The sequence below is a fragment of the Dromiciops gliroides genome, chromosome 3, assembly GCF_019393635.1.
Source record: "Dromiciops gliroides isolate mDroGli1 chromosome 3, mDroGli1.pri, whole genome shotgun sequence".
In the NCBI taxonomy this organism is placed as follows: Eukaryota; Metazoa; Chordata; class Mammalia; order Microbiotheria; family Microbiotheriidae; genus Dromiciops; species Dromiciops gliroides.
In genome coordinates, this window is record NC_057863.1 from 594,169,787 (window position 1) to 594,240,177 (window position 70,391).

At 47.3% G+C, this 70,391-nt stretch overlaps 2 protein-coding genes across 3 annotated transcripts; both read right to left on the reverse strand.

Moving 5' to 3' along the window:
* Window positions 1-15,228: 15,228 nt before the first annotated feature.
* On the reverse strand, window positions 15,229-35,960 carry NT5C1A (5'-nucleotidase, cytosolic IA). 2 transcript variants are annotated; one of them, XM_043994940.1, is made up of 7 exons: window positions 35,790-35,960; window positions 34,458-34,601; window positions 27,251-27,418; window positions 24,345-24,474; window positions 20,951-21,073; window positions 17,448-17,632; window positions 15,229-16,832 (listed from the first exon to the last, which is right to left on the reverse strand). In XM_043994940.1, the coding sequence occupies exons 2-7, from the start codon at window positions 34,572-34,574 to the stop codon at window positions 16,464-16,466; spliced, it is 1,092 nt and encodes a 363-aa protein (XP_043850875.1). In that variant the 5' UTR covers window positions 34,575-34,601; window positions 35,790-35,960; the 3' UTR covers window positions 15,229-16,463. The 2 variants fall into 2 exon arrangements, with proteins under 2 accessions (XP_043850875.1, XP_043850874.1); XM_043994939.1 differs by lacking the exon at window positions 35,790-35,960 and having other exon boundaries at window positions 34,458-34,865.
* Window positions 35,961-45,755: 9,795 nt separating this feature from the next.
* Window positions 45,756-66,302, reverse strand: HPCAL4 (hippocalcin like 4). The gene is made up of 4 exons (XM_043995554.1): window positions 66,060-66,302; window positions 48,569-48,738; window positions 47,454-47,669; window positions 45,756-46,546 (listed from the first exon to the last, which is right to left on the reverse strand). Exons 2-4 carry the CDS (start codon window positions 48,728-48,730, stop codon window positions 46,349-46,351), a joined length of 576 nt encoding a protein of 191 aa, XP_043851489.1. The 5' UTR covers window positions 48,731-48,738; window positions 66,060-66,302; the 3' UTR covers window positions 45,756-46,348.
* Between the last annotated feature and the right edge of the window lie 4,089 nt (window positions 66,303-70,391).

Sequence of the window (70,391 nt, forward strand, 5' to 3'; positions counted from 1 at the left end):
ATGCCCAAAGGGCGATAAAGCTGTGCATACCCTTTGACCCAGCAATCCCACTTTTAGGTCTTTTGCCCAAAGAAATCATGGAAGGGGGAAAGGGACCCACATGTACAAAAATATTTATAGCTGCTCTTTACGTGGTAGCAAGGAATTGGAAGTTGAGGGGGTGCTCATCAATTGGGGAATGGCTGGACAAGTTGTGGTATATGAATACAATGGAATACTATTGTGCTGTAAGAAATGATGAGCAGGAAGAGTTCAGAGAAACCTGGAGGGTCTTACGTGAGCTGATGATGAGTGAGATGAGCAGAACCAGAAGAACATTGTACACAGTATCATCAACATTGAGTGTTGACCTACTGTGATGGACTATATTCTTCTCACCAATGCAATGGTACAGAAGAGTTCCAGGGAACTCATGATAGAAGAGGATCTCCAAATCCAAGAAAAAAAAAGAAAGAAAGAACTGTGGAGTATAGATGCTGATTGAACCATATTATTTCTTTTGTTTTGGGTGCTGTTGTGTTTTTTTTCTATTTTGAGGTTTTGCATCACTGCTCTGATTCTTCCTCTTGTAACAGGATTAATGCAGAAATAGGATTAATGTTATTATGTGTATATATATATATGTGTGTGTATATATATATATATCTATATGTATATGTATAGAGATATATAGATATAACCTATATCAGATTACCTGCTGTCTAGGGGAGGGGGGAGGGAGGGGAGGGAGGGAGAAAAATCTGAAATTGTAAAGCATGTATAAACAAAAGTTGAGAACTATCTTTACATGTAACAGAAAAAATAAAAAACCTCATAAATTTCAAAAAAAAAAAAATCTAATGGCAGGGGTGGCTAGGTGGCGCAGTGGATAGAGCATCGGCCCTGGAGTCAGGAGGACCTGAGTTCAAATCTGGCCTTGGACACTTAACACTTACTAGCTGTGTGACCCTGGGCAAGTCACTTAACCCCAATTGCCTCACTAAAAAAAAAAATAAAATCTGATGGCAAACACTAGCTATTCGACCCTGGACAAATCCCTTAACCTCTCCAAGCCTCAAGTTTCCTCATCTGTAAAACGGGGTCAATGGCAGCCCCTCCCTCACAGGATTGCTGCCAAGATCAGATGAGAAAGGATATGTAAAATTTGGTTTCTTTAGTATTTAACTAGATTGGATTGGGGAGTCACTCTTTTTAGCCCTGGAAGGAAGAATTAGGAGTAATGGACAGAAATGACAAAGAGACAGGTTTCTACTCTATATGAGGAGAAATGTCCTAATGTGTAGAGCTGCACAAAAGTGGAACAGGGCATCTCAGGAGGTAGTGAGTTCCCTGTCATTGGAGATGTTCAAATGCAGGATGGATGACTGCTTCTCAGGGAAGCTCCTTCAGGTGCAGGTGGGACCGGATGACCTCGGAGGTCCCTTCTTGCTCTGAAACTGATTCTGAGAAACATGACGCGGCAGCCGAAGGCCAGAGGAGAGAAGCCCTTCAGGCAGGGTCCCCGGCTTTCCCACACAGAAGCAAAGCAGACTGTGGGAACCCAATCGGCCATCTCTAGCCATGGAGCTGTCTGCCCAGCAAGGACACCCAAGGGAGGGGAGGAAGGGAGGAGGACATACTTCCACAAGGACTTTGGGAGGGGTGGAGATGGGAAGATAGATTGGGGCTTCTCTGGGCTGGTCCCAGGCACTGCCTCCTCTGGGGCCAAAATCTGGTGGGAAGGGGACCCTGGAGCCCCCTTCCCCCCACCCCCATGTTCAGCACTAGCCCTGGGGGTGGAGAAGGGTTCGTTCATGCCAGAAGGCATTGTGGGTAGGAGCGTTGGGCTGGGGGCCCTCGGTAGCGCCTATTTATGAATGGAAAGCCTGTGTTTTCCCTCTCTGAGCTTAAGAATCTTCCTTGGTAAAATGACAGGTCTCTAAGAGCCCTATAGGTCTAAATCTCATAATCCTAAATTGCCTAGGGATTCGTTTCTCAGAACCCCACCCCCATCCCAGTCTGCTGAAGGAAAATTACTGGACATTTCTGTAGGGAAAAGACTAAGATTCACTTATTCAGTCATTCATTCATCCCACCAGCATTTATTAAGCACCTACTCTGTCCTACCTTCGAATAAGATAATATTTGTAAAGTGCTTAGCACAGTGCCTGGCACATAGTAGGTGCTTAATAATTGCTTATTCCCTTCCCCATCCTCAAAGGGCTTATATTTTTGTTTTTCTTTCTTTTTGGGGGCGGGGGCAATGAGGGTTAAGTGACTTGTCCAGGGTCACACATCTGGTGGGTGTCAAGTGTCTGAGACTAGATTTGGGCTTGGGTCTTCCTGAGTCCAGGGCTAGTGTTTTATCCACTGTGCCACCTAGCTGCCCCCAAGGAGCTTATATTCTTTAAAAAAGAATGTTTTTATTGTTATGTTTAGTTTTTATGTCACCTTAATTTCTTTTTTTTTCTTTTGGTGGGACAATGAGGGTTAAGTGACTTGCCCAGGGTCACATAGCTAGTAAGTGTCAAAGGCTGGATTTGAACTCAGGTCCTGCTGAATCCAAGGCCGCTGCTATATCCACTGCACCACCTAACTGCCCCCAGAAGAAGCTTCCTTGAGAAAGAGTAAATAGGCTTGAGATTCTGTAGCCTTCATACTCAGTCCTCTGGCTCTGGGATTCCCTGTGGGGTCAGAGAGTGACTCCTTTCCTCCTTGATTCTGCCTTTGGGAAAAACCTCTGAATCCTCAAATCTCAGAGCTGGAAGGGTCCTCAGTGGACACCTTGTCCAACCTATGCCTGGCCAAGTTTCCCTCACTACAGCTTGCCCAACAAGTGGTCATCTGGCCTTCTCTTGAAGACCTCTGGGCAGGGGGAACACTCTTCCTCTGAAGGTAGTCTCTTCCACTTTTGGACATAACTGATAGTTAAGAAATTTTTCTTGACCTTCTACAGGCCAGGAATTAATTCCAGTGCTTATCCTTTTAAAATTATTTCCTGTTGATCCCATATACAGCTTGCTTTGTGTATATTTGTTTGCATGTTGTCTCCATCATTAGATTGTAAACTCCTTGGGGGCAGGGATTGTCTTTTGTATTTTTTTTCTATCTCCAGCGTTTAGCACAATGCCTGGCACATAGTAGGTGCTTAATGAATGTTTACAGAATTGAATTGAATAGAAATCTTCCTCTTTGTAATTTCTACCTGTTCATCTTGATTCTGTTCTCTAGAAGCATTTCCTAGAAATTGGTCAGTCCCTGACTTGCACTGAGCACACCCCTCAGGTGCAAAGCCCTGACCTAGGAGCCAAGGGAAAGACAAGGCTAGATCAGGCAAAGTAAGATGCATTTATTAAGCAACCACTATAAGGGTAGCTAGGTGGTGCAGTGGATAGAGCACCAGCCCTGGAGTCAAAAGGACCTGAGTTCAAATCAAGCCTCAGACACTTATTAACTATGTGACATTAGGCAAGTCATTTAACCCTGATTGCCTAAAAATGAAAAAAAAAAAAGCAATTATAGTACTATGTGGTAGGCATAGCACTGAGAAATGTAGATATAAATAAAAGCAAAAAGAAATACAGTCCTGGAGCTTCATTGTCAGTGGAATGAGACAATACAAGGCACTCTTTTGAGGAAAGAGGCTATCAGCTCCACCTGCAAGAAATCCCCAATCTGAGAGGGTTGGGGGGAGGGGGAAGTGTGCTGGACAAAAAGCCTAACCTTGAATGGGTTTGTACAAGTGTCAATTACAAATCACAAAAGGGCACAGGTGCAATCTAGTGCCATTTTACTGATAGGGAAACTGAGGCCCAGGGAAAGGAAAGGACTTGCTATAAAGAATTTGGGGCTTCGAATCCAGAGACCTGAGCTGGATCTCTTACCAGCAAATTGTTAGCTCTCTGAGTCATTAGTGTGCTGAAGCCAGCTGGTGAGCATTCACACCGGGGAAATAGACAGGCAGTCCTGCAAATCAGGGCTCCCTTTGTTGTGTTGATTATCTAGGCTTAAGAAAGTGATGGAAAAAAACATTAATAATTCTGATAAATCAACTTAAAAGTGTGTTGTGTGGCAGGCAGCTAGGTGGTGCAGTGGATAAAACACTGGCTTTGGATTCAGGAGGACCTGAGTTCAAATGTGACCTCAGACACTTGGCACATACTAGCTGTGTGACTCTGGGCAAGTCACTTAACCCTCATTGCCCTGCCAAAAAAAAAAGTGTGTTGCGTGTACATTTTTTTGGGGGGGGGAGGAGAAATATATGGGAGAGTTGCTTGTCTGACTGCTGTCTCTGCACCTCAGTTTCCTCAATGATAAAGGGCAGAGTTTCTCATTGGCTCAAGCAGGACTCGATGACTTCAAGCCAAGGGTTCTCTCCATCACACTAAGGTTATACACTGTGTGTAAGAGGTGTTATGAATTCTGGGATGAGGAAGAGGAATGGGACAGCCTGGAAGAAGAAAGCTTGGAGGGGAGGAGGCACTGAAGGCAGCCGCCTGAAATAATGTCCTTGGGCAGCCCTCTGGTGGTGACAGATAGACTTGGCACCCACCCCTCTCTGACAGGATTCCTACTTCTCAGGGCCCTCCCTTTCCCTTGAGCTAGAGATGTGACCTGCCCACACACTGAATAGCCCTGGGAGACAGGTGGGCTGCCTAACAGGTAATGCCTCTGAGCTGGAGAGAGCAGGGGCATTGATGACCCTTGCCAGGGCTTTATTGGACCCCTCAGACCGTTGCTCTCTTTCAGAGCCCGAAGCTCAGTGGTCTTGGAAGGAAGAAAGAGCATTGGACTTGGTGTCAGGAAACCTGGTCCAGGGCTGGTTGTGACATTTCCTGGCTGTGCACCCACTCAACTCTGGGAGAGCAGGGACTGTCTTTTGCCTTTCTTTGTCCCCCCAATATTTAGCCTAGTGTCTGGCATACAGTGAGCGCTTAATAATCTGTCAGTCAACAAGCATTTATTAAGCACCAAGTACTGTGCACAGGGATACAAAGAAAGACAAAAGACAATCATTGGTCCCAAGGAATTCACAGTCGAATTGAGGAGACAGCATGCAAACAACTGGGTACAAACAGGATATATATGGGGTAAATTGGAAATAATCTCAGGGGAAGGCACTAGCATTAGCCTGGGAAACTGGCAGATGGTGGGATTTTAACTGAAATTTGAAAGATGATGACATGGGGTGTGGGGGGAAGGGAACAAGCATCTATTAAATGTTTGTGTTAAGCTTTTTACAAATATGATCTCATTTGATCCTCATAGCAACCCTGGGAGGTAGGTGTTATTATTATCTCCATTTTATGTTTAAGGAAACTGAGGTTAAGTGACTTGCCCAGGGTGACGAGTTTCAAGTGGTATTTGAACCCAGCTCTTCCTGACTCAGGTCCAGGGTGCTATCCCATATGCCACTAGGTGCCTCTAGTCACTTAACTCCAATTACTTCAAAAAACATCCAGGACCATCTCCAGTCATCCTGATTTATATCTTGCCACTGGACCCAGATGGCTCTGGAGGAGAGAGTGAGCTTGGTGACCTTGCATAGCCTTCCCTCACTTAAATCCACTTCACTGTGAGTCATGACAGCACCCTGATGTCATGGTCCTCTTTGAGAATGAAGGACAAACAACAACAAAAGGTGCTTCTAGACAGGTGTATTTTTTTTTAAGTGATGCAATTGGGGTTAAGTGACTTGCCCAGGATCACACAGCTAGTAAGTGTTAAGTGTCTGAGGTCGGATTTGAACTCAGGTCCTCCTGACTCCAGGGTCAGTGCTCTATCCACTGGGCCATCTAGTTGCCCCAAGACAGGTGTATTTTTTGCTAAAGACTGATCAATCTGCTGGATTCCCCAGTCAAGTTACAGAGATATAGCCGTCCCTGACTTTCCTTCAGACCACACATGTCATTTCTGGCCGAAGTAGGTTCAAAGCTCATTTAAGCTTAGGTTGGTAATATCTGCATGTGAAAGGGCAAGTACCCAATGGAGCTGGTAGAAGAGAAGATGACCTTGAACCTGGGCCTAGCTCTGTCTCCTTGCCTTTTCCTGCCCTCTTGTGTGCATGGGATGGAAGAGCTCAGAGCAGAAAGCCCCCTTCTGCCCAACCACCCCTGGGCTGTTGGGTACTTGTTGGGTCAAAGATCCCCACGGTTAATGAGCAGGGCTCTCCTAGTCTTCAGAGGTTAAAGCCGAGAGGCAGAAGAACGCTTCCCAGACACAGTGGCCGCTGGTTGGCCAAGAGTTCCAAGCCCCTGGACCAGGAAGGGGAGTCCAGAGAAAGTTGTGGACACTCGTGGACATTGACAAGCTGACAGGCCCCTGAGCAGTGTCCCAGCTTGTCTCCAGTGGGGAAAGAAGCTCCAGCTGCCTGAATTGCGGGGAAAGAAGGCAGCAGGCAATAAAGGAACAAAACAGCCCCAGGCCCACTGTGAGGGCACACTGAATGACAACGGAAGTGGTTAAGGGGGAAGTGTGTTGAGAGGGGAAAAGCTCCTTGTGAGGGGAGATGACGGAGAATGCTTTCCTGGTTTCATTCTACATTACCACGGAGCTATATGCCTGCACGTTTCTCTTTCCTTTCTTTAAAAAAAAAATTGTGTGAGCTGTTTTATTGAGATATTCTTTTTTGTTGTTGTTTGTTTGTTTTTTTTGGTGAGGCAGTTAGGGTTAAGTGACTTGCCCAGGGCCACACAGCTAGTAAGTGTGTCTGAGGCCGAATTTGAACTCAGGTCCTCCTGAATTCAGGGCCGCCGGTGCTCTATCCACTGCGCCACCTAGCTGCCCCTTCTCTTTCCTTTCAAATAGGAATCATTTTCAGAGAGCAGCCTATACCGGGGGCAGTGGCATATGTATGGGTGTATATGCGTGTACACATATTTTTATACACATACACATATCTATATACATATATACACATATGTGTATGCATGTACATGTCTATACACACACATACACACCAACACGGTTTCATGTTTAATTAGAAGAACAACCAAAAATAGGCTGGGCCCAGATCAGTTAGGAACTACAGAAAGGGCCAGGAGCTGCTTCTGGGAAGGGGAAGGGGGAGAAAAGAGACAGACAGAGACAGAGGTAGAGAGAAGAAACAGAGAAAAGAGAGATAAGATAGGGGGAGAGAGAGGAAGAGAGAGGAGAGGAAAAGAGAGAAAAGGAGAGGGGGGAGGGAGGGGCAACCAGAAGTGGGTAGGGAAAGAGGGGGAGAAGAAGAGGAGAAAGGGTGAGGGAGGAGAGCAGACAGGGCAGTTCATAGCTCCTTGAAGGCAGGGACTGTTTTTTGCTTCTTTTGTATCCCCAGTGCTTAGCACAATGCATGGCACATAGTAGGTACTTGATAAATGTTTACTGATTGACATTTAAAATTCTTTTTATTAGAGAAGTGGAGAACTATTGATGCTAAATGTTGCATACTCTGCCAGAGATGGTTGCTATGTTGACTGATTTTGCTGGAATGTTTTTCTTTGTTACAAGAGAGGGCTTCTAGATGGCAGAGAGAAGCCGGGAAGTTGCCTGAGCTGTCCTGAGTTTCTCTCAAAAACAACATTAAATCAAGCCTCCAAACAGAATCTGAAACGACAGAACCTACAAAAAGACAGAGAGACACAATCTTCCAAATGGACATAATTGAGAAGACTTCAGGAAAGGTTGGTCTCACTTGGACAAAAGGGGAGCACAGGGGGCAGCTAAGTGGTGCAGTGGATAAAGCACCAGCCCTGGATTCAGGAGGACCTGAGTTCAAATCTTACCTCAGACACTTGACACTTACTAGCTGTGTGATTCTGGGCAAGTCACGTAACCCTCATTGCCCCGCAAAAAATAAATAAATAAAAAGATTAAAAAAAAAAAGCAGCAGAGCATGGAGGGGGTCAGGGCAAGTCAGTGGGAGGCTCTTGGCCACAGCACTTCCAAGGTTTCTTGAAGAAAAGACCAGAACTGAACAGAAAACTTGATCTTCAAATACAAGGCTCAAGAGAAGTGTGAAAAGGTAAAGGGAGGGGCGGGCAGGAAGTTATTCAATAAGGTTAAACTGTCTTTTTTGTTTGGTTTTTTGTTTTTTTTTTAAGTGAGGCAATTGGGGTTAAGTGACTCGCCCAGGATCACACAGCTAGTAAGTGTTAAGTGTCTGAGATCGGATTTGAACTCAGGTACTCCTGACTCCAGGGCCGGTGCTTTATCCACTGCGCCACCTAGCTGCCCCCAGGTTAAACTGTTTACATCCCTATGAGGGAAGATAATACTTTTAACTCTTGAGAGCTGTATCTCTATTAGGGTATAGTTACTAAATAGACTTTGATGTGATAATATAAACTTAAGGGGCAGAATAAAAGGAAAATAGGGGGAGGAGAGGGAAGGGGGGGTGGAATGGTGTTAATTACATCACATGAAGAGGTACGAAAAAAACCTATTACAATAGAGGGAAAGAAGGGAGGGGTGAGCATTGTTTCAACTTTAATTTTATCAGATTTGGTTTAAAGAGGAAATAACATATACACCCATTTGGATAAAGAAACTTAGCTTACTCTTTAAGGAAGTAAAAGGGTAAGGGGGAAGGGTGGTCCTGACAGAAGGGAGGGCAGAAACAGGGGAAGAAAGGGAAAAGAAAAGGAAGGGCAGCTGATAAAAAGGGAGAGCAGATTGAGGGAGGCAGTGGTCAGAAGCAAAATACTGGTGAGGAGAAATAGGGTGAAAGAAGAAAAAAAGTACAAAGGGGAAAAGAGGATGGAGGGAAATACACAATTAGTAATCATAATTGTGAATGTGAATGGGATGAACTCTCCCATAAAATGGAAGCGAATAGCAGAGTGGATTAAAAACCAGAATCCTACGATATGTTGTTTACAAGAGAGGGCTTCTATGGGGGCAAATGATATTAAGAAGTGATCGTGGTGTCAAAAACAAAAAGCATCAATAAAACAAAATTGAAGCACAAATAGAGCTTATAATAGTTATCAGAAGAATTGTTGTTGTTCAGTTATTTCAATCATGTCCAAATCTTTGTGACCCCATTTGGTGTTTTCTTGGCAAAGATACTGGAGCATTTTGCCACTTCCTTCTCCAGCTCATTGAGGCAAACAAGGTTGAGTGATGACCAGGATCACTCAGCTAGTTAAGTGTTTGAGTCCAGACTTGAACTTAGGAAGAGAGGAGTCTTTCTGATTCTGGGCCCAGCACTCTATGTCCTATGGTGCCACCTAGCTGCCTGTTGCCCTGAGCCAGTATATTCCCCAATATCGTTGACAGTTAATATTTTCCCAATCTACTATGAGTTAGCAAAATGCCATCACTTTGACTTGACAAAAGGGATATTTACTGAGATATTTACTAAGAGATAGCAAGAATGAAAATACTCGACCCACTTCATCCCCTCCACACACTCACACACAAGAACAGAAACATAAAAGCCTCTGAAACCAAAAGGACACACTCTTCCGCCTCTTTGGTCCTTGAAGGATGGACTCTCTCTGGCAAGTTCCCCCAGTGCAGAAACCAAACGCTGTGGAATTATAATAAGCAACCTTGACCCCAAGGAAGAAATGTGAGAAGACTCTTTTAGGGACAAGGGGCGTGGGATGCTGCTGATAACATCAGATTTTTTTGATGTTTCATTTAGTTCCGCTAAACTTTTTTTTTCTTCCCTTCTTCCAACTTTATTCTAAAGGATGGCTCTCTGGAAAGAGCGTAGGGAAGAATACATTAAGAAATATAGGTGATGAAAAATAAAAATATTATTTTTGTGTTTGTCTTTTATTCAACCCTTGTCCCAGTTGGGCTTTTTAGCTGCTTATAAGTAGAAAGAAGATTTGATCGAAGTTAATTAAACGAACATTTGTTAAGCCCCGACTATGTCCCTTGTTGAGTATGCAAAAACTGCCCGCTCTCATGCATAAACTGTCTCTTTCAACCAGAAGTCGAGGAATTCGCCTTGAAAATATCAGCTCATGCATGCAGCAATGCCTAAGCACCTTCCTGTTGCTCGACATCCTAGAACCTTTGGGCAATTCATCAGCATAGATGTAGAGACAATAAATCTACCCCATGGGGATACACAACAGACATGCTTTCTTGGCTTTGCTTCCTGAACAAGTGTAAGGAACATGATGATAACCATCGGACTGAAGGCATACACCAGCCTTGAAGGGCTCTTAGAGATATTCTAGTCTAGTGGTTCCCATTTAGTGGTGCATGGACCCTGGTCCAAGGGGTTTGTGCTAAAGATTCCTTAATGGCACCTTAAACAGTAGGTAATCACCCATTTATGTTACAAATATATTTTCCCTCTGTGACAACAAGCACGTGCATATTTGAAGCATCATAGGTTTGTTTCTGAAACAATCCTAAACATAATTTTAGTGTTTGTGCAGTGATGACAATCAACATGCTGACAGCTTACGACTAAGTGCAATGTGTGCTTGCAGTTTCTCAACCTGTCATCAAATTGTTTTCGAAGTGCCACAAGAGTTCAATGTTTGAATGCAAACTTATTACCAGAAAATGATCAGATACTTGTCCACACCCATATTTGCCTACTGTATTCTAGAACGGCTCCGTCATTCCTGTTACCACGTAATTATGTTTCATCAGGCATCTAGGTGGCACAGTGGGTAAAAGCTCTATACCTGGAGTCAGGAGGACCCGAGTTCAAATCTGGCACCAGACACTTACTAGCTGTGTGACCCTGGGCAAGTCACTTAACCTCTGTCTGCCTCAGTTTCCTGAGGAAATGAGGAAAATATTAGCGCCTGTCTCTCAGAGTTGTGAAGATTAAGTGAGGTAACATATGTACATTTATTGTTGTTTAGTCATTTTTCAACTGTGTTTAACTCTTTGTGACCCCTTTTGGGGTTTTCTTGACCAAGATACTGGAGTGGTTTGCCATTTCCTTCTCTAGCTCATTTACAGATGAGGAAACTGAGGCAAGCAGGGTTAAATGACTTGCCCAAGGTCACAGTCAGTGTCTATGTACAAGTGCTATGTGACGCTAACGATTATTGTCATATATAATCATGTGATCCATATGTTAAGGATGTTTGCATTCTCACTGTTTGAACAACATGATCGTTGGGCATGTGTGTTGCAAGGCATTTTAAAACCATCACAGACCATCACACATGTTCTACAGAAATAAACTTTCTATTGCCTCCCCTGGCAGTTTTAAGACTGTTTTCTGATTTAAACTTAGCATCTGTTTTTTGTTGCAATTCTTCTATGTGGAGGATTTTCTTTCTTTCTTTCTTTCTTTTCTTTTTTTTTTTTTTAAGTGAAGCAATTGGGGTTAAGTGACTTGCCCAGGGTCACACAGCTAGTAAGTGTTAAGTGTCTGAGACCGGATTTGAACTCAGGTACTCCTGACTCCAGGGCCCGTGCTCTATCCACTGCGCCACCTAGCTGCCCCCTCTTTCTTTTTTTAAATCGAGTTGGTTTATTTGGCACACAGGATTATTTTCCAAAACACCTAAAAACAAAAGACAATGAAATCACTGATATACGTAAAATATTTAGAAGGGTTAACAGTAGCAATAGATGTTTTATATTTTCTTAAATGTGAGAATAGCTTCAAACAGACACTCATATAATAACCATCACTCCATTGAGGTTGGGCATTTTACAAAGGGCAGTTTTAGATAATGGCCTGAAAAGCAGGACCCAAGGAAGGCAAAGAATTCCACAGATGGGGAGCCCTGAAGGACTTTCACAAGAAATGACTGGCAACACTGATCAGCCATTTAGCTCGATCTGTCTGTATTTAACTGGTGCTGAGCTCAATATCGCAAACCTTGTTCAAATAAAAAAGTCCAACACTGAAATGTACTTCATGTACAATTAATAAATTATGTTCAACATCTTCCAAGTCACAACTTATTTCATTAAAAATGTTATTTGTATTCAATAAAATTTATAAAATAAAGAAAGTGATTTAATATTAAGTCTTGTAGATAAGAGTAAACATATGAGGTCTGGCTGGGTTACTTTTAAAAATTCTTACAGAACGTCCTACATAGCATTTTCATAATTGTTTTATTATTATAGTTTTATAATGTAGAGTTTTCATAATTATAAGTAGGATAAATGTTGTGATTATGATTATATAATGTAAATTTTAATATGGAGCTTTGGGGGAGTAAAAGTTATCATTATAGTTACTGTAAGCCCTTAATGAACAAATAAAACATAATATTATGAATAGTATTTTAGATTACCTTGGAAGTTTACAACCCTTTTTGTTGTTGTTGTTAGAAGGGGTTCAAGGAACAAAAACAAAAACTGTTGGGAACCATTTTTTCATGAGGAAATAGAAGGACGGAAAGGTTAACTCTCTTATCCAAGGTCACATAGCTAGTGAGGGGCAGTGATGGGTTTAACCTTGAGTCCTCTGTCTATTATTTCTCTACTTTTCCCCACTACATCACTCATAGTTATATGGCTCTTGTAGTTTATGAAGCTCTTTCCCTCCTAACAACCTTGTGAGGTGGGTGGTACAAATATCAATACACCCGTTTCATGGATGAAGAAATTGACTTACAGTCACATGGCTGGGAAGTACCAAAGTCAGGACTTCAACCCAGGTCTTCTGACAGATCTGATGCCTTAAACCGCCCCCCCCCCAAAAAAGACCTCACTGCCCTTGCCAGCACACAGACACATACAAACAAGGAGTCACCTCCAGATATAGACCACCTAGACCGTGCTTGATAAGCTTATTGGACCAAAGACCCTGCCTTACTCCTCTTCCTTCTCTGGAAGTGTACTGTGACACCACCAGGAGATTTCAACTGCTTGTCAGTTGTCTCAGCTCTGTAGTCATGGTCCAATAGCCAGTTTAGGTAAGGAGAGGTCTGGGGACTCTGCTTTTATTTGCTCCTTGACATAGCAGCATCCTGGGAGAAAGATTGCGGCTTTTATCAGGGTTATTGGCAGCAATGATGGCCTTGCCGCCTGCCGGCTGGCTCATTTGCCCAAACTCCTCCTCATCACTTCCAGTTCTCAGAAGTGTCTGTGTAAACTCCCACAGCCACAGCTATATCTGGCATCGTTATGGTACATGGATAATTGTTTTCTAATTGTCTTTTGATTGATTCTCTGGCAATGATTTCGAGGCTCCTCTCATCCTTCTTTACACAGCTCATTTCCAGGAGAGTTCTCACCTCCTAGATTCCTTTAGATCAAAGTATTTGTCTAGTATTTCAGCGATTTCAATTCTACCTTCAAGACCTCTCTTGTCTGTGCCCCCCTCTCTCCTCTGACACAGCCTGGCACAGACTACCATCACCTGATGCCTGACTGTTGCAATAGCTGCTGGTGGGGCTGCCTGCCTCAAGTCTCTTCCCCCTCCGATCCAGCCTCCATTCAACTCTCAGAATGACTTTGCTAAAGCAAAGGGAAGATAACTAATATGCATTTATATGGTACCTACTGCATATCAGGCACTGTGCTAAGAGCTTTATAAATATTATTTCATTTGATCCTCACAACAGCCTTGAGAGGTAGGAGTTATTATTATCCCCATTTTACCATTAAGGAAGCTGAGGTTAAGTGACTTGTCTAGGGTTACACGGCTAGTTAAATGTCCAAGATCAAACTCGGTGCCTCAGATTCTCTTGACTCCGGGCCCAACACTCTATCCACTGTACGGCCAAGCTGCCTTGTCATTCCCCTATGTAACCAACTATAGCTGGCACCCAGATTGCCTTCAGCATCAAATAGAAAATCCTCTGTTTGACTTTCAAAGCCCTTTACAACCTGGTCTCTCTCCTTTCCAGTCTTTTTTATAGCATATTCTCTTCCATATACTCTCTACAATCCAGTGACTCTGGCTTCCTTGCTGTTCAGCACAGGACACACTGCATGTCTGGACTCCAGACCTTTTCATTGGCTGTCCCCTTGCCCGGAATTCTCTCCCTCCTCATCTCTACTTCCTGGTTTCCTCAGCTTCTTTTAAGTCTCAGTTAAAATCCCACCCTCTACAAGAAGCCTTTTCTGCTCCCCCTTAATGTTAGCACCTTTCCTCTGCAATTATCCCCAATATAGCTTTCTTTTCTTTTCTTTTTTTGCAGGGCAATGAGGGTTAAATTACTTGCCCAGCTAGTAAGTGTCAAGTGTCTGAGGCTGAATTTGAACTCAGGTCCTCCTAAATCCAGTGGTGGTGCTTTATCCATTGTGCCACCTAGCTGCTACTATCCCAAATATATCTTATTTATACCTAGGCAATTGGATGCCTCCCCCATCAGAACTTAAGCTCCTCTAGGAGAAAGATTTTGCTTTTGCCTTTCTCAGTATACCCTGCCCCTAGCACTGCCCTGGGCACATAGTAGGTGCTTTATAAATGCTTGTTGATTTGCTTTTGGCAGTCACGGGTCCCAATTTCTGCCTTCCCTGTCTAAACGCCAGAGCCACCTGTAATGTTGCCTGACTCTGTTATCCCGGCATCCAGATTATGTATTATTCTGTTAATCTCTTTCTCTCCCTCAGTCTGACTCACTCTCAGTCTCTTATTCTTTTCGCTCAAAGCAAGTCATTAAATCATAGCCATCCATCAGAATGCTCAGCCATCTGTTGCTGTGGCTTCTGTAAGAACAAACCAGGCTCTGCTTTGTCTCACGTGCCGGGGTCTCTGCTGATTCCTGCTTTTCTCCTCCCAGCCCACATATGCCCTGGTAGCCCGGCTGAGACCCCACGTACGAGTCACAGAAATAGAGTAATGGAGTAAACAGAATGTGAGAACATAGAATGTCAGGACTGGGAGGGCTCAGAGGACATAGACTGGGTAAGCTGAAAAGGACCTTATGATGGAGCAAAAAGCCTGTCTACGTTCACCGTCTTTACTCCTGTTACAGTCTGCTCACCGCCACTCATAAGGCGGCTCCGTTCCCATTAGCTGACCCTGCCAACTGCATCAACTCCACCCAGGCACTGTGCTAGCCTTCCTAGGGAAAGTTTTCTGTTCCTTCATCAAAACCACAGAATATTCAGAGCTGGAAGGGACCTCAAAGGTACCCCGAGCCTGTCTGAGAGTCCACCGCAATGCACCAAGGTCCCCCATTCTTCCTACTGCTGGGTGGTGCAGTGGATAGAGCTCTGGTCCTGAAGTTGGGAGGACCCCAGTTCAAATCTCACCTCAGACACATACTAGCTGTGTGACCCTGGGAAAGTCACTTAACCCCGATTGCCTCAAACATCTGGGGCCATCTCTAGATGTCCTGATATGTATCTTGCCACGGGACCCAAATGGCTCTGGAGGAGAAAGTGACCTCGCCTAGAGCTCCCTCACTTAAATCCAATTCACTGCAAGTCATGACATCACCTTGATGTCATGATCCTCTTTGAAGAACAAACAACAACCCTACTATTGAGATTTGGGAAGTAGGGAGTTAGAAATGAGAAGATTGGGATGATGAGAAGAGAAGGGGGAATTGTGTTTGGTTTTTTTAAACCTTAGAGATTTTAAGAATATCCTTTGATAACAAAAATTTTGCAAACTGGGAGAAAAATTGATGTGGACTAAAAGTGGTCTGAGCACTGTCTTATGGGGGAACAGTTGATTTCTAAGTAAAATGGAGAGGACTGTGGATTTGCAACCTGAGGACCTGGGTTGAAATTCTGGCTCCACCACTTCCCTGGTGAGTGACTGTGAACAAGTCACTCTCGGGGACTCGGTGTCCTCAAGTGTTAAATGAGAAGGTAGGAGTGGATGATCTCTCAGACACCTTGTATCTGGAAGAGCCTATGACCCAGGGAAATCTTCCACCTGCCCCTGAGCCCTCCCATCCCTCTCATTTTATGAATGAAGAAACCAAAGGCAGAGAAGGGGAAATGACTCTGTCAAGGTCAAGCAGGTCATAAGTGGCAGAACCCAGATTCTAACCCCGGTTCTTGGATCCCAGATCCCAAGCTCATTCTAGGGAGAGACGCTGCCAGGCCTCCCTCTTACCCCTCCTCTCTCTGATTCCATTTACTATTCAATGGGATCCAGCTGAGACAGTCCCTCTCCTTAGGTCAAATCCTTTTGCATCCAGAATTGGCCCTGCCTTCTGCCCGGCCGGGAACAGCCCAGGTCTTTATTCTCATTCTGGCTTCCTGCCCAGAACAGACACGTGAGTTAGATGTGCATAGCAGGGGAGTTGGCGAGGGGACGCCTGAGGAATGAGACAGGCACTGTGGGATGGGGGTGACAGGTGGTGACCCTGTGCCCAGAGCCTGGGATCCCTGTGTACAAGATGGCACCGTGAGGGCTGGGTGAGCGGAGCTGGGCAGCTCTGAATGTCAATAACAACGATGGAAATTCCCATTCTGATACTATACAAAGAGCTTTCCTCACAATGACCCTGTGAGGCAGGGTCAGTCATTGACTCCATTTTACAGACAGGAAATCTGAGGCACAGAGAAGAGGTCACAGCCGTCTTTGGAGGCCAGTGCCTTTCCCTACACTCGGCCCTTTTCAGAAGACCCCACTGCTGGAAGGGGCAGGATGACTACTGGGCTGCTGGGGGAGCCTGCCTCTCGGGCGCTGTCCGCCGAGGTGCCTGGGCCACCCCATAGGGGACGTGGGCAGCCACAGTACCCATCTCCTGTGCCCCGGCCACATGAAACATCTGGTCATCAAAGAAGATGTGTGGGCGGATCTTTTCAAGCAGGGGGCCTTTGGGTGCCCCAGCCAGGAACAGGGCCTCATCTGTCTCCAGACCCCAGCTGCGCAGAGTCTTCAGGGCACGGGCCCCTGAGCTTGCAGCACTGCGGGCGGTCACCAAGTAGGTGCGGATCGGGCATTCCAGCCTCAGGCCCTTGGAGTAAAACTTCTTCTGCAGTCTGCCCAGCGCCTCCAAGAAACCCTTCAGGGGGCCCTGTGGGGAGAATGCGGAGGTGGCTCTATCCGGTACCTGACCAGGGCAGGCCGGAGGGGACTCAGTACCAGGGATGGGTCCTGGAGGGATTGAGGGCTCAGAGACAGGGATGGGGGGGGTCAGTGATGGAGATAGGGGGTCAGTGATGGGGATGGGGCTCAGTGTAAGGATAAAGGCTCAGTGACAGAGATGGGGGGGTCAGTGATGGAGATAGGGGGTCAGTGATGGGGATGGGGCTCAGTGTAAGGATAAAGGCTCAGTGACAGAGATGGGGGGTCAGTGATAGGGATGGGGGGTCAGTGATGGGGATGGGGCTCAGTGTAAGGATGAAAGCTCAGTGATAGGGATGGAGGGTCAGTGATAGGGATGGGGGGTCAGTGATAGGGATAGGGGGGTCAGTGATAGGGATGGGGGGTCAGTGATGAGGGTGGGGGGGTCAGTGATAGGATAAGGGTCAATGATGGGGATGTGGTTTCAGTGATGGGGATAGAGGCTCAGTGATGAAGATGGGAGGTCAGTGATAGGGATTCGGGGTCAGTGATGGGGATGGGGCTCAGTGTAAGGATAAGGGCTCAATGATGGGGGTGGGGGAGCTCAGTGAGTTTAGGCATGTACCTGAGCCAGGGGCTTGTTCTCATATGTCTTCTCGTGTTCGAAGAACATGTCAAGCCCATGGGCTTTCACAATCTGCTCGGACTCATCAGAGAAGAGCACAGCATCCCCATCAAATGCCACCCGAAGCTGGCTCTGGGGCACTGCCACATCCTTGCTGGGGCTGAAGATGGTGGCAGCTGCAATCCCTTTGGGAAGAAACAAAGGCGAGGTGTGGACCAGTGCCCCTCCGGACTTGTGCCTTGGGACCCAGTCTTCCCACACTCAGGGTTTTCGACATCTCTGCTAATCAGCTAGAGAGTCAGAAGACCCCCTGGGCTGGGAATCAGGAAGCCAGAGTCCTAGCTCTGGTCGATCACTGCTACAAGCAGAAAGAGACCTGTCTCTGGAGTCAGAGGATGTAGATTCAAATCTCACCTCTGATGCTTACTGCCTGTATGACCTTGGGCAATTCACTTAACTTCCCCAGGCCTCAGTTTCCAACTCTGTAAAGTAGGAAAGTGGCCTCTTATATCCCTATGATCCCCTGTATGTAAATAACTCCCCCTCTCTGAGCCTGTTTCCTACTATACAAAATAAAGAGATTGGACTAGACCAGCTGTTCTTAAGCTCCAATCTGTGAGCTCGTTGTTTTTTTTTAAAATATTTTGATGACTATATTTCAATATAACTGGCTTGCTTAGCAATCCTATGTATTTTATTTTATGCATTTTAAAATAAGATTCTGGAAGGGGTCTGTGGGCTTCCCAGACTTCCCCAGCTCTGATGTGCCATGAGTGTAAGGTGGTGATCTAATTTTTCAGTCCCAAGAGGGGATACCCTCTCTACGCTTTGGAGAATGGCCATGGACCAGGAATGGTGGGGTAGGGAGCTGAGGGGAGCCCTCTGGTGGAGCCCTCTGGTGCCACAAACACCCAGTACTGCCGCAGCCAGCCGTGCCCTGCAGGCTTCCTCTTGATATCCTGCTGATAGTGCTCTCTGTCCTTCAGAATGCCAGGTCTGTCCTGCCCTAAAGCACCTGAGAGCGGAGGGGAAGTTTCCCTTCTCCCTTGACTGTTTCAGCCCAGATGGTGTGTGTGTGTGTGTGTGTGTGTGTGTGTGTGTGTGTGTGTGTGTGTGTGTGTGTGTTTTCTCCTCCTCCCTCCCCCACCCCCACTGTCCCAACTGGGAGCTGTCCCAGATAAATTACCGAGAGCCTTGATTGCCAAAGTACTCCCAGGGAAGAGGGGTGGCCCTGAGCCGGGTCCTGACAGCCTCCCCTCTGTAGAGAAGCTGTGGGTGCCCAGCTCCCCAGCTGGCTCTGGCCAAAGAGTCTCCCAGCCCAGCCCCTACTGTTCTCAGGAGCTGGGGGAAGTGAAGCAGGGGCTTGCCTGATGCATGTGTGTGTGTGTCTCTCTGGACAGTTCGTGTTTGGGCCATGCTGAATTGGCTGGGTGGGGGAGGGGGGCAGGAGCAGTGGAGGGATGCCTTGGGCTCGCTGAGCTGCCCTTCCTGACCAGATGGAGTCTCTGGAAGGACTTCTGGTCCTGTGGCCAGACCCTCAGGGCTCCCAGCCGAAGCACAGGCTCAGAGAGGCAGAGGGGAGCCTGTCATCCCACCCAGGCGGAACAGCACAGACTCACAGAAGCCCAGGATGGCAGAGCTGGGAAGGCCCCTAGAGTGGGGGCCTTAGAACAGAGAATATTAGGGAGGGCCCCTAGAATAGAGAATGTCACAGGTGAGAGGATCCTTTTGTGTGTGTGTGTGTGTGTGTGTGTGTGTGTGTGTGTGTGTGTGTGGCAATTGGGGTTAAGTGATTTGCCCAGGGTCACACAACTTAGTAAGTGTCAAGGGTCTGAGGCTGGATTTGAACTTAGGTCCTCCTGAATCCAGGGCCAGTGCTCTATCCACTGCATCACCTAGCTGCCCCTGAGAGGATCCTTAGAACACAGACAAGCAGTGTTGGGCGGGAACAGAGAACAGTAGAGCTGAAAGGGGTCTGAGAACATAAAGCTGGATAAGAACTTGGAGAATGTCAGAACTATAAGGAGACTTTTTTTTACAGATAGGGAAACTGAGGCTTATCCTGGGAAGCAGCTGGGCCTGGGACACCTTAGCCAGTTTATTTCCAGGTATATCCCCACCCTGTTTGCTCTCCTGTGGACATATTCCAGTCTTTCCGTGTTCCTCCTGCAATATGATGCAATCACTGACATCATCCCTTCCAAAGGTTTCTGGTGTCAAGCTCTTCAGGCATAAAGCTGATAGTGCTGTCCCCAAGGAGGTCATGCCCTGCTAAGATCAGGGGATGGGGATGGGGATGGTGACTGCAGAAGTTTTATGGACAGTCAGAAGTCCCACCTCCTGGTCCCAGGGATCTTATCCAACTATAGGGTCTCTTCCCTAAACACAGCAAGAAGAAGTCCAGAGAACCCAGAATGACCTGGGTTCAAGTTGTGACTTTGATACTCATTAGCTATGTGACTCCAGCACAGTTTGGGAGGAGTTACTTTCCCATAATGAACTTATCTCTCTCATCCTTAAAATGGGACTAATAACACTTATACGACCTACCTGTCAGAGATAATGTCAGAAGAGCATTTGTAGGTAGTAAAAAGATAACCATAGGGGTAGCTATGTTATAGCTTAGTTATGTGCCACCTGGCACGGTGGATAGAGTGCTGGGCTTGGAGTCAGGAAGACCTGAGTTCAAACATGGCCTCAGACACTTACTAGTTGTGTGACCCTGGGCAAGTCACTTAACCCTGTTTGCCTCCTTTTCCTTGTCTGTAAAATGAGCTGGAGAAGGAAATGGTAAACCTCTCCAGTATCTTTGCCAAGAAGACCCCAGATGGGGTCATGAAGAGTTGAACACAACTGAAAATGACTAAACAACAAGGAAAAAAAGATATACATAGTGTCCCCAAACTTTGGGGGTACCTTTTTTTTTTTTGCGGGGCAATGGGGGTTAAGTGACTTGCTCAGGGTCACACAGCTAGTAAGTGTCAAGTGTCGGAGGCCGGATTTGAACTCAGGTACTCCTGAATCCAGGGCCGGTGCTTTATCCACTGCGCCACCTAGCTGCCCCCTGGGGTACCTTTTATAAATAGGAGCCACTACTGATATTATTTGTTCTCAGAGCCCAGGGACACAGATAGAAGGCTCTATTTCAGCCCCACATTCCTTTTTTTGGTGGGGGTAAGGCAATGAGGGTTAAGTGACTTGTCCAGGGTCACACAAGCTAGTAAGTGTCAAGTATCTGAGGCCGAATTTGAACTCAGGTCCTCCTGAATCCAGGGCCGGTGTTTTTCCGCTATGCCACCTAGGGGCCCCCAGCTTCACATTCCAAAGTGTACCTTCTCCACCCGGATCATCATGATAACCAAGAACACAGCATCACCCTTGATATGGTACCAGACTCTCCCTCAGCAGGCTCTCTCTAGGGTTTTCTCTATCCTCCTGAGACTTGCAGGCGCCCCTGGCCCATCCCCTTCCTTGCCCCTAGTGGGGTCTAGCCCCAGACTCACCCTCTCCAATGGCTTCACTCACTTTCTCTGCATCAGAGGACAGGTAAAGGTTGGTGTGGTAAGCTTTCAGGTAGCAGATGGGGCTATTTCCCCCGGTCATGCAGAATCTCTCAATGAACAGGTCTGGGGAAAAAGGTCAGAGGGGTGACTGATGCATTAAACCCACTTGATGACAAAGTCATTATCAAAATTCAGGACCTCATGGCCAAATCCAATGGGTAGGTGCCACCATCTTGGCTCCATTGTCCAAGGGTTATTGGTACTGGACCCATGGGAGACAGAGTATCCCACTGGGTAATGGGAGGAGAGGAAGGCTGGTATAGAGGTTCCACATATGGAAGATGCTCAGTAAATGACCAATGATGGGTAAACACTACCTTTCTCCTTATGGCCTCTTCTTCCAATAGACAGCACAGTGTAATGGTAAGGACACAGAAAAAAATTTATGTTCAAATCTAGACACTGAGTCTAGATAACCTAGACGAATCTAGACAAGCTTACTAGTGTGACCTTGGGTAAGTCACTGCCCTTCTCTGGACCTCAGTTTCCTCTTCGATAAAATGGGAATATACCAGCTGTTGACCAACCTCACAGAGGGTATTGCAATGATCAAATGGGATAATAGATTGAAAGTGTTTTGTAAACATGATAAAAGTTTATAAAATATGAGCCGTTGTTAGTATTGGATGAGGCTTTGGGGGAAAGAGTTGGGCCCAAACTGACAAATGGGTAAAGATCAGACTGCCCCCTTGTCTTCCTAGGGTGAGGCTTTGAAATGACATTACCAGGGCACTTTGGGGGAACTGTATGCAGTTACTGTGTGTAATCATATGGGAGAGTCACTGTAGGAGGTGGGTGGAGCTATGCTAATATGAAGAGCTCCAGGACCTTAGTTATCTTGGGTTGTCAAGGCCACTGTCATTCAAAGTCATCTATGGCCACAGGCAAATCATTTAACTCCCATTTCTGGAGTTTTAATAACAATAACTCATTTTTATATAGATGCTTTAAGGTCTGCAAAGCACTTTATTGACTTTATCTCCCTGTAAAGTGGCTGCCTTTATTATCCTCATTGGACAGATGGGGAAACTGAGTCTGAGAGATGGGGGGGCAGGGCAGTGAGGGTTAAGTGACTTGCCTAGGGTCACACAGCTAATAAGTGTCAAGTGTCTGAGGCCGGATTTGAACTCAGGTAGTCCTGACTCCAGGGCTGGTGCTCTATCCACTGTGCCACCTAGCTGCCCCCATGACAGTGTTTTGAGTTAGGCATCATGCATATTGTAAGGGCTAAAATTCTAGCTAAACTATCTAAAATCTAATGAGTGGTTGCCAATAAATTATAAGCTTTAGCAAGAGTATTTAAATGTTTGTGTATTTATTAAAGAGCATTAAGATCAGAGAGAAAGGTAAAAATCTAACTATTTCTAAGAGACCTTATCATCTGACCCACCATGGCGAGGTCAGGAACCAAAAGAAAACGAACCCCTCTGCCAGCGTCTGCTTCCTACTTCTTGTCCTACTCCTAGAAATGGGAAGCTCCTCAAGTTGATTGGCTGGTAGCCTTGATAGACAGTACCCACGAGCAAACGTCACTTCCTGACGCCAAGGACCTTGACCACATGGCTTGCCCTCAGAGGCCTTCACCTCATGGTGATGCTTTGCTACAGTAAATCTCCAGAAGGTGGCGTCATTCCAATCGTTACAATATGATAACCCCCATTTTACAGATGAAGAAACTGAGGTACTGAGAGATTTAGCGATTTCCCCATGGCTGGATTCAGACCCCATCAGGCTCTCCTGAAAAAAGTTCAGCACTTGTGTCCACTACCCCATGCTGCTAAGGACCCTTCCAGCTCTAACCTTCAGTGTTCCATTATCTAGTGGGGAGTGACAGTCCACATTCTCAGGTCACAAAATCAGCAAATCACAGATTTGGAAGGGTCTCCTGGGACCCAAATGCAATTCCTCTTTTTAATATCTCCAATAAAGGGCCATCCAGCATCTGACTAAAAATCACACATGAAAGGGAAACCTAACGTTTTTGGACCAGCTTCTGGACAGTCCCCATCGACCTCTACCCCTTGCTGTTCTGAGGTCCTTTCCAGTTCAGACATACTGTGTGCTATGATCCCTTACATCTCTAACGTTCTATGTTCTACAGTTTACTCAAAGGTTCCTTCCAGATCCCTTTATTCTTTATTTGCAGAGCAAGTCCAGAGAGAAGAGTCTTGACACCTAACAGTGAGAGTCCCCCATTATTCTGTTCCTTGAACAGAATAAAACCCTCAATCCCTAACCCAAATCCTCCTTTTTTTCTTTCTCAACAGTCTAACTCAGAGATCTCATCACCTCCCATGGGTTTAATGATCATCTCTAGGTAGATGACTTCCCAATCTACAGATACAACCCTAGTCTCTCTTCTGAGCATCACCAAAAAGTCCATTAACACCTATTTTACCACTGAAAGTCTTTCTACCTGGATGTCTCTGGATGTTATCTCAAACTCAGTATTTCTAAAACAAACCTCATTATCTTCCATGCTTCCCTATCTCTGTCATGGGCACCATTAACCTTTCAGACACCCAGGTTCACAATCTCAGTCATCTCAATTCTTTCCTTCATTCCCCATAGCCGAATCAGTTGCTAATTCTTCTTGATTCTATCCCCATAGCACATCTCATCATATTCATTCCTTCTATTCATATGGCCAGTACCCTAGTTCAGACCCTTATCACCTCTCCCCTGAACTAATGCAACCACTTTCTAATTAGACTCCCAATCTTTCAGCTCCTCTCTAAACTATTCTTCACATTAAAACAATTCAATGAAAACAATCTTCCTAAAAGCACAGGTTTGACAACATCACTCCCTCTACTCAAGAAATGTTAGTGCTTCCCAATTTTTTTCTGGAACATACCTAAGGTGGTCTAAGATTAACATTTAAAACTTTTCACAGTCTGGCTCAAGTCCGCCTTTTCAGATGCTCCACTCCACTTCATGCACTCTATGTTCCAACCAACCTGACTAATTTGAGGTTCACTGAATTCAGTCCTTAATTTCCCACCTCCATGCCTTTGCATGCCCGGAATATACTCCCTCCTCCCATCTGGCCTTTTAGAATCCCTGATTTCCTTCAAAACTCAAGTTATGTACCATCTGCTATGGGAAACCTTCTGTAATCCCTTTTGATTATTAATGCCTAGTCTTTTCTCCTCAAATTATCCTGCATGGTTTTGTGTTGTATTCCCTCTTCTCCCACATCCTGGAGTAGAACAGGGATAGGGACTGGTCTTTTGCTTTGTTTTTGGATGGAAGGGCTCCATTCGTGCTTACTGGATCAGGCTGTTTGTGGGTGGATCCTTTGTTCTGACTGCATTTCCTTCCCCACACTTACTGTAGTGGTTGATGCTGTTGATAAGCCGGACCCCAACCTGAGCATGGTTGTTGGTCATGAGGACAATGTCAAAGAGGTCCTCGCTATCAGGATACAGTTCCCGAAGTCGGCTGTTCACAGCCTCCAGGGCCTAGGCAGGAGGAAGAGAGAGGTTGTAGCATAGCTGATGGGGCCTCCTTGTACCCCACTAGGCTCCTCAGCTTATCTGGGCCTTTCAGAGACCAGGGAGTCATCCTGCCAACTAAGGGGATAATGGAAACACAGGGTCATTTCAACTTCTCCCTTGCCTACAGGTCCCATTCTGGCCACACTAGGGAAAATCTCAAATCCAGTGAATGTTCTTTTCCAGAGCAAGTAGTACCCAGCAATTGACCCTTCCCCCCAGTAGCTCCCCACCAAAACAAAATCCAATCTGTTTATTCTCTCCTTAAAGTGCTTCCATAACCTTCCTCCATCACCTAGTCCAGACGGTTTTTGTTGTGAATTTTTCCCAAGGACTAAAGTCTGAAATTGGAGTACATTGCTTACTCTATCTGTTCTAGACTTTGTTCCTCCTCTGAGGTACTTGTTAGGCAACAGAAGGACCTCGAAAGATTGCCTTAGCTGGTCTCCCAGGGCCACCCACACGAGTTACTAGGAGAGCAGCATCTTTCCCTATTGTAGAAAAAGAAAACCGAGATCTAGAGAAAATAAGCAAAATGTCACATCCGAGGTTACACAGGAAGTCTGGATAAGGAGTATCAAAAGAGCTCTCCTCATACCCCCTCTCTGTGTCCCACGGGCATCACGAAGTGGACACTCTATGAAGTCTTCCCTAATCTCCATCCCTCCTCACCTCCCCATCACAACTTTGTCCTTCCAATTTCACGCGGTTTTGGTGCCTCTCCAATGCACTTATTTGTTTTTGTTTTTGGCAGGGCAATGAGGGTTAAATGACTTGCCCAAGGTCACACAGTTAGTAAGTGTCAAGTGTCTGAGGCCAGATTTGAACTCAGGTCCTCCTGAATCCAGGGCTGGTGCTTTATCCACTGCGCCACCTAGCTGCCCCTTCAATGCACTTATTACATAATCATGTGCATTATGGTTATCTGTGTTTGTGTCTTATGCTCCGGCTACTCCGTGAACTCCATGAGGGCAAGGTTTATGTCTTAGCTAGACTAGTATCTCTCCTCAAACCATGCACAGGGGCATTCACACTGTGGGCATTTAATAAACATTTGTTGGATGGTCATTGACGGATTGTCTGGTCCATTTGTCTCATTTTCTACATCGGGGAACTGAGATGCAGAGAAAGGAAATGATTTTCCCAGCTACACGGATGCTAAGTAGCTGAGCCAAGATTTAAAGTCTTATTCCCTGATGCCAAATCCAGGGCTCATCAGTCTTTATTGATTGCTTGGATGAAGGAATGGAGAGTATATTTATCATCATCATCACCATTATTCTCTCTAGAAGAGACAAGGTAAGAAGGTTGGGTTCGGGATCGAGCGCCACATTTTAGAAAGGACATAAAAAAAACTAGATTCTATCTACAAAAGGACAACCAGGAAGGTAAGAAGTTTGGAGGCCAAGTCATAGAAGGATGTGTGGAAGAAACTGGGGATGACTGAGAGGTGACATGGCTACTGCTGTTAGGTATTTGGAGGGTGGTTCTGTGCAAGGATTCTTCCACTTGGGCATAGAGGGCAGAACTAGAAGAAATGAGGGGCAGTTTCAGAGAGTAAGATTTAGACTTAATGGAAGGAGAAGCATGCTAGCTAGCTATTAGAGTTACTAGGTGGCACAGTGGATACTAAGCCTGGAATCAGGAAATTGTTCAGTCACACCTGACTCTTCGTGACTCCATTTGGGGTTTTCTTGGCCAAGGTACTGGAGTGGTTTGCCATTTCCTTCTCCTGCTCATTTTACAGATGAGGAAACTGAGGCAAACAGGGTGAAGTGACTTGCCCAGGATCACTCAGGTACTAAGTGTCTGAGGCTGGATTTGAACTGATGAAGATGAGTCTTCCCGTCTCCCAGCTTGGCACTCTATCCACTGTGCCACCTAGCTGCCCATATCTATAGAATGCCTTCCCTATTACTCTTTGCCTTCTAAATTCCAACCATCATTTAAAGCTCAATTCAAATGCCACCTCCTCCAAGAAGTCCTCCCTCATTTCACCTTGGAATGAATGACCTTGAACCTCACAACATACCTGGCATCTCTCTAATGCATTCATCGTGTGATATTATATATTGAGATGACCTTCCACTGACTTCCCCCTCTGATACCCTTATCATGGTATGAAGCTGACTCTGCCCTCTCAAAGCACAAGTTCTTGTAGCTCCTACCAAACTAGAAAGGCTCTGAGTACTCGTCCAATGAGAGACTGTATCTGCCACCTAAGGACCAGTCTAGTTCAATGTAGGGATGTCACACTTACACTGTGGGTTGCCTTCAGGATGATTCACTTTTTGGCCATAGTAGTTCATGAAAACTTTCTAGTAGATAGCATAAAGGGGTTAGGCTATTTGCCCGTGGAGTATCTATAGAAATGAACTCACTGATCATGATGCATTGAAATAGTATGTTTCATTATTCACCCCTGTGTCTTGTCTCTCATTAGACTTTAAGCTTTGTGAGGGCAGATACCCTGTCTTATTCAACTTTTGTATCTCCTCAGTGCCCAGCACAACACTTTGCATACAGTAGGTGATTAATAAATGTTTGTTGCACAAATGGGCCTCTGTTTTCCCCCTTGTAAAAATGAATGCATTGGATGAAATGATCTCCAAGGGCCTTTCTAGTTCTAAATTCTAGGATCCTAAGAATGAACCCTTCCTGCCAATCTACACCATGGGACTACATTGTCGGGCTGGGCAAAGATGGGAGAAAGGAGGAATGAACTGGGCTCACATACACTTACCCTCACAAAGGGGAAAGCAGGCCCTGGGTTGAGTGGTTCATTTTCATGCTCGAGCTGGTACCGAACATACTCCTCTACCCCCTTCTCCTTGTAGATGCGCTGTTCCTCCTCCATTCGGAAGAGGGCCCTGGATGACACGGCGATGGTAATGGCATTCTGAGGCTTTGGCTGCAGGGAAAGGGAGAGAGAGTGACTCACTGGGTATAGAGCCCTACTGTGCGCTGGGAAGACAGAAACAAGAGCCTGCCCAAGGGGACCCCAGTATAGTGGTAGAGTCAGGAAGACTTGAGTTCAAATCTGGATACAGACACTTAGTAGCTATGTAATCCTGGGCAAGTCATTTAACCTCTGTCTGCCTCAGTTTCCTCAACTGTAAAGTGGGGATAATAATAGCACCTACTTCCCCAGGTTGCTGTGAGGATCAAATAAGACATTTGTAAAAAGTGCTCAGCACAGTGCCTTATACTTAGTAGGTGCTAGATAAATGCTTATTTCCTTTCCTCAGGGAGCCCCAAGTGTGAAGTTGTTTCTTTCTTCTCTTTGAGATAAATAATAACCATCGTTTATATAGTGCTTTAAGGTTTACTAATGTTATCTCTTTTTATCCTAATAGCAACCCTGGGTGATAGGTGCTTTTATTATTATTCTAGTTTTACAGATGAGGAAACAGAGGCAGGCTTGCTCAGGGTCACAAAACTCAGTGTCTAGTTTGGACTGAGGTTTTCCTGATTCCAAGTCAGGCAATCCATCCATTACACCACTTAACTTCCTCTAGAAGAGATAATAACATCCATTCAAGCTCAGGGCTCCCTGAGGGTAGGATCCTGTCTCCTCCTTCCAAATCTGGGTCTCCCAGGCTCCCCTTCAGTGCAGCCTGATGTAGAGGTGTGGTAAAAATTATTTGTGGTAAAGATTAATATAGAAAGTTTTAGCTGAATCATTTGGGAGGGGACACACCTGGCCCACCCTGACATTGTGCACGCAACTGAGCAGCTTTTGAAGGACCTCCCCTTTTGGGGGAGGAAAACTCCACTGGAAGGGAGGCAACTTCGGGGGGGGGGGCAGGGCGTTCAAAAAATTCAGTCTTTTTCAGCCTAGAAAGTAGTCTGGTGGCGCTCGGCTTGGCTCGGTGGTGGGGTGGTTTGTGCTCGGTCTTGGGCATGCTGGTTCTTGGCCCGGCGGGAAGTTCGGGATTGGTGAGTTTTATGAAGGAAAACCCTAAATGCCTTTGAACTAGCTTAATCTCTGGGATCCCATAGGCTAAGCTTAGAGTTAAGACTGTCCATCTGTATTTCTACTTCCTTATTTCCCTAATTGGTTTCACCTTTGTGGTCTAATTAATTCCCAAGCAATAAAAGCTGATCCTTTATGAACTAAAGCTCAGAGGCTCCTTTTCTTATTGGCCTGGAAGGAATATATAAAAAGCAAAGTTCAAAGGGGAAATTAAACCTAAAAGAGTCCCTCATATTTCCGGGACCCCAATATTAAGGTGAGTCACCCTAATACACTCCGTATATCAAATTTTGGCCCTCACAGAGGAAAGAACACACATACACAATCCATATTTACACACATGCACACACACACACGCACACCAGAGGTAATAATAAACATAACTATAACCATTTATGTGATACTTTGAGTCTTACAAAGAAAGCACTTTTCTTATAGCAGTCCTATGGAATAGGTAGTATAAGTATTATCCTCCTTTCATAGAGGAGGAAACTGAGGCTTAAGAGATGAAGAAATTTGTCCAGAGTCACCTCACTTATAAGTTTGCTCTGAATTACTGTCTCCTCATGTATAATAATGGGTATTATAGGGGCAGCTAGGTGGCGCAGTGGATAAAGCACCAGCCCTGGATTCAGGAGGACCTGAGTTCAAATCTGGCCTCAGACACTTGACACTTACTAGCTGTGTGACCCTGGGCTAGTCACTTAACCCCCATTGCCCCGCAAAAAAACAAACCAAAAAAAAAACCCCAAAACCAAAAAAGCAATAATGGGTATTATATGATAATGCCTTCTCAGTGAGTGGGGAAGGGGCAGGAGGGAGGGGAAGAATTTGGAACTCAAAATAAAAAAAGAATCTTAAAAAAGAAAAAGAAAAAAAGAATTACTGTGTTTTTTGGCAGGCTAGTAAAAGTAAATACCCTGGTGAGGGCTCATGAGCTGCTTTTTGAGTAGGTGCTAACCCAGAAAATGTCTGAACCCAAGATGGGTTTTCTGGGGGCCCACATGTGAAGGGATGCACAGATGCCACATATACATAATATATTTCAACATCTCCATATATACATACACATATCATTTGGTGCTTTCTCTCTCTCTTCATCTCTCTCTGTCCTTCTGTTTGTCTATCTCCACCCAGGCACCACAACAGGCTGCTTTGGGGAAGAGACAGTTTCCTGAAAAGCTGCTTTTCTAATGACAATACAGTGAGGAAAGGGGAAAGGAAGGAGGGTGATGGATCACGTGTTTGAAGAGATGTCAAGACCCCAAGACTCCCCCAATCCTGTCCAAGCCAGCTGGTCCCAAATGGTCTCTTGGTCCCTCTCTGGGAGGTGGGAGATGGGCTATCCCCCAATTATCTGAGGTCACACTGTCCTCTATTCCATTTATCCCCCACAGAACTTATCCCAAGTGCAAGAATTCTTTGTAACAGTCCTGGGAAGGAAGGTTGAGGGTCACTCTCCATTTACCTTTCATTTATTTATTTATCTATTTATTTATTTGTCCTTTCATTCCTCCATTTATTTATTTGTTTGTTTATTTATTTATTTGTGAGGGTTAAGTGAGTTGCCCAGGGTCACACAGCTAGTAAGTGTCAAGTATCTGAGGACGGATTTGAACTCAGGTCCTCCTGAATCCAGGGCCAGTGCTTTATCTACTGCACCACCTAACTGCCCCTTACCTTTCTTTTAAAATCCTTCCCAGAGGTAGCTGAGTAAGGGAAAAGTCAGGGCCTTAGGTCAAAACTTGACCTGGGCCATGAGTTTGTGAAGAAAAAGGAGAATATTCCATGTACCCCGGACTAGACTTGGAGGGGTCTTTTATCCTCACCCTCCTATTCTCTGGTAAGGTAGAAGGGAAGGGGGTGATGGCAACAAGGGGCCCAGAAGCCTTTCTTCAAGTCCTCCTCAGGGCTCTGGGGAAGGAAAGTAGAGCAGAGATGGGGCACCAGGAACTAGAGGGAATAGGAAAGCTCGAATACTCTAACGTTCCCAAGTCAGGGAGTCCTGGGGGACAGCACTGGCCAGGAGCCCGGAGGATCGAGGTCTTGGGAAGTCTCCCGTAACTGCAGCTATGTCTCCTTCTTGAACCCCAGCTGAGCAGAGCTGGTCCAAGAGGAGGGTCAGGGCCAGGTTAGGTCAGTTGGGGGTGGGGTCTGTGTGAATACCCTGAGAGCTGTCTCCATAGAGGAGAGTGAAAGGGACAGGGGGACATACTCTGGGCTCCTCCAAGTCTCTGAATGCTGGACAGCCCTCTAGACAGTCCTTAATCCCTTATTTGTTCCTGCTCAGCATCTGACTGCTCTCCCGGGAACCCTCTTCAATTCAGACCACATTTGAGGACCAATCAGTCAATTAGTCAGTCAGTCAGTAAACATTTATTAAGTGCCTACTATGTGTCAGCTACTGTTCTAAGTGCTGGGGATACAAAAAGAGGCAAAAGACAGTCCCTGCCCTCATGGAGCCCACAATCTTTTTTTTTTTTTTTGAGCCCACAATCTAATGGAGGCGACAATGAGCAAACAGATATATGCAAACAAGCTCAATACAGGGGATAAATAGGAAATAATTAAAATGAGGGATGGCACTAGAATTGAGAGGGGTTGGGAAAGGCTTCCTGTAGAAGATGGGACTTTAATTAGGACTTGAAGGAAGTCATAGAAGCCAGTATGGGCAGAGAAAATCCCAATAGTTGGGGTGATGTGTTGAAGGTACAGTAAAGAGGTCAGTGTCGCTGGATCCAAGTGTATGTGTCAGGGAGGAAGGGAACTAGAAGGGGAGTGGGCTGGGTTGTGAAGGTCATTGAATACCAAATAGAAGATTTTATATTTGATTCTGGAGGTAATAGGAAGCCACTGAAGTTTACTGAGGAGTCGGGTGGCATGGTCAGACCTGGACTTTAGGAAAATCTCTTTGGCAGCTGAATGGTGAGTGGACCAGAGTGGGGAAAGACTTGACTCAGGCAGACCTACCAGAAGGCTCTTGTAATAGTCTAATCACGAGGTGATGAGAATTAACAAGGTGCTTGCAGTGTCGGAAGAGAGAAGGGGGTGTATTTGAGAGATCATGAAAAGAAGAAATTGATGAACCTTGGCAACAGCTTGGCTATGGGGAGGTGGGAGAGATAATTAGAAATCCAGCATGACTCCAAGGTTGTGAGCCTGAGGAACTGGGAAAGATGGTGTTTCCCTCTAAAGTAATAAGGAAGGGAGGGGCAGCTAGGTGGTGCAGTGGATAAAGCACCGGCCCTGGATTCAAGAGGATCTGAATTCAAATTTGGCCTCAGACACTTGACACTTACTAGCTGTGTGACTCTGGGCAAGTCACTTAACCCTCATTGCCAGGAGGAGCGGGGAGGAAGTAATAAAGAAGGTAGTAGTGGGGGAGGGTAGGTTTTAGGAGGAAAGATAATGAGTTCATATGCCCAAAGGGCTATAGAATTGTGCATACCGGGGCAGCACAGTGGATAGAGCACCGCCCCTGGAGTCAGGAGTACCTGAGTTCAAATCCGGCCTCAGACACTTAACACTTACTAGCTGTGTGGCCCTGGGCAAGTCACTTAACCCCAATTGCCTCACTAAAAAAAAAAAAAGAATTGTGCATACCCTTCGACCCAGAAATGCCACTGCTAGGTTTATATCCCAAATACATTCCCCAAAAGAGAAAAAGACCTATTTGTACAAAAATATTTATAGCAGCTCTTTTTGTGGTGGCTAAGAATTGGAAATCAAAGGAATGCCCATCAATTGGGGAATGACTAAACAAGCTGTGGTATATGATGGTGATGGAATATTATTGTGCTGTAAGAAATGACAAGCAGGATGATTTCAGAAAGGCCTGGAAAGACTTGTGTGAATTGATGTATAGTGAAGTAAGCCAAACCAAGAGAACATTGTGCTCAGAGACAATATTGCTTGATGAAGAACTGTGAATGATTTAACTATCCTCAACAATTCAATGATCCAAGATAATCCCAAAGGACTATTGATGAAACATACTGTCCACCTCCAAAGAAAGAACTGATATTGATGGAACACAGACTGAAGCATTTTTTCTTTTATTCAAATTTTCTTATACAAAATGACTAATGTGGTAATGTTTTACATAATTGTACATGTATAATTATGTAAAATATCTGCTTACTGCCTCAAAGAGGGGAGAGGGGAGGGAGGGAAGGAGGGATAAAAATTGGAACTCAAAACTATAAATAAAAATGTTTATTACTTTAAAAAGATAATGAGTTCGTTTTGAACATGTTGAATTTGAGATGTCTGAAAGGCAGATGGAGATGTAAGATTGGAGGCCAGCAGAGAGGTTAGAACAGGAGGGTAGATGTGAGAATCATCAGCATAGAAATGTTCATTAGGTCCATGGGAACCAATGGGATCTCCAAGAGAAATAGTATGGAAGAAAAGAGAAGAGGGCCCAGTACAGAGCCCAGTGGGACACCCATGGTTATCGGGCACAACTTGGATGAAGATGAAGCAAAGGCGATATCTAAAGGAGCAGTCAGATGAGGAAGAGGAGAGTCAGGGGAACATGGTGTTCTAAAAACCTGTAGAGAAGTGTCAAGGAGGAGAAAATGATCAACAGTGTCACAGGCTTCAGAGAAGTTGAGGAGAATGAGGATTGAGAAAGGGCCACTGGGGGTAGCTAGGTGGTGCAGTGGATAAAGCACTGGCCCTGGATTCAGGAGGACCAGAGTTCAAATCCAGCCTCAGACACTTGACACTTACTAGCTGTGTGACCATTGGCAAGTCACTTAACCCTCATTGCCCCACAAAAAAAAAAAAGAGAGAAAGAGAAAGGGACACTGGATTTAGGAATTAGGAGATTGTTGATGACTTTGGAGAGAGCAGCTTTAGTGGAGTGATGAGGTCAGATTGTGAAGGGTTAGGAAGAGAATGAGAGGAGAGAAAGTGGAGGCCTTATTCTAGAGGCCTTTTCAAGGCATCTGATCATAAGGTCAGAGGAGACAGAGGATGATGGTGGGGCTGGAAAGCTCAAGTTAAGTGTTTTGAGGATGGGAGAGATGGGCAGGTTTGCAGGCAGTAGGGAAGGGAGCCAGCAGAATGGGCTACTCAATCTCTCCTCCAATATGGATCAGCCATTTACTCTTTTTTTTTTTTTGGTGAGGCAATTGGGGTTAAGTGACTTGCCCAGGGTCACACAGCTAGTAAGTTTTAAGTGTCTGAGGCCGGATTTGAACTCAAGTACTCCTGAATCCAGGGCTGGTGCTTTATCCACTGCGTCATCTAGCTGCCCCCGCCATTTACTCTTGAAGCCTATCAATTCAGCGCCATTTCTTCATTTGTAAAACTAGGTGGTTGGGCTAATTATGTCTAAGGTCCCTTCCAGCAGAGGATAAATCTGTCTGTCACCTGGGGCCAATAGTCTGAGACCCTCCCCTCCTCCCTAACTGCACAAATGTCACTGTCCCCGATCTCCACCAGGGTTCTATCCAGCTCCAGACTATTGGGGTAAACAGCCTGGAATGAGAATCTCAATGATTAGAGACCCAATCGATCCTGGGCCGGGGAACCTCAGGCCCCACACTCCAGAGAGCCCAGAGACGTGAGTCTGGACAGGGAAGCCATCCTCTATTCCATTCATTTAGATGTAATTCAATTAGACCAACATGTGCTTTGAGACCCAAGAGCAAGAAGCAGGGCTGTGACCAGGGGCTGGGGGCTGATAGGAGGAGGGAGGGGGAGGGCATTCTGATGGGGAAGAAGAGAAGCACAAAGCCCAGGCCAGAACTGAAATAAACACCCAGCCCCTGCCAGAGACTGGGAGGGAATACGAGGGGAGGGAGAGGAGGAGGAGGAGAAAAGGGGAGGGAGGGAAGTGGAGATTTCACTCTAGCAGTTTTCCTGCCTGGGGAACAAGGATCCTTCCATCTCCCAGTCCCTCTGTCCCTCCCTCATCAGGGTTTGGGGTCCCCCTCTCCCGGGCATACCCAGGGCTGCATCTTACCGATTTGGGCTTCTTTTTTGGTGCCAGGCTGTCATAGAAAGTCTTGGCTTCCTGCCAGTTTGGTGGCTTTCCCCCAGACTCCAGAGGCCCTGAGGGTCCCCGAGTCCCAGAATCCATGCTGAGGGACCAGAGGCCAGACAGAGTCTAGAGGAAGAGGAGAGAGAGAGAGAAGAGAAGTGGAGAAGGGGTGGGGGGAGAGAAGGGGAAGAGAAGGAGATGAAGGCAGAGAGGAAAGGATGAGGAGAGAAGGCAGGAGGAAGGGCAGAGGAGGAAGAGCAGAGGAGGAAGAGCAGCCGAAGAGGAGGGCGGACAAGCCACCGTCCGGACCCAGAGCCAGCTGCTCTGTCCCAGTGATGGCTAAGAAGGTTGTTCAGTAGCAAAGCAGCCTGTGGTGACAGGAGGGAGGGAGAGAGGGAGGAGCCACTTTATTTGTGGGGGGCGGGACCTGGGCGCTTGCGCACCCAACCAGGGGGTGGGTGTCTCTTCCCTGGTGGGCCCCAGCCTCCTGTCGTCCTACAGTGGGAGATGTGTAAGGGTATATATGCTGTACAAACACACATGTATTGCAGGTATAGACACATAAACGTGCGCACACACATATACAGACACAATACACATATGTACCGTGTAGGTATGCGCACATTCAAGCCTATGTGAATGCAATGCAATATACCCACGTATGCTATATGGCTGGACATGCAAATACATAGTGACATACATTGAGAGCCACGCACAATCTATATGGCTCTAAAGGTCAGCCTCCAGCCTGCCCCTCTCCCCCGAGGGAGCCTGGAGCTGTCGGGCCCCTCTCCCCAGTCTCACTCTATCCTTCCAAGGACACGCGTCCTTCCCAGCCCGAGGGGACAGCTGAGGGGAGGGGGAAGCAGAGTGGGAGGGGCAGAAGAAGAGGGAATTGGACATTCAGGACCCTATATCGAGAGGCTGACGGGAGGTGGGGGGAAATCCTGGCGGAAGGAAGGAAAACTGATTTTGTAAAAGAAGAGGGAAGGGAGGGGGCCTGCCGGGGAATATATTTTGGATCTCCCCCCTCCCCGCCCTTGCCGGGTAACACCAGGGCCTCTGGCCGGTGTCCCAGGGAACTGGCAGAAGCAGCTGGGGGGAGGGGGGGTGGACCTAATGGGAAGGGTATCTGGACAGAGCTGAACCCTGGGATCTGAGCCCAGGAGAGCAGCCTGAAGGACTGCAGCTTTTTAAGGCCCCCCTGCGGAGGGCATAGCTACAAACCCAGGCTCTGAGGCTGCCTCTGTGACCCCCCCCCAAATTATTTTCATGCTGGGCATCGACTTTCTTATCTCTGATGTGGGGACATACACATTTCCAGAGCACTCAGCGTCTCCTGGCCCCTGAAACCACTCTGCTGGACACCTGCTCTCTTCGGGCTTCTCATCCAGAAGCTGCGCCTTGTGGCTGATAGCAGAGAATGAACTATCGACTTCTCCTGAGTCAGGGATTGCCTCGCTTCCCTTCTGGGTCCAGCCACTTGCAAGGACTGTGGAGATCCCATGTGAAATCTGCTCTAGGATTATGGGATTTAAAGCGGAAAGAACCTAGTTCACCCCCTTCATTTGACAGATAAGGACTCCGAGGCTCACCAAGGAAGGAATGAAACAAGCATTTATTAAGCACCTAGTGTGTGCTGGGCACACAAACTAACTCATTTGATCCTCACAACAACTCTGGAAGGTAAGCGTTATTATTATCCCCATTTTACAGTTGAGGAAACTGAGGCAAACCGAGGCGAAATGCCTGGCCCAGATCACACAGCTACTGAGTGTCTATGGCACTTGAACTTGGGTCTTCCTTTTTTTTTTTAATAGTATTTTATTGGGGCAGCTAGGTGGCACAGTAGATAAAGCACTGGCCTTGGATTCAGGAGGACCTGAGTTCAAATCCGACCTCAGACACTTGACACTTACTAGCTGTGTGACCCTGGGCAAGTCTCTTAACCCCAATTGCCTCACCAAAAAAAAAAAATAGTATTTTATTTTATTTTTTCCCAATTACATGTAAAGATTCTTTTCAACATTGATTTTTGTAAGATTTTGAGTTCCAAATTTTTCTCCCTCCCCCCTCTCAAAGCCAGCAAGCAATCTGATATAGGTTATACATTGCAATCATGTTAAACATGTTTCCACATTAGTCATGTTGTGAGAGAAGAATCAGAACAGAAGGGGAAAAGCACAAGAAAGAAGAAACAAAAAACAACAACAAAAGTGAAAACAATAAGCCTCAATCTGCATTCAGGCTCCACAGTTCTTTTTCTGGTTGTGGAAAGCATTTTCCATCATGAGTCTTTTGGAATTGTCTTGGATCATCGTGTTGCTGAGAAGAGCCAAGTCTGTCACAGTTCAATGTCTTCTTGGTTCTACTCACTTCACTTAGCACTCAGGTCTTCCTGACTCCAAGCCTGGTGCTCTATCCACTGAGCCACCTAGCCCAAGGTCACACAGCTAGTTAGTGGCAGAGCTAGGATTTGAATCCAGCTCCTCTGATTTCAAGCCTAGTCTTTTTCTTTCTGTGATCATGCCTCATTGACATACTCTAAATTTGCTTTTTCATCCTCTGCCTCTCTCCTGCTGGACCCTCATTTCTTAGGCAAATCATCTCTCTCCCCCAACATCCCTTGGATTTCCAGGGGAGGCACCTGAGTACCATGCCACCCCACCCCACCCATATCCAGAACTATTGCTGACTATTTCAGCCCAAGCCCTGGACTCAAAAGATCTGTGTTCGAGTGCTAGCTCCTTACTAGGCTGTGAACTCCATAAGGCTAAGGAGCATCTTATCTGAACCTTGTATTTCACCAAAAATCCAGTGCGGGAACCCCAAACAGTAGGTGTTTAATAAATATTTGTTGATTTGACACTTACAAGTTGTGTGACCTTGGATAAGCTATGTTTCCTCTCTGTTTTCTCCTTTGTAAAGTGAATGAATGAGAAAGGATTTATTGAGCTCTTACTAGGTATCAGACATAGTGCTAAGCATTTGGTGTTACAAATACAAAAATCAAGTCAGCCCCTGACCTCAAGGAGGTTACAGTCTAATAGGGGAAGACAACACTTTCAGGGGAATGTTGAACAGGGAGGCATGTTTCGGTGGAAGGGATGGTGAGGGATTGGACAGTTCCTTCCAGATGTGGTTGTGACCCATACTGTTCCCAGAGTCAGAGGTGGGAAGGGCCGAGGTGTTGGTGGGAGGAAGAACACTTTCACTAGCCACCTCATAGAGTTGTTATGAGGAAAACTTCCAGGCCCCATCTTTATCTGCTCCAGATTCCATTCAACAAGCATTTATGATATGCCTATGATGCCCTAGACACTGTGCGTGCTAGATACTAAGAATGGAAAGAAGAAAATGAAAGTCCCTGCTCTCAACCAGCTTACATTGTCCTGGCACTAGCCACTCACTCTCAATTGTCCATTACCCCCACTTCTCCCTCCTCTCACCCCAGCATAGGAAGTCTTCTCTAGGAAAGGGATGAATCACCCCTCCCCCACCCCTTATCCTCCTCCAAGAAGGTTGGCACCCAGATCCTGTCGTCACTCAGGGCCTCAGATGAGTCCCTCACCCTTCTTCTCTAAGGTCAGACGGTATAGCAGAGACAGGGCAGTTTCCTCTCCAGAAAACCATCCATCAATGTAGGAGACCAGTTAGTAATTGCCTTGCCTACCCTAGTGCTCTGGGGAAGGTGAGTTGAAGTCCTCCGCCCAGAACAGGTCAGAGGCCTCTCAGCTGGATATCTGCCAGCTGACCTATTCTCAATCCTGGGTTGTTCCCCCACCCACCCACCTGGTCTTAATTACTTCCTGCCCATGGGAGGCTCTTGCCCTCTGAGAGTCCTTGGTCAAACTATTAGAAAATAAACCAGCTCCATCCCACCTCCATCTCCAGCCTCAGGGAGCATAGGTGTTGGGTCAGACCACTGAGCTGTAGAGGGAAGAAGGGAGGAGGGGAGGGCAGAGCAGGTGGCATTCCCCACCCATGTTCCTGGTCAGTAGGGAGATAGGGGCTTTGCTTTAGAGGCAGAAGAGACTTCATAGGACATCTAGCCCAATCCCTCACTTTACAGATGAGGAAATTCTGTGGGACTCTCAGAATTCCAAATTGTCAGACCTAGAAGATACTCTTGTGATAATGATTTTATAGATGAGGAAAATGAGGCTTAAAAGAGGGAAGGAATGGGGGCAGCTAGGTGGCGCAGTGGATAGAGCACCAGCCCTGGAGTCAGGAGTACCTGAGTTCAAATCTGGCCTCAGACACTTAACACTTACTAGCTATGTGACCCTGGGCAAGTCACTTAACCCCAATTGCCTCACACACACACAAAAAAAAAAGAGGGAAGGAACTCAGCCAAGGTTGGGCAGCGAGTCTCCAAACTTTTGGGTCTTTGTACACTATACACTGATGTCTCTTATCACTCCTTTTCATCGAATAAATACTGAGTCTTTGTAAGAGATTGAGAATGAACCTACTCATTTTTTTTTTTTTTTGGTGAGGCAAATGGGGTTAAGTGACTTGCCCAGGGTCACACAGCTAGTAAGTGTCAAGTGTCTTAGGTCAGATTTGAACTTGGGTCCTCCTGAATCCAGGGTTGGTGCTCAATCCACTGCTCCATCTAGCTGCCCCCAGAACCTACTCATTTTTACAGAGAGGATAATTGAGGTACAAAAAGGAATTGTGACTTGCCTTAGCACAAGTCTCCATGGAATTTAGGAAAATGGTGTGGGTTTAATGGGACTCTGAACACTTCACTGGAGGTGGAATTAATTAGATTTCACCCTCCAGGACTGACTCTTGAGCAATGGTGAGGCCTGAGGAGGAGGTTGTGGGGTGAATAGGGACTGGACCAGACCAGCGATGTGTGGTAACCTTAAATGAGGTTTCTCCCTTCTGTCCCTGTCTGAATCTGATTTCCCTTCATTCTCCTTGTTCCCCAGCCACCCTGACATTGCCCACCCCCTAAGCCCCGCCCCCAACTCCTCTCTGGGAGGCCATAATAGGACTGAGCTCCAGGTACGACCCACAGAGAAGCCCCACCATTGTTACACAGGCACTGTTACACTTTTTATTATTTGTCTGTTAAAAAAATATCACACTGCACATGGTCTAACAGTTAGGACAGTCACTCCCACATGGACACAGCTGGAAAGTCCACATCTGGCTGTGGGGGGACCTGGGCACGTGGGTCTGGTACTTTGGAGTAGAGTGGGGAAGGACAAGCTGGCACCCTTCATTCTCTGAGCACCCCGGCTCCCCACAAGAGACAAGGGAGAAGCTCTTTCTGGGAACCTCTGGTTCATGTGCCCACCCCCACTGGAGAAGGCCGGGTAGGAGGGCATCATGGCTTCTCTCAGTCCCATCTGACCAGAGCCCCTTGGGATGGGCCTCCAACCCAGCAGGGATCCCCAGCTCTGCCTTTGGTGCACTGGGCCCCTGAGCCAGGCACAGTCTCTGGTTGATCCCGAGACGATTCTACAGAGACCCACAGGAAGGTTCCCAAAGAAAAACTGATGTGTTTCAGGAGAGAGAAACTGGCTTTTTTTTCTAGGACTTTTCTGGTTTCACTTTTGGGGAAAAAACCTGAAAAATACTGAACTATGATTATTTTTTTACAAGTGCAATATTGATGATGAGGTGCTCATGTCTTGGCATGTAGCCATTACATTCCTGCAATGAGAGTCTAATAATGATGCAATAGGAAGATTCTTATGTAAAATGATCCCCGTTCTGAGATCATTAGGGTCCCTTTCCACAGAAGGCAGAGACCAGGAAGCTCGGGATCAAAGGCAGGGACTTCCCTCTGATCTGAAATGTAAGGATTCAATACCTTCTTTACCAATAGGCTTCCCTCTAACTGACCTGGGTATATGTCTTGCCCTCCTGACTAGGCCTTGGAGGAATGGGAGTAGAATGGACAGTGGCAGTGATATTCCCCTGTTCCTATCAAGGTAAGAAATAAGATGCTCAGGAGACTCAGGGCAGAGAGCAGGGGCAAGTTGAGCAGACCTGGAACTGGAAGGCAGCCTGATGTGGTGCCTCCTAACCCTGGCACCTTTAACTCCACCAAAGGGAGGAAAGAAAGCTGAGCTCATTGGAAGGGAAGTGTCAAAATGTATCTAAATTCTGCAGATTAAAGTATCTTTTAGCAGCATCCTCCAGTGATGCCTCCCTGCTCCCCCAAAGAAAGGATCTGGAATTCTTGAAGGTGATCCTAAGAAGGTATAAACTCTGGCAGGACCTACCAAGGAGGAAACGTTTCAAGCTGAGGGTCCATGATGGATCCTATCTGTCATCTGGCCATGAGTCTGGCTGGACTCAAGGAGATTCACCACCATTTGGCCACAACCACTCAGGAAGCCCAAGGATTGAGGCAGGGACAGATGGGATCCCCATTAGAAGATGAAGGACCTGTGCTGAGGGATCTAATGTACCTTTAAAAAAATGCAAGTCTGTGTACTGTCCTACCTGGCTACAAAAGGGAAAATCTATGAAAAAACAGGAAGAACTTTGCTAGTTTATGGAGCAGCAGGTTTCTGATTCTGAGATTCTCCACAGGCAAATGGATGTGTCTTGTGACAGGGGGATTAGCTGTGTTCAGCTTGGCCCCAGCGAGCAGAACTAGAAGCACTGGGTGGAAGCTCAGGGAGGCAGATTTTAGTTTGATGTGAGGAAAAATCTTCCTAATGATTACAGCTATTCTAATGAGGGTTGGGCTGGCTCCAGCTGTGGCAAACTCCTTATCACTGGATGTCTTCAAGTGGAGAGCAGACGATCACCTATTGGGGATGTTGTGAAGGGATGATTCCCATTCAGATGTGGGTTGTTAGATGAGACCTAAAGTTTCTTCCAATGCTGAAATTCTGAGATTCATTTATATCAGGGATGAGGGACTTCCCTTTGCATGAAATGCAGACTGGGGTCCTGCCATGCACATCCATCCTAGAAGTCTTGGCTCAACACAAGTTCTGATGTTTAGGTCTTGCCCAGGGGTCTTGTGGCATCTTTTGCAGCACATAAAAACAAACCATTGTCTGAATTTGGAAATTTTTCAATAGATCAAGAAACTAACAGTTATGGGGAAGGGGAGAGCAGAGAGAAACTTATCTAGTAGACTGTGAGCCCCTTTGAGGGCAGGGCCTATGCTTTTCATCTCCCCACTCCACCCCAGGGCCTGTGGGGGAGGGGGGGGTGTTGCACACAGTAGGTGCTTAATAACTGTTTCTTGAATTGAATCATTTCCATCTTGGGAAAGCTTCACTTTTCAGGAGATCAAAGTTCAAATGAAAAAGAGACCAAAAGGAAGCAGAAACAGCTGATTAGTGGCAGCTCAAAATGAGTCGAATTAGAAAAAAATTCCAGGTAGCAAAGAGTTGTACTCAATGATTGTTGTTTTGTTTTTTTCCTGGGGTGGGGGCAGTTCAATTCTCCTTTCTGGAAGTGAAGACTGTATTTGCTGGGTCCTCCAGAAACAATAATTTTCTTCACCTAGCTAGAATTGGGACAACTTCAGTTCTCAAAAGTTTTATTGTTCTCTCTCTCTCTCTGTCTCTCTCTGTCTCTCTTCCCCATCCCTCTCCCTCTTTTATTTCTCTCTCCCTCCATCTCCCTCTCTCCTTTCCTTCTCTCCTTTTCTTTTTTCTTTCATTTCCTTCCTCTCCTTTTTCCTTTCCCCCTCTTTTTTCTCTCTTCTATTTTCCCTCTTTTTCCTCTCCTGCTCTCTCCTCTCCCTCTTTTCTATTCTCTCCTTTTTCTCTCCTCTTTTATTTTCTCCCTTCTCCTTTCTCTCTTCTTCTCTCTCTCCTTTCTCCTCTCTCCTTTTTCTCTCTTCTGTACTCTTTCTCTCCCTCATCCCCCTCCCTCTTCTTTTCTTCTTTCTTCCCCTTCACTCCCTCCATCTACCCCTCTCCTTTCCTCTTCTTTTCTTTCTCTTCCCTCCTCTCCTTTTTCCTCTTTCTCCCTCTCTTTTTCTCTTCTCTCTTCTTTCTATTTTCCCTCTCTCCCCTCTCTGCTTTCTCCTCTCCTTCTCTATTCTACTTTTCTCCTCTCCTCTTCTCTCCCTTCTCCTCTCTTCTTTTTTCTCTCCTTTCCTCTCTCTCCTCCCTTCTCTCTCCCCTCCCTCTTCTCTTTTCTTCTCTCTCCCCTTCTCTCCCTCCATATCCCCCTCTTTTCCTCTTTTCTCTCTTCCCTCCTCTTTCCTCTTTCCCCCTCCTCCTTTTTCTTCTCTCCTTTTTATTTTCCCTCTCTCCTTTCTTTTTTACTCTCTTATTTTCTCCCTTCTCTTCTTTCTCTCTCCCTTTTCTTCTTTCTCCTTCTCTCCTTTCCTCTTCCTCCTCTCTCCCCACCCCTTTCCCTCTTCTCTTCTCTTTTCTCTCTTCCCCTTCTCTCCCTCCATCTCCCCATCCTTTCTTTCTTTCTTTCTTTCTTTCTTTCTTTCTTTCTTTCTTTCTTTCTTTCTTTCTTTCTTTCTCTTTCTTCTCTTTTCCCCCTCTCCTCTTTCTTTCTTCTCCACTTTCTATTTTCCCTCTCTCCTTTTTCCTTTCTCTCTCCTCTTTTTCTATTCTCTCCTTTTTTCTCTCCTCTCTTATTTTCTCCCTTCTCCTTCTCTCTCCTCTCTTCTTTCTCTCTTCTCTTTTTCTCCCTATCTCTCTCCCTCTTCTTTTCTTCTCTCTCCCCCTGCTCTTCCTCCATCTCTCCCTCTCCTTTCCTCCTTTTCTTTTCTTTCTCTTCCTTCCTCTCTTCTTTCCTTTCCCCCTCTTTTTCTCATCTCTCCTCTTTCTATTTTCCTTCTCTCCCCTCTCTCCTTTCCTTCTTTTTTACTTTTTCTTTCTCCTATTTTCTTTCTCCTCTCTCCTCTTTTTCTCTCTCCTCTCCTCTCTCTCCTCTCTCCCCTCCCTCTTCTCATCTTTTCTTCTCTTTCTCCTTCTCTCCCTCCATCTCCCCTTCTACTTTCCTCTTTTCTCTTTCTTTCTTCCCTCCTCTCCTTTTTCCACTTTTCCCCTCCTCTTTTTCCTCATCTCTCCTTTCTATTTTCCTTCTCTCCCCTCTCTGTTTTCTCCTCTCCTTCTCTCTCTTTTCTACTCTCTCCTCTTTTTCTCCCTTCTCCTTTCTCTTCTTTCTCTTCTCTCCCTCTCTCCTTTCCTTTCTCTCCTCCTCCTCTCTCCCCACCCCTCTCCCTCTTCTCTTTTCTTCTCTCTCTCCCCTTCTCTCTCCATTTCCCCCTCCTTTCCTCTTCTTTTCTTTCTCTCTTCTCTCCTTTCTTTTCCCCTCTTTCCCCTCTCCTCTTTCTATTTTCCCTCTCTCCTTCTCTTTCCTCTCCCTCTCTTTTCTACTCTCCTTTTTCCTCTTCTCTTATTTTCTCCCTTCTCTCTCTCTCCTCTCTCCTCTTTTTCTCTCTCCTCTCTTCTCCTCTCCCTTCCTCCCCCCTCTCTCTCTCTCTCTCTCTCTCTCTCTCTCTCTCTCTCTCTCTCTCTCTCTCTCTCTCTGGCATTACTTCCTGTGTCTTGCACTTTCCTCTGTCCAGCATAGTAGGCCCCCAATAGAATGAAAGGTACTTGAGGGCAGGGGCTGTTGCATTTTTTCCTTTCTCTCCTTGAATCTTTGTGGAATTGAATTGGATACATTCCCATGAGCCTCCAAGAAGCCAGGACGACCAGACCAAGCCTCCTCCTATTCAGCAGCAGCAGCTCAGGCTCCCTCCACTTGTAACAAAAACGCCCACTGACCAGTATGTTCCCCTGTGATGGGAGGATCAACCTCAGAGCAGTCCCAGCTTTGTAACTGAATCTGGCAATGGGATCTGGCGAGTTCAGCAAGTGTTACACAAGACACTTTCACTTAAAAGTACAAAGTGACTTTGGATCAGAGAAAGGAGAAGGGGGGCTACTTTCGTTTTTCCTCAAAAAGGGGAGTGTTTTCAATGATTTCCTCCCCCCAACGTGCTTTTCCACATTTCCAAATATCACTTTGTGTGACTTCCTGGGCCACCCAATGACCACGAATAGGACAGCCCCCCTACCTGTGATTCAGCTGTGACTGTGTTCATACCTACCACAACCTCTCAGGGCCCTGTCCCTCCCCTCACTTCTTCCTCTAAACTAAGATTCCACTTCTTAGGCCTAGAGACAGAGAGGACCCCCTGAAGGAAGGTCTGGGTCCAAAGACTCTGCCCTTGAGATCTAGAGACGCGAGATCCCGGACGTCACCTCCGTCTGGGAACTTGAGCTTTGGGCTTTCAGGTTCACTTATTAGCGGGCGTAACTGCCAGAAACATTACAATGTAAAAAAATAAATAAATAAAAGGCGGGGGCAGGTGGGCACGGGGACCTGTACCTACTGCTCTTCCCAGCATTCACCAGGGCAGAATTCACTGCCTTTAGAGAGTCCAGGCCCAGCCCAATGAAAGCCTAGAACAAAGACCTCCAAAGAGGCCTGCCTTGGGAAGGGGAAGGGAAGTGTCCTTAAGGTGGGAAGGATGTTCAGGGGAGGCCCAGTTGACCCCGTCTATCTTCTCTCCACCTCTAGTGTTCCCAGAGGAGTAAGTGGGTCCTCTTGGGAGGGGATTTGGAGGTCTCCCATGGACCGGGCAGGGTGAGGGCATCCTCTTCTTTCTCGGGTGAGGAAGGGAAGGAAGCACTAAAGGGGATTGATAGGCTGGTAAGATTTTGAGCTAAAAGTCCCTTAATGATCATCTAGTCCAACCCCCTCATTTACAGATGGGGAAACTGAGGCTCAGAGTGACAAAGTGACTTGCCCAAGGTCACATCACTAGGAAAGAGAAGAGCCAGGTCCCAAACCCTGGTCCGGTCCTCTGACTCTGAGTATAGGGCTCTTTATGTTATACCAAAGTGCTTCCTGGGGGATTTCCCTTACTGGGCTTCAGGGGCCCAGGGAGCGGCCCAGGAACAGGGACATCTCCCTGGAAAGAAACTGGCTGGGGGCCCAGTAGTAGAGTGTTGGGTCAGGATGTGATGGATCTGGGCCTAGGAATACCGCCCTCCTCAAAGCCTGCCCCTAAGCTCTGCCAGCAAGTTCAAAAGGAGAGGAGGGGGAACCAGGGATAAAACCATAGGGTTGGGAAAGGGGTGACACAGGGAGGGGGCCCAGGGCGAAGAGGGTTGGGCCCCTGGAAGACCCTGGGATAAGGGGGGCCGATGGGAGGGGTGGGTGAGCCACAGCCAAGGCCCAGGGGTTGGGGGATACCTGGGGCAAAGAAGGAGGGGACACTAGAAAACCTGAGGGAAAGAGAGGGCAGAGGCCCTAGGGAGGAGAAATCGGAGAGGCCCCAAGGTGGGAGAGACCTGGGGCCAAAAAGTGTGCAACATTGGAAAACTGGGGAAAAGAAGGTCCAGGACAGAGGAGGGTAGGAAACTGGGAGGCTCTGGAGGGCAAAAGGAAGATAGGACACAGGGATGCCCTGGGCAGAGGGGGCTGGGACACAGAGATGCCTTGGGGATGGGGAGGCTCAGGGTAGAGCCAAGGGTGCCTGGGACAGAGGGAGTTAGGATCCCTGGAAGCCTTGGTGAGGGGGAGGCCCAGGGTAGGGCACAGAGGTGCCCTGGATAGAGGGGGTTGGGAGCTCTGGAGGCCCAGGGGAAAGGGAGACCTAGGATAGGGCCAGGGGTGCCTGGGGCAGAGGGGGTTAAGACCCTTGGAGTCCCTGGGGAGGGGGAGGCCCAGGGTAGGACACAGGGATGCTATGGGGACAGGAAGGCCCAGGGTAGGACACAGGCATGCCCTGGACATAGGAGGTTAGGACCCCTGGAGGCCCTGGGGACAGGGAGGCCCAGGATAGGGCACAGGGGTGCCCGGAGCAGAGGGGTTAAGGACCCCTGGAGGCCCTGGGGAGGGGGAGGCCCAGGGTAGGGCCCCCCCTACTTCTGCATGTCACATTGCAGCAGGAGTACAATGGATGGGTCACTCTTGGCGGCCTCCTTGAACTCCTCCAGGGTAATCTGGTCATCCTTATCCTGATCCATCTTGGTGAAGATCTTGTCCACACGCTGCTGAGGGGTCAGCCCGTCCTGGTTCATGCGCATCATGATAACCGTTCCTACCATCTTGTAGATCGCCTGGGTGGGAAGGCAGGAGGAGGTGAGCCCTGGCCTTTCAGGGAGGAGGTGAGGCACCACTCAAGGCGTCCGGCTCAGCCCCTTGTGCCCATGGACTTCTGACTCTTGTTCTCTGACCTCACCACTCCACTATCTGTCCCCGATCCACGCCTCCTAAAGGTTAATGCCACTAAAAACTGGCCAAAGGAACCGGGCGTGTTTTCCATTGGCTAAGGGAAGACGCAGAGAAGTGGTACTTATCATTTTCAAGTATTGGAAAGGGATCAGCCTGGCTTTCAGCCTCAGAGGGCAGAACCTGGAGCCGTGGATGAAAGTTGAAAAGATGCATATTTAGGCTCGATGTAAGGGAAAAGTTCCTAATAATTAGGGCTGTCCAAAATCAGAATGGGCCACCTCTGGACACAGTGAGCTCCCCGTCACTGGTGGTCTTCAAGCAGAAATTAGATGACCATTCATCAAGGACGTTACAGTGGAAATTCCTCATTCAGGTGTGGATTGGACTAGATGGTCACAGGTCCTTTCAAACTCTAACATTCTGTGATTGTGTGACCTGATTGACCTCTGACCTCTCCAAACTTTACTATCCTGATCTGACCCTTGAACCCTTATAGCCTCCAATATGACCTCTAACCTCTCTAAACTTCACTGACCACGTGATCCCTGATTTTCCCAAACCTCAATGCTCCTTGTTTTAGTCTTTGCCCTCCAAATCTCCCTGTCCAGACCCTGACCCCTGACCTCTCAAATCTGAGTTTCTCTCCTCTGATCTCCCCAGCCATGAAGCTCACCCTCTGACCTCCAACTCTTGATTTCTCTTTGCCCCCTCTTTGATCCCCTGCCTTGACCCAGGACCCCTCCAAATGCCCTAGCCCTGCTCCGACTTCTGGCACCCCCTCCCCGCCAGCACCTCAATGATCTCCAGCATCTCCAGGCGGGTGATACGGCCATCCCCATCCAGGTCATACATCTCAAAGGCCCAGTTGAGTTTCTGCTCAAAGCTGCCACGAGAGGTGACTGACAGGGCACAGATGAATTCCCGGAAGTCAATGGTCCCGTCCCCATTCTTGTCAAAGGTGCGGAAAGCATGCTGGGCAAACTTAGAGGCATCACCATAGGGGAAAAACTGGATCGAGGAGAGAGAAAGAGAAAGAGTTGGGAGGAAAGAAGAGAGACAGGGAGTCACACACCACAAGGGAGAAGCAGAGAGGAGAGAGGGAACGGGAGGCAGAGCAGAGGACTGAGACAGGGTCAGCAGTGACCCTGGGGGAGGCAGAAATGAAGCCCAAGGCAGACTTGTATGGACTGATGTGTAGAGAAAGGAGCAGAATCACAAGGACAATTTATATTGTTACAATAACATTGTGAAGACAAACAACTTTGAAAGGTGTAAGAATTCTCATCAGTGATGAGCGGCAATGACTCCAGGAAACCAAGGAGGAAGCTACCCACCTCTGGAAAGATTGGGGGATCCACTTAGGGATCAGAATGAGACAAGACATTTTTGTACATGACTAAATGAAGGAATTTCTTTTGCTCTACTATGCATATTTGTGACAAGGGATTTGTGTTTTTTTTTTTCAGTGGGGGCAGGAAGAGAAAATAGCTTTTGTTAATTGAAAAAATATTTTAAAAAGTAAAAAAAAAAATCGAAGGGTCATGGTGGGAGCAACCTGAAGCTGCAGGCCTAGTGCCAGCAGACTTGTCCCTAGGGTTCCCCCACTCCCTTGCCCCACACCCCTAGCCTCCCAGGGGCATGGTGGACATAAGCACAAGCCTACACTTCTAGGGCAGGGAAAGGTGCTTCTCTTAGCTCAGAAAATAAAGGAGAGGGTTTAGTGGTAGGCACTGATCAAGTCTAGGCTCCCATTGGGAAGGCCCTAGCACCCCACTCCTTCGGGTAGGGACCCTCTCCTTTCCTATTCTGTAGGCATGAGGCATCGGGGCCAATCCTGGCCCTAACTTCAATTCACGGCCCAGGAGCTCAGACAAGGTAGGTGGAAGGGAAGGAGGGAGGACGTTTACCTTCACATATAGCTGCTGGAACTCCTCCAGGTTGAGGATGCCACTGGGACAGTCCTTCAGGAAGCCCTTGTACCACTGTTTCAGCTCCTGCTCGCTGAACTCGGTGCTCTGCACAAGGTCCTCCAGCACCTCCGGGGCCAGCTTGCTGTTGCCTTTCCCCATGGCCCAGCCTTCGGGCACACAGGAACAGAGAGAGCTCAGGCCCTGCCTTGGCAAAGGAGAATCCCTTCCCCGGGCAACTTGGCAAGTCCCCATAGCCCTTGTCTCCCCAAGACAGTCACCCTGCCCAGGCTGGGCCCCCAGGGTGCCCTATTTCTTTCACGTTCTTTGTTACTACAAAACAACCTGCTGAAAATATTGGTGTACATACAAGCCTTTTCCCTTCATTTTTTACCTCCTTAGTGTATATGCCCAGGGGCAGTACCTCTGGGTCAAAGGATATGCGCAATTTTGGGACTTTTGCATATAGATCCAAATTGTTTTCCTGAAAGGTTGTACTAGTCCACAACTCCACTAACAGTGTATTAGGGAGCCTATCTTCCCAGAGCCCCTCCAACATCTGCCATTTTCATTCTGCTTCATCTTTGCCAGTTTCAACGGCAAGACGTAATACCTTAGAGTTCTTTTAAAATTCCCTCTTTTTATGCCTCAGAATCTTACTTTCCTCTCTGGAAAAATAGGGAAAACGATCATATTGCCTACCTCTCAGAGCAGTAGGAAACTGTAACCTAAAAGTATTACAGAAATAATGTCTCCCCAGAGGCAGCGTGAGGTGGTGCAGTGGATGGAGCTGAGTTGAGAGTCAGGAACAAATCCAGCCTCACACATTTGCTGGTTGTGTCACCCTGGGTAAGCCATTTCACTTCTGTTTGCCTCGGTTTTTTGAAATGTGAAGTGGGGTGAATGATGGCATCTACTTTACAGGGCTGTGATACTATTGATAATAAAATGAGATAATATTTGTAAAATGCTTAGCACAGTGTCCAGCGCATAGTAGAAGTCATTTAGACCCTTATTATACCCTTTCCCATTCCACCTTCTCCTCAATTAGCTGTGTGACCCAGAACAAATCATTTCATCTCTGTGGGATTCTTTCTCTTCATATATAAAATGAGGACGATAATATCCGAACCTTCCCGGGTTTGAATCTCAGCTCCACCATTTGCTGTGTGACCAGGATAACTAACCTCTCCATCTCACTGTTTTCTCATCTATAAAAGATGACTTCTGAGTGCCTCCCCCTTAAATCTCTGATTCTATGATAGAACACCTTTTAAAATCCTCTAAAAATCTTTCTTACTATTAGCTCAGGCATATCTTATAGAGCTGGAAGGTCTTTCAACCTGGGCCCAGTGATGGAGTCCATGTCTATTGTCCAAGAACTAGCCTTTTTTTTTTTTTTTTTTGGTAAAACAATTGGGATTAAGTGACTTGCCCAGGGTCACACAGCTAGTAAGTGTGTAAAGTGTCTGAGGTCGGATTTGAACTCAGGTCCTCCTGAATCCAGGGCCAGTGCTTTATCCACTGTCCCACCTAGCTACCCAAGCCTAGCTAAGTTTACAGCAGCCTACCATCAAGGCAAACAGCAAGTGGAGAGTTTTTGGGGCGATGCGGGGGAGGGGATGGCATTTACAAATTGAAGAGGCCCTGAGTTCTACATCCTGACAAGATTGTTGTTGTCACTCAGTTGTGCCTGACTCTTTATAACCCCATTGAGGGGTTTTCCTTGGCAAAGACACTGGGTGGTCTGCCATTTCCTTCTCTAGCTCATTTGACAGATGAGGAAACTGAGTCAAACAGCGTTAAGTGACTTGTCCAGGGTCACCCAGCTAATAATTGTCCAAGGCTGGATTTGAACCCAGTTCTTCTTGACTCCAGGCCCAGTAAACCATCCACTATCTAGTGCCAGAACCACATAGTTACTCTTGAAGACCATTTACAAATAAATCAGAGGTCCTATGTTCTACACCCCAACAAGAGTATAAGCATTGGGATTGGAGTTTGAGGAGCAGCAACATAGGGCTGGAAGGGTCATTAAATCCAACCCTCTCCATAGCACCAAAGAACAAATGGATGAACGGGCAAAGAGGTAGTGATGTGAATTACCCAGGGCCACACAGATAGTTATCGGCAGAGCCAAGGGTTATCATTGCTGTTGGTCAAACTCTTATTCTGGGTGTGCTGCCTTCTCTAAGCAAATCTTCCATGCTCACTCCCACCTGGAAGGCAATCAGATTCAGAGTTCAGTGGTTTCCTAGTCTGAAGGCTGCCTTCTCCCCTCATTTATCTTAGCTTCACAGGTTTAGAGCTAGAATGAATTTTAGCGGTCATTGAGTCCAACCATCTCATTTTATGGAGGAGGAAACTGAAGCCCAGAGAGGTTAAGTGACTTGCCTAAGGTCACACAGATGGTAGGTTTCTGAGGCAGAATTCAAACTCAGGTCTTGCTGACTCAAACCACTACAGCATACCACTTCTACTGTGAGGAAAGATAAGGAAACTGAGGACTAGAGAGGGGGAAGGATTGGCAGTAAGTGTCAGAGTTGAGATGTGAACCCATTTCTTGATTCCCAAAGTGGTGTCCTTTCCACTCCACCTCTGCCCAGTTGTTCTGTCCCTGTCTGAGCCAATCTAGATCGGGATCTCCCTGAGGGCAGAGCCTGGGTTTCACCCAGTCAAAGAGGGCTCAACTAAGTCCCTGCACACAGTGCAGAGACTGAGCAAATAGAGCTTGGTGAGTGGGTAAATTCCTCAGCAGTGTGTGTGCCTTCATCCAATTGCACATTGGTGCCAAAGGAAGCTGACATCCCCATAGATTCAGCAGCACACATTGCCTGCCTTCCCCCATGCCCTCCAAAGTCTCCTCAGAGCCCACCGACAGTACATGGGAGTGCAGAATCCGGGGTGCATAACCCAATTTTAGCACCAGAGGGAGACAGAGACCAACCCCAAAGTAGCAGGATTTTAGCGCATGGGGTGGGGAAGGGGTGGTTTTTAGAAGCAGGAGGGTGAGGGCTAGGAGAGGCGGACCATTGGGAGATGTTGAAAGGTTAGTGGGAAGTACTAGGGGTAGATAAAATGCTGAGGAATCAGTGAAAGGTATGGAAAGGACAGTGGGAAGTGTTGGGGATCAGTGAGATACGTTAGGGGTAGTAAGGATGCGGGAGGTCAGGGTGAGAAGATTAGAGAGCATTGGGGGGGCAATGGGAGCAATTAGGAAGGTTGGGACAGAGGAGGTGTCGGGGATCAATAAAGGGTATTAGGGACAATGGGGGATGTTGGGAGTCAGTGGGAGGTGGCAGGGGTTATTAGGGTAGGTTGGGGGCAGTGGGGAGCATTGGGGGGTTAGTGAGAGGCAGTGGGGGAGGTGGGAGGTGTTTAAGGGAAGCCCAGTTGGCCATTGAGAGCTTCTTTACCATCTTCCTACTTTTCACAATATCTGAGGGGTGGGGAGGGAAAAGGGAGGGGAGCGCATCATACACTCACAGGAACATAGAATTATAGGATTTAGACCTTCTGTTTTACAGATGAAGAAACTGAGGTCCAAAGAAGGGAAGGGATTTCTTCAAAGTCCCACAGTGAGTTAACAGCTCCTCTGGGAGAGTCCTTTCTTGCTGAGGGGGAGGGTGGGGCAGGATGTGGGGCCCCTGAAGAGGGGATTGAGCTTAGACCAGGCTAGTCCCTAGTCTTGTTGTTGTTGTGTTTTGTTTGTTGTTTTGTTTTGTTTTGTTTTTAGTGAGGCAATTGGAGTTAAGTGACTTGCTCAGGGTCACACAGCTAGTAAGTGTTAAATGTCTGAGGTCGCATTTGAACTCAGGTCCTCCTAACTCCAGGGCTAGTGCTCTATCCATTGCGCCACCTAGCTGCCCCCTCCTAGTCTTGTTTTAGCAGCAGAAAGCCTAGAAGGCAGCTTTTGGGGGACTGCTGGCTTACTTGGGTGACATCGCTCCTGGGCCTCAGCTTCCCCAACTGTAGTTAGCAACAGTAGTACCTTCCTCCCTCCCTCCCTCCCTTCCTTAGGCTGCTGGGAAGATGGAGATGCTGTGGGGGTGGTGTGGGGAGCTTTCTGGCACTTGTTATCACGAGAGTATGATGAATTCTCTCTGGGGAATGATTTGGGGGGGAGTTTCCTGGGAAACTGGTTTTCAGGAGCAGGTGCTAGCAGGGAGTGGGGAGGGGGTGAGACTGAGCATGACTGGCTCCCATTCCTACGTTTCTTTCATGGTTACAGATGACTTTCCTCCAAATACCCTGTGAAGGAGGGGAATTGCAGGTATTATTGTCCAGCCTCTCATTTTACAGACGGGGAAACTGAGTCTTAGAGAAGAGAAGCAGCTTGCTCAGGTCACATGGCTAACAGGTGTCAGAGCCCAGATTCAAACCTGAGTCTTCTGACTTTGAGTCCAATTTCCTTTCAACTATGCCCCTACTGCCATCCGTCCCTTTGACTGCTGTCTCCTGAGTCTGGGGCAGAGTTGGATACCATTCCATTCTCCTAAAAGAGATCTCTACTCATAGGCCTTAGAGCTGAGAGAGAGACCTTAGAGATCATCTGATAGTCTAGGGGTTCCCAATTGGGGGGGGACATCCAAGAAGGTATGAACAAGACAGTAATAATAATAATAATAATAATAATAATGACTCACATTTATATCACAATGAAAGGTTTGCAAAGCACTTTTCAAACACTACCTCATTTGGTCCTCAAAACAACTGTGTGGCACTATTATTATCCTCATTTTACAAATTGGGGAAACCGAGGCAAAGAGCAAGGGTAAGTGTCTGAGTCTAGATTTGAATACAGGTCTTCCTGACTCCAGGTCTAGCACTCTATCCACTGTATCACCTTGCTCTGAGAAACTTGTTAAGGGACTATGTGGTAAATAACTATATTATCCTATTGAAATGAATCATTTTACTTCTTTCTTTCCTTTTTCGGGGGGGGGGGCAATGAGGGTTAAGTGACTTGCCCAGGGTCACACAGCTAGTAAGTGTCAAGTATCTGAGGCCAGATTTGAACTCAGGTCCTCCTGAATCCAGGGCCGGTGCTTTATCCACTGTGCCACCTAGCTGCCCCGAATCATTTTACTTCTTATATAAATGTTGATGGTAAAATCTAGAATTTATTTCTTTTCCTATCACACAGGAGGATGGGAAGATTTCATGAAATCCAAGGTGGATAGGGTCCAAAACAAAAGCTGGGAAGCCGTGGTCTCATCCAATTCCTTCATTTTACAGATAAGGAAACTGAGGAAAAGACTTGTTCAAGGTCCTCTTTATCTACCTCATCTTATTCCCTCAGTCAGGAATGCCTTTACCTCCCTCTCTTTACCCGCTGAATTTTTAATCCTTCTGTACAGGAATAAGTGGCAAAGCATGTTAGTATCAGTGGTGGTGCTGATCCCTGGTCAATGTCACATTCTGTGTGTGGGCCCCCTCCCCCAGGCAGCCTTCCATGCTTCCATGGGCCTGGGAAGGATCTCTTGTTCTGGTTTTGGAGATGACCACAGCAGGTTCTATGCTTTATGCCTTCCTGGGTCCTTAGTCCCCAGCCTCTCTCAGGGCTATAGGTTGTAAACCAACAACTCAGGTGGGGCTGCAGGGCACAGTGGGTGCTAAATAATAGCTAGAGAATTGAACTGAATTCCAAGGGAAGGAAAGAAGTCACCCAGGGCAGCAAGTCAGGGACTGGGTGTCCAGAAAGGGGGATGTCACCATGCACAGGATTCGGTCTGAAGGCCAATTCTGGGGGCTGTGTCCAGGAAGTTGTTGAATTGGGATTCAGGCAGCTGGGAGGGGAGCAGCTTTTTATCAAAGACCAAGGAGTCTGCACAAAACCACCTGTACTTCAAGGCCCAAAGGGGTTTGGAGAACTGGTCTTGAATTTGAGGAGCAGCTGTGAGGTTGAACACTGGGCGGAAAGAACTCTGAATGTGCAGTCAGAAGGCTTGGGTTCAAATCCCAACACTGAAGCTTACTCAATGTGTGACTCTGGGTGAGTGGTTCCAAGAGACTCCAAACAGCACAATGCGGGCCCCTCTGACCCTCATTCTCCTTGTCTATAAAACAGGCCTAATCAACCTATGTCCCAAAGTGAGGAAAGTGTTTTGTCCATAGTAAAGCACTATAGAAATAGGGTTGCTTACTTCTTCTTCTTAATAGCCCAGAAGGGATTGGAGCTACAAGAAGCAGTGGGTAGACATTGCAGAAAGAGTGTCTGGGAGAAAAGGGTACGAGGCTTCAGATTTTTTTTTTTTTGAGGGGCAATGAGGGTTAAGTGACTTGCCCAGGGTCACACGGCTAGTGTCAAGTGTCTGAGGCCAGATTTGAACTCAGGTACTCCTGAATCCAGAGCTGGTGCTTTATCCACTGCACCACCTAGCTGCCCCGAGGCTTCAGACTTTAAGCTGGTACTTACCTAGTCTGTGTATGGGGAGTCCAGGGACTGGGAGTTCACACAAGCTGGGAGCAGGGGAGAAAGGGGGAGGTCGTGAGTCCCAGGGGCTCCTTTCCCTTCTGGGGCTTTGGGCTGCTGAGGGAAGTGGGCTTTCCCTACCTGCCCTGGGAAAGTAGGTGGTACCTCCTTCCACCAGCTGACTCTGGCTTGGCCCCATACGTGTGCACATGACAGCATGAGGGCCAGGGTGCACATAACACATACATGTATATCACCTGTGAGGGAGCATCCATGTATGCCCTGTATAATGAAGGAACGTGATGTTACATGTGGGTTGTAGGCATGTTTCTGTGTGTGGATTTGTATATATGCATATATATGTCTTCCAACTGCTGTATTTCTACCTCCTTCCATCTCTTAACTAGCAAGTGTTTATTAAGACCTTGCTATGTACCAAGTGCTGGGAATAGAAACACAAGTTTAAAAAAAAGGCGGCGGGGGGGGGCAGCTAGGTGGTGCAGTGGATAAGGTACTGGCCCTGGATTCAGGAGTACCTGAGTTCAAATCTAGCCTCAGACACTTGACACTTACTAGCTGTGTGACCCTAGGCAAGTCACTTAACCCCAATTGCCTCACACACAAAAAAAGGCAGTCCCTGCCCTCAGGGAGCTTCCAGTCCAATGGGCCACACCACCACCTCTTAGAATCCCTTATGTCCTTTCAAACTCTGCTCACAATCCCTCTCTAGCTGCATGCACCTTCTCTGCCCAAATTCTCCTTGTCCTTGGCATGTGTACTGGCACTGTACCCCAAGAGAATGCAAACTTTATGAGGGCAGGTATGGTTTTCTTTTGATCTTTCTTTTTATCTCCAGTATTTAGCTCAGCTCTGGGCACACAGGAGGTGTTTGCTCAGTGCTTGTGGACTGGCTGATTGATGGGTGTTTGAATATAAGGCACATGTATATTCATATATGTTCAATGTAAGCATAGGTGCATTATGGATGAGTGTGTGTTCCTGGCATCTGTGCGTGCCCATAGATGCCTAGGATGTGAGTTTGTGTGCATGAGTGTGTGGGAATGAAAGGGAACTTGCATGTATATATGAGTGGGGGGCAGGTACACGTGTTTGGAGGTGTGTAGATGGAGGAAGGGTCTGCATCTGTGTTGTCTCTATGTATATCTATGAGAACATTTGTGTGTCCCTGTGTGGGGGGCTCAGGCATCTGCTTACATGCATGTGCATAGGGATGTATGAGTTCAGGCATAAGCACACAGTGTGACCATGAGTATAGGAGTCTCTGTCTCTGTCTCTCTCTGTCTCTGTGTTTCTCTCTCTGTCTCCATCTCTCTCTCCCTCCTTCCTTTCTTCTTCCCCCTCCCTCCCGCTCTCCATCTCTCTCTGTCTCTCTTCTCTCTCTGTCTTTCTGTCTCTCTCTGCCTGTCTGTCTCTCTCTGTCTCTGTCTCTCCATGTGTATTATCACACTCTATATGTTATTATCTGTATCTCTGGATCCATCTCTCTCCCATTCACTGATCTCAGCCCTCACCATTTCTCCATTTTCCCAGTGAATAGATCATTTCCCCCACGTGCCCAGGGACTCCTCTCTCCTCTTACCAGGGACTTCCTCTCTGTCTCCTCCTCTGATGGTGCTGTCACTCTATACCCCACCTTCGGGTGCACCCACTCTACCTGTGGCCACACACGCCTTTCCCCAAGCCCAGGCCTAACTCTCTATTGTTGTCCTCCTTGACTCCCAACTGCCTTCTCCTTCCCCTGAGTCCATATTCCCCTCCATATTCCAGGCAAGTCCCCTTTTATCCTTCTCCTGTCTCCATCCTTCAACCCCCAGCTACTTCTGGCCTATATCCAATTAGTTACCAGGTCCTACCAACTCCATCTCATAAATATAACTCCCACCCATCCCTTCTTCTTTATTTACATAGCTTCTGACCTAGTATGAGATCTCATTAGCATCTGCCTGGATCATAGCGATAGTCTCCTAACAGGTGTTCCTGCCTCCTCTCCAATCCACCCTTCATTCTTATCCATGGGTCAGACCGGTCAGTCAATCAGTCAGTCAAACATTTATTAAGTGCCTACTGTTTTGCCAGAGCCTGTGCTAAGTGCTGGACCACGTAATTTCTCTGCTCAAAATTCTTCAATGGCTCCCTATTGCTAATCAATTAAAGTCCAAACTCTTCTGCATGACATTTGAGGCCCTCTATAATTTAGTGGCACCCTACCTTTCTCAGTTTTATCTCACATTATTCACTTAAAAAATTTTTTTAATTGTGTGTGTGTGTGTGTGTGTGTGTGTGTGTGTGTATGTAGCACTGATGGCTAAGTGACTTACCCAAGGTCACACCGCTAGGAAGTATCGACTGTCCAAGGTCAGATTTGAACTCAGGTCTTCCTGAATCCAGGGCCAGTGTTCTATCTACTGTGCCACCTAGCTGCCCTGCATTATTCACTTTTACTCATATTATGCTGTATCTGCACTGGCCTATTTTTTGTTTCCTGATTATGCCCTGAGCTTTTACCTCTGTGCTTTTAGTGACTCAGTTCCCTCTCTTCACACGCTGAATTCTTGCCAATCCTCTAAAATCCAACTTAAATACTGTCCCCTCCTCCAGGAAGCTTTCCCTGATCTTCAGATTGGTACAGACCTGAGACCTCCCATGGCCCCTTATCTGTACTCACCGCATCACATGGTGCTGCTATATGTGGATGCATGTGTATGTGCAGGAATGATTGTCCAGAATCTCTCATCTTCTCTGCCCTTGGAGTCCCTGCTCTATCCTGGGCCAGCCTCTCCAGACTGTTACCTCTGTCACCTCCTGTGCCCATGCTCCACTCCTACTTCCCCAGTGCCTCCAGTCCTCTGTCACAAACTTCTCCATCCCATCACCTTTGGTACCCTCAGCATGTTCCTACATCTTGGCACTTGGACAAGGCAACTGGGTGAGATTTAGGGGACATTGGTTCAAAACTCTCAGTCATTACCTTGGTGCGTGACAATGAACAAGTCATGTAGCTCTTCTGGCCTCTATGAGGACCACATGACCACTCAGGTCCCTTCCAGCTTTAGCATTCTGTGCTTCAAAGTCTCTTCTGAGGGGCAGCTAGGTGGCGCAGTGGATAGAGCACCGGCCCTGGATTCAGGAGGACCTGAGTTCAAATCCGGCCTCAGACACTTGACACTCACTAGCTGTGTGACCCTGGGCAAGTCACTTAACCCCAATTGCCTCACTAAAAATAAATAAATAAATAAATGAAGTCTCTTCTGAGCTCCAAATCTCCTCTGTCCTGCTCTTGACACAACGAGTCCCAGAACTGTGGAACTGGAAGGACCCCAGAGATCATATAATATAACCCCCATCTACAACATCCCTAATAAGCAGTCATCCTGACTCCAGTGAAAAGAACTCACTATCTCCCAAGAAGGTAGAGAGCTTTTCAACAACCAGAATTCTTAGGAAGGTTTTCCTTATATTGAGCTGAAGCTCTGGTTTGAGATCCTCAGACATTTATTGGACATCTTGCACTATATATGCCAGCATTGCTTCAAGCTTCACTTGACCATAACCAAGTTCATCATCCTCTCCTCACAGCTTCTCTTTCTGCTTTTCCTACCCAGGATCCAGGTTTCAAACTTTACAGACATCTTTGATGCCTCCCCCTCCTTCGCCATCTAAACACAATCTGCCACCTTGGAAATTCCTCTTCCTCTAGAGTCATCCTTCTCTCTCCATTCCCACAGCCGCCATCTTAATCCAGGTGCTCTCTTCCTCTCCCCTTAACATTTCCCCACCCCCCCCCTTCAGGCTCTCCCTCTCTAACCTATTCCACACATGATTTTGGGTGGATTTCCCCAAATGCCCAACCCTTTGATGAACTCCCGGTATTCAAGGCCTTCCAGTGTCTGCCCCTCCCCCTGCCCCACGTTTCCTCCTAGCACATGAATGAACTTTCCACTCTAGCTCACGTCTCCTTTTTATCCCATACACATGCCATTGTTATTTCCACCTCTGGGTCTTTGCTCATGCAATTCCTTCCCCATCTCCCTCCAGCCCTCACCAAACTGTCCCTCACCTCCTTCCCACAGTTTCTTTAAATCTTTCCACCTAATGGTAGAGTTTAAATCCCATCTCTTCTGTGAAATCTTCCCTTATTACTCCCAGTCTGGGTGGATTTTCACCTTCCCCACCCCTTTTTGGGGAGGCAATTGGGGTTAAGTGACTTGCCCAGGGTCACACAGCTAGTAAGTGTCTGAGGTCAAATTTGCATTCAGGTCCTCTTGAGGGCAGGCACTCTATTCACTTTGCCACCCAGCTGCCCTGATTTCTCCCTTGTCTAAAGGCTCAGGGCACTAGGAGGCAGCCTCATTCAGTCTAGAATCTAGAATCCCCAAATCAAAGGCTATCAGGAAAGGCAGTACAGTGTTCTAGCTAGACAGTATTGACCATAGGGTCAGAAAGATCTGGTGGTAATCCCACTTCTGATACTAGTTGGATGGCCCTGGATAAGTAACTTGATTTCCCGAGTCAGTTTCCTCACCTTTAAATGATGTCTCTAAGATCTCTCCCAGCATTAAATCCCTGATTTCATGGCCCTGATTCTAAGAGGAAGGAAACTTAAAACATAGACTATTGCAGCTAGGAGGGACCTTAGAACTTGGAATGTTTGACCTAGAAGGAACCCTAGAACTTGGGACATCAAAGCTGGAAGAATCTTGAAAACAAATAATGTTAAAACTAGGATGAAGCTTAGAATATAGACTATCAGAACTGGAAGAGGTCTTTAGAACAAAGACCATCAAATCTGGGGGGAAATGCTAGAACAGAGAATATCAGAGCTAAAGGAGGATCTTGGAACAGAGAATGTCAGAGTTGGGAAGAATCTTAGAACACAAAATGTTGAATCTAAGAGGGACCTTAGAACACAGAATGTCAGAACTGGGAGGGAGCTTAGAACATAGAATGTTATAGCTAAGATAGACCTTAGAACAGAGAATTTCAGAGCTGGGAGGACCCTCGGAACACATAATGTTGAATCTAAGAAGGATCTGAGAACACAGAATATCAGAACTGGGAAGGACTTTAGAACATAGAATGTTGAAATTAAGAACATAGAACATCAGAATTCTGACCTCAGAACATAGAATGTCAGGACTAGAAGGGACCTCCATTGGAACCCACCTATCCTGAAACCCTCCTTCACTGGCTGCTGCAGAGGTGATGCTTCTGGCCCCCAGAAATGCAATGCCCCCCAAGGCCCAGGAGGCAGTCTCTGTCCCTCACACCTCTGTCCCCACAGGGCCTTGCATAGGGCACAGAGAGGCTTGCAAGGAGCACATATGTGTTGGCTGGTAAAGTAAATAAAGGTCTTTCCCCACTCAGGGGGTGCTGTAGGTGGGAAGTTGCCAGAGCAGCCCTGGTGCATCTTGCTGGGGCTTGAACATGACACTCCATCTCCTGCTTCTTTGTCTTTGTAGCGTCTGTTCCCCATGCCTACAATTCACTCCTCCATCCCTCCCTTCAGGCTCCTGATTTCCTTCCAGACTCAGTCAAAGCACCAGCACTCCATCCATGAGATCTTTCTTGAAGCCCCAGCATTGTGTTTGGGGTGTGCAATGGAGAGAGTACGCTAGATCTGAAGCAAGGAAGGCCCAAGTGGGAATCCTGCCCCAGTCACACTAGCCATGTGACCCTGTACAAGTCACTTAACCTTTGCCTCAGTTGTCAAATGCAGATGATGACAGGATCTACCTCCCAGGTCTATGGTGAGTATCAAATGTGACTGCTCCATCAATGCTAGCTACCATTATTATTGATGATACATTCTGTCTGTGGCTAGATGCCTGCACTCTGTGTTACTAGAATGCAAGTTCAGTGAAGACAGGGACTGCCCCCTTTTTGTCTCTCTATCCCCAGTGTCTGACATAAGGTGAACATGGAATAAAAGCTTGTTGGCTGATGGGTTGGGGGCTGCCTGACCCAGGTGGCCCACGTTATTACGATCAATTGCTTGCCCCTCCCTCTGGAGCAGGGGTAAAGTATAGACTGTCACCTCTATTTCAAAGGTGAATGATCTGAGGCCCCAGAGAGAGACCGCGACTGGCCCAAAGTCACAGAGCAAATCAGTGACTGGGCCAGTGCCAGCACTAGGATCTTCTCTCAGGGATTTTTCAGTGCCATGCCATAGGCCTGCTGTATGTAGTGGGGGAAGAAAGGGGTCTTATCTTGCTGGGAACCAGCTCTCTATGATACTTCCCAGGCATCTCCACACCATGCCACCATGCTTACCCCCCAGCTTCTCTCACACACCCCTTTCCAGTTCCCCTCTGCATATAGTCTTCCTATTAGAATGTACGCTCTTGAAACTGTCTTCTTTGCCTATATTCTCAGCACTTAGCATAGGGCCAAGCACGTAGTAAGCACTTAATAAATGTTAATTCTATCTATCTATCTATCTATCTATCTATCTATCTATCTATCTATCTATCTATCTATCTATCTATCTATCCATCCATCCATCTATCTATCATTGATTGATCTATCCATCTATCCAGCCTTTCATCTGTCATCTATCTATCATCTATCACCTGTCTCTCTCAATCTCTCTATCCCTCTCTCTCTCTCTCTCTCTCTCTCTCTCACAAATAAGCCTCCTGGTCTGACCCTCTGCCATGCTTGGCGGACCACCCCCTCTTCCCCCCTAGCCTGGGTGGGCTGTGATCCAGAGCAGAGCAAGCAGCCCAGAGCGAGAGAAGGAGGAGGCGATTCCTCACCCAGCTTCAGAAGAGAAGCTGGTGCTGAGCAGGTTGCCATGGCAACGGCAGCTCCCTGGTCCAGAGACTGTCTCTCCTCTCTCTGCTATGGGCAGTGGGATCCCTGGGGTTGGGAAAGGCCCTTGTTCCACTCCCCTCGACAAATGCATCAAGGACTCCTTATTAAGGATGGTAGAGAATTACATTGAGAATATATCAACCAGGTAGAAGAAGAGAAGTTGTGGGGGGGAGCAGTGAGGAGTCAGAAAAAATGCAAGGGAGGGAAGGAGAAGTGCCAATGAGTCCATGGCTTTCCCTTCTACCCTAGCCCTGAGAAGTCTCAGGGCTGGACACTGCTATACCTAACTCCAGGGGAGAAGCCAGGCAAAATTGGGGTAAATAGAGACAAGTCCCAAAAATAGTTATAGAATGACTGATGGATTTAAAATTAGAGGATTTGTGTTTAAACCCAGCTGTATCATTTACTACCTGTGTGGCCTTGAGTAAGTCACTTTCTTCTTGGCCCCAGTTTCCTCAGCTGTAAAATGAAGAAATTGAACTAAATGATTTCAAAGTTTCTTTTTAGCTCCATATCTATAATCAATGGTTTCTTCCCCTACGGCTGTCTGTAATGCATCCCTGGTTCTATTTTGGCCTTCAAGTAGGTAGGGGTATCTAATGAGCTCCCCTTCCTTGGGTCATGTATGGGATGTTCCCAAATATCTCTAGCCTTCTAGAACCCAGAGTGACACAGCAAGAAGGAACCTTAGAATGGAGAATTTGGAGCTGGAAAGGACCTTAGAGATTATCCAGTTCATGTAACACAGAACCTAAAATGTCAGGACTGCCAGGGACCTTAGCACACTGAATACTGAATTTTTTTGTTTGTTTTTGGTTTGGATTTTTTTTGGTGGGGCAATGAGGGTTAAGTGACTTGCCCAGGGTCACATAGCTAGTAAGTGTCAAGTGTCTGAGGCCAAATTTGAACTCACGTCCTCCTGAATCCAGGGCTGGTGCTTTATCCACTGCGCCACCTAGCTGCTCCCACTGAATATTGAATTTTAGAGCTGAGGGGAACCTTCTAATATAAGGCATAAAAGGTGAAAACTAGAAGGCAGCTTAGCATATGGAATATCAAAGTTGGAAGGAGTATAGAACAGAGAATGCCAGGGCCAGAGAATGCTTAGAACATAGAATGTTTACACCAGAAGGTAGCTTACAACATAGAATTTCAGAGTGGGAAGGGGTTTTAGAACTTAAAATGTAAAATTCAGAGCTGGGAGGAATCTTTTTTTTTTTTTTTGGTGAGGCAATTGGGGTTAAGTGACTTGCCTAGGGTCATAGAGCTAGTAAGTTTTAAGTGTCTGAAGCCAGATTTGAACTCAGGTCCTCCTGATTCCAGGGACAGTGCTCTATCCACTGTGCCACCTAGCTGCCCCTGAGCTGGGAGGAATTCTAGTATGTGGAATGTCTGAGCTAGAAGGATCACTGGAATGTAGAATGCTGAAGCCTCAAGGGACCTTAAAACCTAGGATGTCAGGGTTAGAATATATATATATATAATGGCAGACTGGGAAAGGACCTTAGAATTCAACTATTCCAACCACTTCATTATACAGAGGGAGAAGCCTAAGGCCCAGAGAGGGAAAGTAACTTGTCTGCAAGTCAGCAGCAGAAATGAGACTTGAGGGGGCAGCTAGGTGGTGCAGTGAATAAAGCATAGGCCCTGGATTCAGGAGTACCTGAGTTCAAATCCGGCCTCGGACACTTGACACTTACTAGCTGTGTGACCCTGGGCAAGTCACTTAACCCCCCAGTGCCCTGCAAAAAAAAACCCCAAACAAACAAAAAAAGAAATGAGACTTGAACTTGTCTCCTGGTTTTTCATTTCTGGGCTCTCTCCCTTTCATGCCTTTCTTGAGATAGGAAGTGACCAAGCTAGAAGAGGATAATTCCAAAAGAAGGCAGGATGGATTGGAGTAGAGAGAGACCAGAGACCAGAAGACCAGTTAAAAGGAAGACACAATGTGGCTTCCTGACCAGGAAATGGGTGATAAAGCTGGAAGAAGGGGGCAGGCTGAAAGGGCAGAGACGAAGAGATGGATGGAAGTGATCTTCCAAGGGAAGACTCAGTAGGTGTTAGTGACTGATTGGCTGTGGGGGATCATGTAAGAAGCAGAGGAAAGAGTCAGAGGGAATATCCTGATTCCTTAGTTCTGGGTCTCAGAAGCAAGGATGGAAGCAGAGTAATCAGAGCCTATAGCTTATGCTCTCTGCCTGGAATCTATTCTTCATCAAAGACCAGGAGCTCAAGGAGTTTGGGCTTGCAATGTTCCTTAGGGATCACTGCCCCCTCATTTTACAGATGAGGAAACTGAGGCCCTGTAGGGATCACAGACTTAGAGCCAGGTGAAACCTTAGATCATCTAGACCACCCCATCCCCTTTTACAAGTGAAGCTAAAGGAAGGTAAGTGATTTGTCCAAGTTCACACAGGTAGTAAGTGGAAGAGGTAGAATTTGAACTCAGGTCATCCAACTGACTCCAGATCCATAGCTGGAACAACCCAGAATTGGAGCATGTGGCTGCCTGGTGGCTCTCTAGGAGTCAGGGTTAAGTGTGTGGGCTGGGTCATGCTTTAAGCAGGAAGCTGAACTCAATCAAGTATTTTTTTTTAAGGGCAATAAGGGTTAAATGACTTGCCCAGGGTCACACAGCTAGTAAGTGTCAAGTGTCTGAAGTTGGATTTGAACTCAGGTCTTCAATCCACTGCGCCACCTAGCTGCCCCCTGCTATAGGGAATTCTTGCTCAGGTGTGGTGTTCTGAGGTCTCTTCTAGCTCTGAGATAATGTGATGTGTGCGATTGTGTGCGTGCACGCAACTGTGCAAGTAAACAAGAAGGAGGCTCCTGTTTTGGCATATACAAATTATGTGAGGGGGGTGGGGGGTGGCTATATGGGATCTCTAGTTGGTATGTGTCAGCATATGGGAAGGGATGGTGTTTTGATGGTGATTTGTGCCTAGCATATAGATGGGGGTGGGGATGTGAGGTAGGGCGTGCCTATGTGGGTAGATGGGTTGGGGAGTCACGTGTGGGCTGTGTGTGTTGGGGAGCTGGAGTCTGTGTTTGGTCTGTATGGAACGTGTGTGTGGGATGTGGGAAAGGTATGTGTTTGGGGGTAATGCGTGTGGGGGCGGCTTATGGGGGGGAGTGTGGGTTGTGCATAGAAAGAGGTGTGGGTTCTGTGTTTGGCATGGGTGGAGTAGAAGTGGGATGTGTGTGGTAGGGAGGAGGCCTGTGAGAAGGATATGTATGTGGGGAGCTCTGTGTGTGTGTAGTGGTTATGATCGTCTCTGGTGCCAGGCACCTGGTGGGGTAAGTAGAGAGAGAGCTCACGTGGCTGAAGAGAAGCCCTTTCCTCCCCTCCCCTCCCCTCCAACATCTGACTTTGGGAAAGGAACCCAGGGGCCAGGCCTGCTGCCTCCTGACCCAGGAGGAAGCCCTTGGCCAGTGGAGTCCCTCCAATGGAGGGTGGGTCTTGCTGGGAGAGTGGGTGGGGAAAACCGTCTGTGCTGGGCCCTGAACCATCCTGAAGCTGAAGTGTTGTGGGACAGGACATGCTGATCTTGTTTCTAGTCCCCATTGCCTGAGCTAATGAGCGGGATGTAGTGGGACTGGGAGGGAATGGGGAATTAGGGCAGAGCGTCCTCTGGAAGGAGGGGGAGGGGGGCATGAGGGGATGAAAAATAAAGGATAGGAGATCAGGGAGAGGGAATAGAGGAGGAGGGGTAAGGGATTAGGGCCGAGATGCTGGGAAATGGGTTGGAGAGCATGGGGGATAAGGGAGGAGGGATAGGAGGGGTGAGAGATAAGGCTTGAGGGAAAGTATGGGGTATGGGGAGGGGAGTGGGCAGATAGGTGATGGTGAGGAGGGGGGCAGGAGAGGAGGGGATGAGGCTAGAAGGCTTGTGGGGGGATGGCACGGGAGGATGTGGGATTAGGAGGAGAGCAGATGATGGGAAGGGGGCATGGAGGGATGAGGGATGAAGGCTGGAGGATAAGAAGATGGGGAAGAGAAGATAGAAAATAAGGGATGAAGGATGAGAAAATGTGGACGAAGGGCTGACGGTTTGGGGGCTAAGGGGAAGCGACTGTGGCTTTGGGGATTAGGGTAGAGGATAGCCCGAGTTTGGCAGCCGCGGGCAGGTTTCTGTAACAGCGGCCAATTGAAGGGCCAGAGCCCAGGAAAGGTGGGGGCAAGAGGGAGGTCCCCTCCCCCCGACCCCGTCCCCGTCGTCCCCTCCATCCCTACCGTAGTACCTGGGGGGAGGGATGTTCCTGGTCCTTGCTGCTCTCTGGGGCTGGGTTGGTCGATCCTTCCCTCTCAGGAAGGTCCGGGGGGTGGTGAGGGGGCGGGACGGACGGACAGGCAGGCAGGCCCACAGACTAGGAGCTCCTGGTACCCCGCCGGGACTGCCTCCGAATCCAGTGTATCACTATGGGCCCCTCGGAGGAGACACCGATTTGCATGGACCCCGCCCCAAGCCCGGCGTCGAGGATTCTGACTGGCTGAGCTGGAGAAGAGTGACAGGAGTGGCCTTCAGGTGGGGTTGGGGAGGCGGGCGGTAAGGGATGGAGGAGCCTGCCTAGGTTGGGGCCTTGAAGGCCGCTCCCCTCCGTTTTGGGAGTCTGGTCCCATCGGGATCGGGGGTGGCCTGGGTTCTGCTGCCCGCCAGGTCTAAGACTCAGCCTGTGAAGCGGGAGAGCCCCGTGGAGCCTAGGGAGAGGCTTAGAGGCTGGAGAGGGGGCAGCGCAAAGTTTGGGGAGCCTTCCCCCACCCCAGTTCTGCCAGCTACAGGCAGGAGAGGCAGTGGAGCTTGTCGGGAAGACCTGAGGTCAAGTTCTGTGCAAACTGGTTGTTGACCCTGGACAAGTCACGTAACCTCAGAGAGGTTGCGGGTTGCAGATCAAGTTGCACATCCATTGGCAGAATCAGAGCGGGAGGAGGAAGGGAGGGTGGAGGACTTAGGGTGGGAAGGGAAGAAGCGGAGGACGCGCAGGTTCTAATCCTGACCCGGGCACTAACTCACCATGTAAATCCAAACGAGTCCTTTCCACACTCTCTGCACCTGTTTCTGCATCTGCAAAAGGACGGAAGCGGAGGCGAGAGTTTCCAAGTCCTTCCCAGCCTTTGCGTTTTGTGTTCTAGGGGCGCTTCCAGCTTTGCTCTCCCTGATAGAGTGTAAGTGCTCTGAGGCCGTGGGGTCTTTCGTGTTTGTCTGTGTCCCCACTGCCGGGCACGGAGAAGCGCTTAATAAATGCTTGTTGGTGGATTCATTGTATCGCCAGGCATCGCCTCTGTTATCTCATGTCTACTTTGTAGAAATAAAAAGGACATTGTGACTGTGAGCTCCCACTTCCTGGAACTGTTCAAACAGACGGCAGATGGATCAGGGAAATTGCTGCAGAGGCAGGGAGTTCGGGCTCCGTGACTTTGCAGGTACCTTCCAGTCCTTAAGTTCTAGACATCTGGGGTTCTGCTGGTGTGGCAAATTCTCCTTTTCAGTGTATTCGTAGTACACCTATGATAAAATTGGATATCGCTGTAGAAAAAGCTCTGGGCTGGGGGCGGTGGGGCAGGGAGGGGACAGGAGAAGACCCACCCACACCATTATAGTTCCACCTACACCATGGACTTGAAGTGTGACCTTGGGTAAGTCCTTTCCCTTTCCTGGACCTTGTTCATTCTCTATTAAAAAAACAAAACAGGGGGCAGCTAGATGGCGTAGTGGTTAAAGCGCTGGCCCTGGATTCAGGAGTACCTGAGTTCAAATCCGGCCTCAGACACTTAACACTTATTAGCTGTGTGACCATGGGCAAGTCACTTAACCCCCCTTGCCCCGCAAAAAAAAACAAAACAAAACAAAACAAACAAACCGAGGGAGGCAGATTAAATTATCTATAAAGTTACTTCTAGTTCTAACAACCTTCTGTGTTCTAAGGTCCTCCCAGCTCTGATATTCTGTAATTTAAGAGCCCTCCAAATTCTCTCTTCTACGTTTGAATACGCTCCCAGCTCTGCAATCTTTGTGCTAATGTCCCTCCTTGCTACCTCTGACATTCTATGTCCTAATATTCCTTCTAGGAATTCTATATTCTGTGTTCTAATGTCCCTCCCAGCTCTGACATTCTGTGTTCTCAGGGTCCTCCCAGCTCTGACATTCTGTGTTCTAATGTCCCTCCCAGCTCTGACATTCTGTGTTCTAATGTCATTCCCAGCTGTGACATTCTAGTTCCTTTATTCTAACATTCTGTGTTCTAAAGTCCCTCCCAGCAGTGACATCCTGGGTTCTAAAGTCCTCCCCAGATCTGATATTCCATGTTTTAAGGTCCATTGCAGCTCAGACAGTCTATGTTTCTAATACAAACATTTTAGTCTAAGTTCCCTTCCAACTGTCAGGTCCTTCGATGCTATTGAGTAATGTAGACAGGGCTTAGGGGAATTCCCCCTCTGCCAGTGGGGCTCTGGCTAGCCCAGGTCTGACTAGCTCCCCCCTTTTCCTCTACCTGACCTGAGGGCAGCAGCCTCCACCCAGCTGCTGTGACAGCCATCTCTTCCTTCTGGTCCTCACAGGTCTCACAGTCACTCCTCCTGCCCCTGCTCATCGTTCCCCCAGTCACTACACACTTACTTTACTGCCCCAAAGGAGGAGCTGATCTATGGCTTTAAGAAGGGATAGAAATTCAAGGCAATTCCTTCTCAGAAACAACTGAGTCGTTGCTATGGAAACTGCTAGAGCCCAGAGAAATCTCCCAGTGACCTGAAGCCTTAAAGAGGCTGTGTTTCCTCTGCCTAGAAAGCCCCTGTGTCTGCTGGGGGTGGGAGTGGAGGTTGCAAGGGGCGGGCAGAGAAGCGGGGAGAAAGGAATGAATGGGAAGAAGAAATCACTTCCCAGTTTGCAAAGTGAGTTCTTTTCATTTGCCCTGTGAGGTAGGTGGTGCCAGTGTTCTTATCCCCATTATCCCAAAAGAGGAAACAGACTTAGATGGGCAAGTGACTTTATCTAGGGTCACACAGTTAGTATGTCAGAGCCCAAAATCTAGCCCAGTATGTTGACTTCCTGGGCCAGGGCTCTTTGCACTGAGTAACAAGGAGGGACTCAATCAATTTATCTCCTGGGTTGCTTCTCTAAGTGAATGGGGCAGAAGATGGGGCTGAGGGCAGCAGGGCACAGGGAAGCAACCCAGGGAGCACTCTACAAGCAGGGTCAGAGAAAAGGGGTTTGGAGAGACAGGAAGCTAGAGGGAGGGAGGTGCTATTTCAGAATAGGGTCCAGTAGTATTAGAAGAATATAGATTGGGGGCAGCTAGGTGGCACAGTGAATAAAGCGCTGGTCCTGGATTCAGGAGGATCTGAATTCAAACCCAGCCTCAGACACTTGGCACTTACTAGCTGTGTGACCCTGGGCAAGTCACTTAACCCTCATTGCCCTGCAAAAAAGAAGAATATAGGTTGAGGGGGCAGCTAGGTGGCACAGTGGATAAAGCACTGGTCCTGGATTCAGGAGGATCTGAGTTCAAACCCAGCCTCAGACACTTGACACTTACTAGCTGTGTGACCCTGGGCAAGTCACTTAACCCCCAATTGTCCCTTTAAAGAAAAAGAATATAGGCCATAGATTTACAGAATGTCAGAGCTGGAAGGGACCTCAGAACACATCTAGTCTCTCCTACACAAACCTCCTGGGCCTTGGTTTCTTCATTTACAAAAATGAGAGGGTTCGCTTCCAAGGACCCTTGTGGCTCCAGGTCCTTGAGGCTGTCATCTGCTTTATGTCCAGTTCCAGAGAGCCGACATTTCTTCATTAGCATCCCTGATCTGCTGCTCTTCAGTTCTGCTTGGAAATCTCCAGTCTAGTCCAGTTTGGGGAGCTCTGGGGCCTGGGGAATGGGGATGGCTTCAGCCCCTTGACTGAAGAGATTGGAAGATGAACAGATGGATGGGTGGCATGGAGTGTGGAGGAGCAGGGAGTGGGTTAGGAGACTCTGTGGTTCATGGAAGGTGCAACATGCAAACAACTATGTACAAACAAGCTATAGACAGGATACATTGGAGATAAGCAGAAGGAAGATGCTGGAATTAAGGGAGAACAGGAAAGGCTTCCTGTAGATGGTGGGATTTTAGCTGGGATTTGAAGGAAAGCTGGGAGGTGGGACATGAGAGGGAGAGCATCCTCAGCATAGGGGGCGTCCAGGGAAAATGCTCAGAGTCGTCATGCAGAGAAGGATCTAATGGGAAGCTGAGATACTCTCAGAAGACAGGCCCATCACAGCTAAGAAAAGCTTTCTCCTCTTGAGAGGGGAGGCAGCAGTTTGGAGATGCCCAGCCTCAGTCTGGAAGGTCCTATTCTTCCTCTCCTTCCTCAGGGGACAGGGGCTACCAAAGACAGCAAACTTCAGAGACCAGGCTGAGCCCTTCCTTCCTCCTGCGGCCCAAAGGTCATCCATCCCTTCCCCTGCCCTCCCTTTCTTTCCCCTCCCAGCACCCAGACGGCTGCATCCTGTCTGTCTCCTCTGGGGGGAAGTGCTCGGAATGTTGATACAAGCAGGCCCTGGCGTTTACACTGAACCCATCTGGAAGGTCTCAGACAG

Coding starts and splice junctions, on each gene's coding strand:
- NT5C1A (XM_043994940.1), bottom strand. CDS start 34,574: ATGGATTCTGGGACTCGGGGACCCTCAGGGCCTCTGGAGTCTGGGGGA. Junction 27,419..34,457: donor CAAAAAAGAAGCCCAAATCG/GTAAGATGCAGC, acceptor CTTTCCCTGCAG/CCAAAGCCTCAGAATGCCAT. Junction 16,833..17,447: donor AGAACAAGCCCCTGGCTCAG/GTACATGCCTAA, acceptor TTCTCCCCACAG/GGCCCCCTGAAGGGTTTCTT.
- HPCAL4 (XM_043995554.1), bottom strand. CDS start 48,730: ATGGGGAAAGGCAACAGCAAGCTGGCCCCGGAGGTGCTGGAGGACCTT. Junction 47,670..48,568: donor TCCAGCAGCTATATGTGAAG/GTAAACGTCCTC, acceptor TCCTCGATCCAG/TTTTTCCCCTATGGTGATGC. Junction 46,547..47,453: donor AGATGCTGGAGATCATTGAG/GTGCTGGCGGGG, acceptor CTTCCCACCCAG/GCGATCTACAAGATGGTAGG.